This window comes from Tauraco erythrolophus, chromosome 3 (assembly GCF_009769465.1).
Source record: "Tauraco erythrolophus isolate bTauEry1 chromosome 3, bTauEry1.pri, whole genome shotgun sequence".
Taxonomy (NCBI): domain Eukaryota; kingdom Metazoa; phylum Chordata; class Aves; order Musophagiformes; family Musophagidae; genus Tauraco; species Tauraco erythrolophus.
The window spans coordinates 89,611,697-89,683,785 of record NC_141467.1 but is presented as its reverse complement, the minus strand read 5'-3'; the positions used below and the strand labels follow the sequence as shown (position 1 = coordinate 89,683,785).

The 72,089-nt window shown below is 41.2% G+C and overlaps 1 protein-coding gene across 1 annotated transcript; it reads left to right on the top strand.

The window, feature by feature from the left end:
• The first annotated feature begins 44,271 nt into the window (after positions 1–44,271).
• RAD21 (RAD21 cohesin complex component) lies at positions 44,272–70,751 on the top strand. Its single transcript, XM_086608796.1, has 14 exons — positions 44,272–44,413; positions 53,175–53,348; positions 55,181–55,310; positions 57,698–57,797; positions 58,785–58,891; positions 59,710–59,913; positions 60,481–60,606; positions 60,804–60,926; positions 62,306–62,529; positions 62,841–63,006; positions 63,385–63,536; positions 65,063–65,212; positions 66,257–66,340; positions 68,913–70,751. Exons 2-14 carry the CDS (start codon positions 53,205–53,207, stop codon positions 69,102–69,104), a joined length of 1,902 nt encoding a protein of 633 aa, XP_086464922.1. The 5' UTR covers positions 44,272–44,413; positions 53,175–53,204; the 3' UTR covers positions 69,105–70,751.
• Positions 70,752–72,089: the final 1,338 nt, after the last annotated feature.

The window sequence follows — 72,089 nt, the reverse complement described above, 5'->3', positions numbered from 1 at the left end:
TTTGGCCTCAGTGTCCAAGTGGAATGCCGAGTTGTGACAAATAGATGTAGCAACTCCCTTTGGCATCTTTTATGTTTTACAGCCTGCGCATCTCCTGAAGACCTTGTCTGCTCATTGATTACTGTGCCATAACATATTTACTTCTTGTGGATGATTAGCACGTCTTGAAAGTATTTTTCTAAAGCTGTCTCTTGCACATGTCTCTAAGGCTAATAAAGCTCTGTGTTTTTGTTAAGTGTGCATTGCTGTCTGCTTAACTGTGAAAAACAGAAACGAAAAACAAAAAGGCTGCTGTAACTTTGCCAAAAGGTTTCATGTAAGTATTAAAAAATCAGCAAGCAACCAACACATGTCCTCACGTTCCCAAGTGGTTATTTAATATAGTGAATAAATCAATCCTCCAACATATTTCATCAGATTAACGAGGTTCAATACACCTCTTGTGAATTACCTGTTTCCTCACATCAGGAGTTTAGAGAACTGAGCAAAATTAGCGCTGAAAACACCGTAAAATGTCAGTGGGAAAAAGCTACTGTTCACTGTACATGAACAATATGTTTTAGCAGCTGTTCCTTAAAACAGAACTGACACAATGTGAACCCCACTATTTCCCTTGCTTTCTTTCATCCTGGGCCCAGACTGCTTTCATGAATATCTTTCACTCATGTAAAGCATTTTGCACTGTTTGCTGCTTACGTTATGTAAAAGCATGGCTGTGCAGCATTAGAACATTTCAGCAGACTGCACCAAGCCACATCATCTGCATGTCACTTTTGAAACCAGCATTCAAACAAACTTGAGAAGCAAATCCAGCCACCTTGTTTCTTAGGTGATCGCCAACTTCCGCAAGCGCTGCAAGTGCTGGTGAATTATCTGTACACCCCGCTTGACGGCCGAGTTTGACATCCTGATCTGTGGGAAGATGTCCTGTCTCCTCCCTGGGAGGGGATCCTGGGGCACTAAAGGCGACCAGGGTAAACTGTCTTCAGTCATCTCTATCTAATTTTTTTCAGTAGTAAGTTTTGGAGTTTCTGCCTTATATTTCGTCTCTGCAGAGGCACTTGATCTCACCATATCACACCAGCATTCTTCCAGAAATGACAACATGAAGCATGAAAATAAGCTACCATCCACAATAACCATTGCCTTTCCTATCTCTCTGTGTTTCTTCTCCACCACCAACCCAGCCCCCATGCATATCTCTGCAATGCTCTGATGTTCTTTCAACCACTCCTTCTCTCAAAAAAATGTCAACACATTATAAACACATCACATGGTGTTAGGGTGTTGTCCTCCGGTGTATTCCAGTACTTTATCACCTTTACACATGGACAAAATTAAGCATTATCCTGGGCAAATAAAAGTCTTGTGTTAACAAAATATCAGCTGAGGAAACATCAAGGCAAGACCAGGAAGGCAGTACTTCAGCACTGCTTCTGCATAGAGGGCTTGGAGATGTGAGTCATGCTGCCAGCAAGCCCAACGCTACACACACATACAAGTAAGCCCTGTGGACACAGGCAACCAAAGCTTTTTTGGTGCCAGGAGAGGGGTGTGCACAGAATTTGATTTGCCTTCTCAAAAGTACAGGATGGAGGTCGGCATCCAGTAGCGCAGAGAGACGTTCCAAAGCAATATTTCAACCAGGATATGAAGCGGTGACTGGAGAGATAAGCCAATCCCACATGAGCAGCTTTTTGGTCACCGAGAGAACAAAGTCTGGACTATTAACTGGGAAGAGTGGAGTTGTCCTGACTCCAACAACGTTAAAAGGGTTGTTTTGCCAAGGCAGGATTTGAAGAATTCTGGCCAGGTCTCTACTACGAAGCTTTACGAGCATAGCTGTGCTGACTACTAGCATGGGAAAATCACACCTAGCAATGCCAGCAAAAGCCCTGATCTGGGCACAACTGTGCTTTCATAGAATCCTTCAGTTCATTTAACCTGTGTCATTTGGGGTGGGTTTCAGCCAGGCTGGAAGCGAGTACTGTCAGAGAGGTCCTCACTGGGCACCTCTGCTGACCTGGCTGTGGTGGGATGCTGCCAGCAGAGGCCAGACAGACTTGGGACACCTAAACACTGCTGAGGTTGTTCAGGCTGAAACCAGCTTTCCTCCAGTGGCCAGCTAGCAGGGACGGGGTGGTTCAAATCCTTGTCTGCAGAGAACTCCTGCCATTAATTAATAACGTTCAGAAATAGGATGGTCACTTGGTTCGTGTTGGCAGTCACAGTCTCTGAAAGGACTGGAAAAAAAACAGATGGGCCCAGGGAGCCCTGTAAAGGGAGAGGAAGAGTGGGAGAAGGTGTCTTCATCGGACAGGCTGACCACCACATGGTCTCTGGCAGAGACAGGCAAGTAGCCGTCCGACAGCCAGCGCCGGAGCCACATCGCCCTGGTTTTCTCTCATTCCTTTTTGAACAAACAGGACTCATTTTAAAAGAAAAAGGAGTAGTAGTAGGGCTAACTGCCAAGTAGATAATCCACCAGGGTTAAAAAAGCAGTGTTATAAATATATGATCATTGAACTCTGAAAGCTCAAACACTTGTTAATTACTTTTAGACTACTTTGATACTGTGTGTGCAAGACCGATGATCCTGAAAACCATAGCATTACCACTTACACAGAGGGCAAAACCAGCAATGAAAATAAAAGATGAATCTGTGTTTATTTGCAGCCTAATTAGATTGCTTTCAAGACATGTATGAGTCTATTTAAAGTAGATTATGGCAAAAATCACTGATCATTAAATGCAACTATTTACAATGTGCACAAAACTGATGATCAGCATCCCCCCATGCTTAGAACACATGATTTTTCGTATATTTTTTAAACATATTACATGCACTTTTGCATATTTTTACATATGCAAATCTTCTTTACATAGCAACCTTTATTAATGTGAACATGGTACTGAAGATTTAGAAGTATTAAAGGTATTTAGACACTACTATATTTAGCAAAGGACATATAGAGCAGTTCTAAAGATGTCTAATCTAAGTAGTAGGCACTTTTCCTATCTACAGAAAATGTCATTTTTGAGTAGCGAAGGGCAATACCATCTCATCCAAATGCCATAATGCTCAATGTAACCAGTCACACTGCAGTGAGATCACAGCCTGTAGTGTTGACTCCAACACCACTTGAAGCCTAGTTGCTAAAATTTGAGACCAGGATGAATACACCATTTCAAATTCCCTAATGAAAATTCTGAAGTCTATCATCCTCTGCTGTATTAAAATTCTTACCTTAAGAATGGATCTTACGTCAGTCTCATCCTCATTTTAAGTCACGGGAGTTCAACCATCCAGACCTAGTATTAGATTTTCTTTATCACAGCAATTTTGCCATCCAGTCTTCACCATATTTATTATCATGATATTTGCATTTCTAAAGAGCCTGTCATTCTAGGTTTTCAACCGCTCGGATTACATTTTTTTACATTTACCCTATATAAAGAAACACATTTTTCCTGCTCTCTTCCTTGATGCTGATTTCCACATGAAGTAAGGATCAACACTCAATTTTCTTATATGGAAAACATACACCAGTATGTCTTCAACTTCATTTTAAGGCAAAACCTTTTGCAAAGAGAAACGTGTTACACTGTAAAGCAATTACAGGGATCTGCGCAATACTTCTAGCACTCTAATTGCAGCATATAAGAGGAGATGCAATATTGCTGTCACTGAGTAACATTCATCGAGCTTTCTTTGAAGTCAATGGTAGACTACTATTGTCATCAGTCAGAAACAAATTGGGCCTTGAAAATGTACCCATTTAAGTCAATTGCTTGTTAGCTTCTCCTGTCAAAGCTGCAGTTGAGCCTACCATTGCCAGGCTGAGATGAAACTCACGTTCATTTAGAGAGGCAATGGAGAAGTGCTGCAGAACACGAATTGTTTTGGCTTCTCTGCTTCTTTCAGCCACCCCCACAGAGAGGAAAGCAGGCAAGGCAACACCGGCCAGCACCCAGCTCTGGCCGATGCAAAGTAATGGTCTCTTGTAGCCCAGCATTGCCATTGCTGGGCATGCAATGAGTTTGCAGGGTCTCAGAACAGAGGCTTGCACGCCTTGCTCTGCCCAAACTTGTCTTGACCTGCCTGGAACCTTTTTTTTTCCACTCGGTTTTCTTGCTTTCAGTTAGTTTTCTTCTGACAAGCGAGCCAAGTACTGGATCATAAGGTGCTGCTTTCTCAGACCTCTACAAAAGCCCAGAGACCTGCAAGAGAATCCCAGAAGTGCAGGAGTATGTATGAATAGCAAGCTCCAAACTGCCTGCCTGCCCTCTCTCAGAAATAACTGAGAAGTGAATACAGTGTTTCTAACAGATTTCATTCCTAGAGAATACAATATGGTCTTTCCTTGGTACATTTACCAAAATGAATATAAAATTTGCCCATCCACAAACCTCTTAAAAAGCCCTGCATGCAATAAAAGGGTTAATAAGTCAGCTTCTCCTCTGCCTGTAGATATTAGTTTTTACGGCTAAATGTTAAATTTTACAGTTACATACATTTTATATGCACTGATTTTCATTGCCTAGACAGTTCTGCATTTATGAATCATCCTTCAATCCTTTAGCTATTTGAATCTAGGAATGAAAGTTAAAATGCTACATGGTACTAAGGTTTGTGGTTTTGTTATTTTTTAACAAAAAAGCTACTTACAATGCATTAAATCCAAAACACAATTAAAAATTCTCATTTTCAAGAAAGAACATTTAAACTAACGAATACAAGAAGTGACACATATCCCAGTGAAATGTTTAAAGAACTAAAACTTGTACAAAATTATGTGTATGAGACATGTGAATGAGACAAAGACCCTTTCCAATACGTGCATACTTCTTAGACACTTGTTTTAAAAAGCAAAATCTTCTCCCCAAAAAACAAGTGAAACGACAGACTCTAATATAAACATCACTTTCCCCTACACCCTCACTAAAATGTTTCTGTAATTTCCAAACAATGCCATGTGTTCTGCTACCAAATTGGATCAAGAAGCTCGTGCAGCTTATCCATAATGTTATTGTCAGAACCGTTTATAGAACGTATATTTCATCCGCAGGGTCTACGTCTTGAAACACGGTTTATTATTCTGGGCTCACGGCAACGTTCGGTGCTTTGGATTCAAAAGCTGCTGACAGTTCATTTTCATTTCTCAGTCTCTGCATTTCTGTACTTAAATCCAGCTGAGTCCTGGCAAGTTGACGACTCGAGGAGCACAGCTCCAGCTAAAGACACGGAGGAAAAGATTTTTATTAGCAGAAGATAACCATCAAACTAAATTACAACATGACTCTTTAAGGACAGATAGATACATTTGGGTGGAAACATAAAAGTAATCGCCATAAAACTCATCAGAAAAATAGGCGCTTCTCATACCGTTTTCAAGTGATACAGCCCTCTTGCTAGCTACAGGGCAGCCAAAATAATCCTTCACTGGAGAAACAACCACTGGAAGCATCTTTATTAACTACCAAAATAATTTGAAAAGGAAGGAATAATAATTAGGATCAAAAAGTGAACAATCGGAAAGCTGAAATATACCATCAAATGTAAGCGTGCGAATTAAAACAGACTCAATCCTGGAAAGTGTCGATCTCTGAACCCATCCCAGGAAGTCGCTTAGGCACGCTTTCTAACGACAAACATGTCAGACGAGACCCACCGGGGTACGACTGCAGGCAGCTGTATTAGTGTGGCAATGAATAGGGACCTGCTGCCCAGCGTCTTGCAGGATTGCTTCCTTTATGCTCCAGAGTGTAAGATTTAACTGCATACACCTTCCAAACATGCAATACCTACAGACAGAAAGACATAAGCACTCAGATCCAGAAGTCTGCTTCTCTACTTATATAATGGCTGTTCTAATTTAAATGTTTGTATAGCCACAATTTAGAGAGAGAGTTTAAGTGATATCATTTTTGTTAAAAGCACCTCCAGCCTACTCATCAAGTGGTAAGTCTTTTTAAAATGAATTCTTCAACCTCTGTGAAAGTTTTGTCCCTAAACAGTTACTTTTCCCATCATTTTCTATTTTCTTTAATGTTTTCTTATTAGCAATAACTGCCACATCTTGCCTATCAAGCAAAGCTGTTAAAAGACAATTAAATTTCACAGAAAATGCTGGACGTTTCCCAGGGACTATTGCATGCCTTTAATTTCTTAGTAAATTCAGGTTGATTTAGATGTAGGCAGGAGTTCTGTTGCAAGGATAAAAGTTGCCAACTACTATGAGTATTTCAGAAACTTCAGGGATGTGGTACAAGAGTTAAGAGACATACAGTATGAAGAAATTCCAGCATTCCCAGATGTTTCCTATAAATGCAAAATGAAACAATAATGTGATTTCATTATAGTCAACACCAATTTCCATTTTAACCCTATTAAATGATCAGTGAATCACGATAGGTGATCCTGATAATTCTAGCTGTCTAATGTTTTCCCAGGAATTTCTTCTTTTCAGTGGCTTATGTTTTGCCAAACGCAACCATTTAGACTACATTTTCCTTCTTTACTCTAGCTAGTTGCGGTTTTGTTTTGATTTTCAGGTTTCAGAACAGCCAGTTCAGCTGTTTCTGAGAAGCATGGGGGAAAAAAAGTCAATAACTTTGCAAGAGCTTGAACTAATATTTTAGATGCTTTTTTTAGTGTACTCTTTATGTTTACACATAAGAGTAGGGAAATGCAACTTAGCAAAATTTGTGCTGTGCCTATGGAAAACCCCTACTTTGATAAGATTCTTAAATATATATATTTTTATATATTTATATATATCAATTTTTAATATAAACACAACATATATAAATACTTTTATATATATGTTTATAGAAAAGCACATTTGTACACACAGTGATTGGCAGAACTTACTGGCTGTTTGCTGAAAATATCCCTGGGCACCCCATCTGTGCTGAGCATGTTTTGTCTCCCCTGAAACAACTTATAGATAGCCGGGATAGCAAGTATACCATCAGGAAAAGATTTGTAACTCTGAGTGAATTTTCACTGCAGAAATCACCCTTTGACCAGAGAAAATAAACAGTTAAACTGGGGGCAAAGGGGAAATCTTAGCTCTAAGGAATTTACTCCTTTAATTCTCTGCTGCTCCAGTGCGAAGTGCACTTCCCTGAGCTTCCTAACGATCCCCCTCCTTCTGTCCTGACCTGCTGGTTTTTGCCAGCCCACACCACTCCTGGGTGGTCCACAGAGGGCCAGTGCGGAACTGCAGAAGCCAGCTCCGTTATTCCTCTATTGGAAATAGTTGACTCGGTGCTATATATTCCAACAGAAATCAATCATAGAATCATAGAATCATAGAATGGTTAGGGTTGGAAGAGACCTTAAAGATCATCTAGTTCCAACTCCCCTGCCATGGGCAGGGAAATCCTCCACTACACCAGGTTGCCCAAAGCCTCATCCAACCTGGCCTTGAACACTTCCAGGGATGGGGCATCCACAACTTCTCTGGGAAACCTGTTCCAGTACCTCACCACCCTCAACGTAAAGAATTTCTTTCTTATATCTAATCCACATTGCTAAATTGCTGCCTTAGCACCCCAAACAAACTACATGCCCACCTGTAAAAATCAGAGTAAGATTTACTTCAAGAACCAAGAACTGAACCCACAGTTCACAATCCTCATTACTGTCCTATGATTAACACACTGGTCTCAGCAACCCCCAAAGTGTCCTTCAAAGCTGTTCTGGGCAGCTGGTCTATATCAGTGTTACCTGCTACTTCTTGAATTCATCTAGTAGAATTCTGAGCTGTGTAACTAAATGTCTTTAGATCAATACTACTAGCTGTCCTTTGTGGATCTACTAAACGGAATTAGACGTAGTAAATTTAATTTTTTTTTAAGATGTTTTAAAAGTGTTAGAAGACTGCGTTGTCTGTATTGAGTATTCCAAGTTGTGGAATATAAAGATTAAGGTTGCTCCTTATAAATTGTCACTTGGGAAGAGATGTGCTGCACTGATGAGCTTTAACTGTGCCGTCCCTGTTGTCTTGAAGTGTCTCCCTGCAAGTGGGTTTGATGTGGATTACATGGACAAAAACAACTATAGCCTGAAAGGCTGTAACTACATGAACACATGACAGTTGCCTGAACTGACCACTGCTTTCATCAGTGAGAAGGATCACTGGAGATTAGCACATGGCTGCAAGAAGAACAGAGAAAATTCATTTATTTTAGTTCCTTGGGAACACAGGAGTAACTGATTCAGCTCCTGTCCCTTTCACAGAATCACAGGATGGTTGAGACTGGAAGGGACCTCTGGAGGTCTTCTGCTCCAACCTCTCTGCTTAAGCAGGGTAACCTAGAACTGGTTACTCAAAAATGTGTCTAGATGTTTTTTTTAATATCTCCAAGGTGGGAGACTCCACAACCTCCTTGAGCAACCTATGCCACTGCTCAGTTACCCTCAGAGTGAAGAAGTGTTTCTTCATGTTCGGAGGGAACCCTCTGTGCTTCAGTTTGTGCCCATTGTCTTAGGTCCTGACACTGGACACAACTGAAAAGAACCTGGCTCTGTCCTCTCTGCACCTGCCATCCACATGCTTCTATACATTGACAAGATCCCCCATGAACCTTCACTTCTCCAGGCTAAACAGTCTCAGCTCTCTTAGGCTTTCCTCATAGGAGAGATGCTCCAGACCCTTAATCATCTTCTTGGCCCTTCATTGGACTCTCTCCACGATGTCCATGTCTCTCTCATACTGGGGAGCTCAGTATACTCCAGTTGTGGCCTCATCAGGGTTGAGAAGAGGAGACAGATCACTCCTTGACCTGTGACAACACTAAGAATTTGTGAGACTGTATCGTATATAACATTATCGGAGCAAACAAATTATAGCTCTAACTTTTAAGGACTAAATAGTCCTGATTTTGTTTTTTCCTAAATTCTGTGTTCTTCATTTTCCCATCCTAATTTTCAAAAGTAGCTTTCTGAAAGTACACAGTACTTGTAGGCATAATTAATGAAATATATGCACTGGAAATACAATCCCAGTTTTGGATTTAACTCTTAACAATTCTATATACAAAGTCATAAATTGCATGTAAATATTTAATTACACACATTTAATTGGACTAGGAATGTGCTTTTCTCTGGTGTAGATTTATGAAATTGACTGTAAAAAGGAAGGCTACTTCGCTGTCCTTTCTTTTTTATGACAGAGTATAGAGCATTGTCAGTATTTTAATATATTGAATATTATTAATGTTTAACTGGAGTGTATAACTTTTTTATTAGAACTTTTCTTTGAATAATTGCTTCAAATTAAATTGAAATTCTTTTTTAAATATGACAATGCTATGGACATTTCAATTTCTCAGAATGTTGTTAAAAGGAAAGTTAAGAGCAGAGAGATACACTGGAGACTTATCATTCACTGACAGTGGAAACATGACTGAAGAAACTTGGCTTTCAAAGGGTCAGTGTTACCTCCTTCCTATGTTTTACATGGAGTAGATTCTTAAAAACAACAACAAAAGAAGCACCAAGCAAATACAGAATAAATGAAATAAGCATGCACCGTATCTCCTGGTGGAGGGTTCCATTTATGAACACCAGCAGCGTATAGGCAACCTTCTCACTCCAGGAGTCTCCTAAGGCAGGCTGCCTCTGGCCACCATTGCCGGGTTGGATGAGGCTTTGGGCAACCTGGTGTAGTGGAGGGTATCCATGCCCATGGCAGGGAGATTGAAACTAGGTGATACTTCAGGTCCCTTCCAACACTAACCATTCTATGATTCTATAATTCTATGATTCAGGCAGATGGAAAAGAAACAGCATGCTGGAAGAAGAGCCTTGACAAGTTGGCTGTGGCATGTTCAGAGCCCGTGGCATGTTCATGTTCAACATGCCCGTGGCATGTTCAGAGCTACTCATGGAGCTCTCACCACACACTATGCTGGAGTTGGCTGCTTGAAAAGCCCTTGCTGCAGCAAGTGCCCGATGCTGAACTGTCCATGATGGGAAGGTCCCGGGGTGTTTGCTTGGTCTGAGGGGCTGAAAACTGGGAAGCAGTGCTAGAACAGCAGCTCCTTCATCAGCTGCTTCCACTCTAATCAAAACTCTCTTCTGCACCTGGACAGTAGTTTTTCACCATAGCTGGCCTCTGCCTAGCTCACAAGTACTAAAATATGTTCATCAATTAGCTTAAACGAGCAAGATGATTGTCAGAATGACTGGATTTAGTGTTAGCGACTTGTCATGATCTCAACATTTTTCTCACTGCATCTGCTGCCTAGGATTGAGTTTTTCTTAACAGCTCAGCTACCGTGAAGTCAAAACATCACCTAATAATGATTTTTGCTAGTAGGAGATGGACTAAAATTAAGTTATAGCTTAAACTAACTATGCAGTCAGTGGGGATGCCACAGCTGAATTCAGACTTCATCTGCTGCTAAACCCAGTCCCTCCCTTACATTAACTGAAGCAGCCTGCATAGACCTAGCGTGGTTTCACAGCACACATCAGAGCTGCTCACTGCAGGGACTTGTAGATAGCTAAACTACTTTTAAATAAAAAATATGGGTAGAGGAAGCCATGCTGCTGCATTCTGACAGAGCTCCACATGGATTAATTTTACTCAAGACTGCTGATGCAAAACACAGCGCTACTGCAACCAGCTTGCTTCCAGCACTTGGTCTCCCTCATTTACAGCTTGCCTTGAATACTTTTTATACCACACTAGAACACAGCCCTGGAGACCAACATTTACAGAGTACGGTCCCTCTGCTCTCATCTCACCTCTGCATAATATGTGTGAAGAATGAAGCAGAAGTATTAATGGATTGGAGCTACGACCCTGAGGGACAGGAATGGAGACCTGCTGCTTGATGACTGGGGAGGGACCTTAACTGGCCCTCCTACTTCTGCTGAAACCAGCCTCATGGAGCCCAGGCCCTCACAGGGGGAAAACATAGAATCATAGAATCATAGAATGGTTAGGGCTGGAAGGGACCTTCAAAGGTCATCTAGTCCAACCCCCCTGCAAGGAACAGGGATATCTCCAACTAGATCAGGTTGCTCAGGGCCTTGTCCAACCTGGCCTTGAACGTCTCCAGGGATGGAGCATCCACCACCTCTCTGGGCAACCTGTTCCAGTGTTCTACCACTCTCATGGTAAAAAATTTTTTCCTAATATCCAACCTGAACCTACCTCCCTCTATTTTAAAACCGTTACCCCTTGTCCTATCATAACTGGCCCTCCTGAACAGCCTCTCCCCATCTTTCCTGTAGGCCCCCTTGAGGTACTGGAAGACCACTATAAGGTCACCCCGGAGCCTCCTCTTCTCCAGGCTGAACAGCCCCAACTCTTTCAGCCTGTCCTCATAGGAAAGGTGCTCCAGCCCTCTTATCATCTTCGTGGCCCTCCTCTGGACCCTCTCCAACTGGTCCATGTCCTTCTTATGTTGGGGACTCCAGAACTGGACGCAGTACTCCAAGTGAGGTCTCACGAGGGCAGAGTAGAGGGGGAGAATCACCTCCCTCGACCTGCTGGCCACGCTCCTCTTGATGCAGCCCAGGACGCGGTTGGCCTTCTGGGCCGCAAGAGCACATTGCCGGCTCATATTGAGCTTCACATCCACCAGTACTCCCAAGTCCTTCTCCTCAGGGCTGCTGTCGATCCATTCACCACCCAGTCTGTATTTATGCCTGGGATTGCCACGACCCAGATGTAGGACCTTGCATTTGGCCTGGTTAAACTTCATGAGGTTGGTACGGGCCCACCTCTCCAGCCTGTCGAGGTCCCTCTGGATGGCATCCCTCCCTTCCAGCGTGTCGACGGCACCACACAGCTTGGTGTCATCGGCGAACTTGCTGAGGGTGCACTCCATGCCACTGTCCACGTCACCGACAAAGATGTTGAAGAGGGCCGGGCCCAACACGGACCCCTGAGGGACGCCACTCGTGACCGGTCTCCACTTGGACATTGAGCCGTTGACCACTACTCTCTGAGTGCGGCCATTGAGCCAATTCCTTATCCACCGAGTGGTCCATCCATCAAACCCATGACTCTCTAGTTTAGAGAGAAGAATGAACATGGTTCCAAACAAGTGTACTTTGTCGAATCATAGAATAGTTGGGGTTGGAAGGGACCTCAAAGATCATCTAGTTCCAACCCCCCTGCCACGGGCAGGGAAAGCTTCCCCTACGATCAGGCAGCTCAAAGCCTCATCCAACCTGGCCTTGAACACTTCCAGAGATGGGGCATCCACAACTTCTCTGGGCAACCTGTCCCAGTGTCTCACCATCCTCAATGGCAAAAATTTTTTCCTTTTATCTAATTGAAATCTCCCTTCTTTCAGTTTAAATTCATTGCCCCTTGTCCTATCACTACATGTTCTTGTAAAAAGTCCCTCTCCAACTTTCCTGTAGGCCCCCTGTAAGCACTGGAAGGCTGCAATAAGATCACCCTGGAGCCTTCTCTTCTCCAGGCTGAACAACAACAGCTGTCTCAGCCTGTCTTCACAGGAGAGGTGCTCCAGCCCTTGGATCATCTTTGTGGCCCTCCTCTGGACCTGCTCCAGCAGCTCCATGTCCTTCTTGTGATGGGGGCCCCAGAGCTGAATGCAACACTCCAGGTGGGGTCTCACGAGAGCTGAGTAGAGGGGAAGAATCACCTCCCTCAACCTGCTGGCCACACTTCCTTTGATACAGCCCAGGATACGGTTGGCTTTCTGGGCTGCCAGCGCACATTGCCGGCTCACATGGAGCTTCTCATCAATTAACACCCTCATGTCCTTCTCATCAGGGCACTCTCAATCCATTCTCCACCCAGCCTGTACTTGTGCTTGGGATTGCCCTGACCCACGTGCAGGACCTTGCACTTGGCCTTCTTGAACTTCATGAGATTCTCACAGGCCCACCTCTCAAGCCTGTCAAGGTCCCTCTGGATGGCATCCCTTCCCTCCAGCATGTCCACAACACCACACAGCTTGGTGTCGTCTGCAAACTTGCTGAGGGTGCACTCAATCCCACTGTCCATGTCGCCGACAAGGATGTTAAACAGCACTGGCCCCAGTACTGACCCCTGAGGAACACCACTTGTCACTGGTCTCCGCTTGGACATCGAGCCTTTGACCGCAACTCTTTGAGTGCGACCATCCAGCCAATTCCTTATCCACCAAGTGGTCCATCTGTCAAATCCATGTCTCTCAATTTAGAGACAAGGATGTCGTGTGGGACAGTGTCAAATGCTTTGGACAAGTCCAGGTAGATGATGTCAGTTGCTCATCCTTTATCCACCAATTCTGTAACCCCATCATAGAAGGCCACCAAATTAGTCAGGCGTGATTTTCCCTTAGTGAAGCCATGTTGGCTGTCACCAATCACCACATTTTTTCCATGTGCCTTAGCATAGTTTCCAGGAGGATCTGCTCCAGGTTCTTGCTGGGCACAAAGGTGAGACTGACCGGCTTGTAGTTCCCTTTTTTAGGGAAGGTCTTCCTTTTTTCTCTTTTTAAAAATGAGGGCTATGTTTCTTCTTTTCCAGTCAGTGGGAACTTCACCAGACTGCCATGACCTCTCTAATATGTTGGATAGTGGTTTAGCAACTTTGTCTGCCAGTTCCTTCAGGACCCGCGGATGCATCTCATCAGATCCAATGGACTTGTGTACCTTTAGGTTCCTCAGACAATCTCGAACCTGATCTTCTACAGTGGGCAGTTCCTCATTCTCCCAGTCTCTGCTTTTGCCTTCTGTGACTTGGGCTGTGTAACTGGAGCTCTTGCCGGTGAAGACTGAGGCAAAGAAGTCATAGAGTACCTCAGCCTTCTCCATATCCTGGGTAACCAGGTCTCCTGTTCCCTTCTGGAGGGGGCTCACATTTTCCCTAGTTCTCCTTTTATCACTGACATACCTATACAAGCTTTTCTTGTTGCCTTTGATGTCCCTGGCCAGATTTAATTCTCTTAGAGCTTTAGCTTTCCTAATCTGATCCCTGATTGCTCGGACAATTTCTCTGTATTCTTCTCAGGCTACCTGTCCTTGCTTCCACCCTCTGTAAGCTTCCTTTTTATGTTTGAGTTGGTCCAAGAGCTCCTTGCTCATCCAAGTAGGCCTCCTGGTGTTTTTGCCTGATTTCCTCTTTGCTGGGATGCACTGTTCCTGAGCTTGGAGGAGGCGATCCTTGAATATTAACCAGGTTTCCTGGGCCTCTCTTCCCTCCAGGGCTTTATCCTATGGTACTCTACCAAGCAGATCCCTGAAAAGGCCAAAGTCTGCTCCCCTGAAGGCTAGGGTAGTGAGCTTGCTGTGTGCCCTCCTCACTCCCCTAAGGATCTTGAACTCCTTAGTTTCATGGTCACTACAGCCAAGGCTGCCCTTGAGTGTCACGTTCCCCATCAGCCCCTCCTTGTTGGTGAGAACAAGGTCCAGCACAGAACCTCTCCTGGTTAGTTGCTCTATCACTTGGAGAAGGAAGTTATCATCAATGCATTCCAGGAACTTCTTGAATTTCTTACGCACTGCTGTGCTGTCCCTCCAACAGATATCAGGATAGTCTCCCATAAGCACCAGGGCTCATGAACGTGTGATTGCTCCTATCTGTCTGTAGAGGGCCTCATCCACTTGGTCTTCCTGGTCCAGTGGCCTGTAGCAAACCCCTACTATAATATCCCCTGTCCCTGCCCTCGCTTTAATCTTGACCCATAAACTCTCAATTGGCTCCTCATCCATCCCCAGGTGGAGCTCCATGCATTCCAGCTGGTCTTTGACATAGAGGGCAATACCTCCCCCTCATCTCCCCTGCCTGTCCTGCCTAAAGAGCCTGTATCCTTCCATTCTGACACTCCAGTCATAGGATTCATCCCACTATGATCATCTCCATGATGTTGATAAGACCATAGCCTTGCAGGCGCACACACATTTCTAACTCCTCTTCTTTGTTCCCCATGCTACGTGCATTTGCATAGAGGCATTTAAATTGGGCCTCCGATGAATCCAGCTTACTGGCTGGAGTGTCTGGAATTCCTTTCTGCTGTTCTTCAGGTGCTCTCAGCTTGTCACAGGCAAGCCTGATATTATCCCCCTCCACCTTCAAGTCTCATTTAAAGCCCTGTCAATGAGCCCTAGCTAAGAGCAAAGACACTCTTCCCTCTTTGAGAACAGTGAATTGAATCTTCTGAAATGTTGTGTAGTTGATGGGGGGCTTTGTGGTTTGTTTTGTTTTAAATTGCAGAAAGCTGTTGGGGTTGCAGTGTGTCACATCAATCAGCACACCACGCAGTGTCTATATTAAACATCCTACCAAGTCCCACAGGGAGCGTGAAATTTCTGATGACAGAAGATAAGAAAATATTCAGCAGGTTTTGTTAAACAATTTATATGTTGAGGGATTGAAAGGTCAGTGAGCAAAAACTGCGTTTTATCTTCCCTGCATATATATTGCTTGATGATTAGGTCAAAAATGTTACAAATACAAATGTGAGTGAAAAATATGAGTATTCATAGGCAAAGATGGGAAAACAAGGGTTTGTTATACTGTTTATTTTAGCCCCTGCACAACAGATTCAGAGAATATTTGTGCATTGCTAGAGAGTCGGAGAGCTGCTTTTCTGTCTCTTATCGGTATTTTTGATCTTTTGCTTTACCATACCTGCAAAGCTTGTGTAAAATTAGTAGCAAAATACATTTTTAATCAATTCTTGGCCATCTCCAGTGCAAAAATGCACGAAGAGCTCGTTCATCTCTCAATTGACAGAATTAGACAAGTGCAAATTAGCTACATTTCCATCCTATTGACTGCTAAGGGATTTGATCTTGTCTTCAAACACTTGCAGGGATGGACGGTGCCTCAGTAGACCTGGTAAGACTGGAGGGATAATTAGCACTCAAAAATCTGTAGTTCACGTTTCCTATTTCATGGGGTAGATGTATGTTGGCCTTTCTGGAAAAAGAATTCATCAAAGGGAAGGAGAAAGACCAAATTCAGACCTTCTGTGTAGGGACTGTGCCTTGCCTCAGCTGAATTGAGTTAGAAGTTTTTCGCAATGAAGTTTCTGTTATGTTGAATTTAAGAGTAGTTTCATTTCAGCAAAAAGAAATGAAAAAGAATAAAGAATTTTTAATGTATAGGGCAGGCAACTGGGCACAAGGCATTTCTGGGCTTTTTGCCCAGAACTGTCATTGACTTTTTGATTATATCTTGTGGGCCTGTTTTATTTTTCTAAGGAAAAAAAGTGCAATAATCAGAATGTTAAGAAAATGTGGAGGTTTGATTCACTGTAGCATGATCTATAAGGTCATGTTATAGGCTGGGTTAGGAGACCTTCAGTGTATTTTGGTCCTTCTCTATATCCATTTTGCCGTTTGTCTTTATTAGGTGCTGGCCATGATTGTGTGGTCTTCAGGGCAAATGCTTTATCTGGCTGTATGTACAGTGAAAGTAGCAGTGCAGGATAGAGGCATCTGTGCTAGCTTTAAATGGTACGTGTCATTAAGAAGGACATTAGTACAGGCAAAGTCACCAGATTTCTCTGAGATGCACAAAGGTCCATCCTGATGTGAAGACACTTTTGATGCTCGAGCTAGCTCCAAGCCATGATACAATACACAGCATGGACTTATCCCCATATGGAAATTTTCTACAGAGATGATACAAACAGAGCATTCACCTCATGCTGCAGGGGACACAGGAAGGTCTGGTTACCCTTTATCAATCCTTGTCACAGCTCCCTCTTTTTGGCGAATTTGTGTGAACGGGCTCTGTAGATACATACCTGTGTGCATCCAGAAACAGTCACCAGAAAACAGCAAGAGGAAATACACTCACAGAGAGGTAGTGTGTGAAAGCCTCCCGAAAGCTGATAAGCTCCACAGACTTGTAGTCCTGTTGAATTTGAGATGGCTGATAAACTCAGAACAGCAAGAGTCTGGAGTGTGTCCAAGGCCATCAGCATGCAAGAGCATCAATACCAGGTTTTATAACTCAGAGGAGGTGGTGGCTGCTATAGGCAGACAGAGACCACAGGGCATTATACAGGGTTTATATACACACGGGGAAGGAAGGGACTTCTGAACACCTTCCTAAAAACCACTGGTGCATCGGTATGGCCCTCTGCTTCTCAATAAACACTCAGGGCTGGCCTCCCTGCTGCTGCTCTGGCTGCATAAAATGAAGGATTGAGAGGGGTAATTGAATGGACAGTACCAATAGTTATCTGCTATTAATAGTAACAGCTTGATTCTATTATTAATAATAGCTTAATTCATAAAATGCCTTTCAACAAATATTGGTGGTAACCCCCTGACTCATTCCCCTATCTGGAAGATTTATGGCATTCTCCCCCATAGTTGGAGAGAAGGAGGCAATGCAAAGATGCCATACTGCCTCTGTAGGGGATGGGGGAGGAAGGGACGATGCTCTATGTGGGGAGGGAGGAGAGAGGAAGGCTGCTACAGGGGAAGGGAAGGAGAGGCCAGCAACATACCCCAGGTATCCTGAGCTCACTGCAGTCACTCATGACATCTAGGTACTGACAGAAATAGAAACATAATATAGATATTAATAAAAATGCTGGCATTAAATTACCAGGACCCTTAGACAGACGGTGATACAGGCTGCTCTGCCTCTTTCATTCGGTGAGTAAAGCAGATCAAAGCGTGTAGTCATGTGAAGGTTACGAAGTATTCCTGTCCACAGATGACTTTTTGCAGAGACTAACTCAATTTTTAATGTGGTTTGATTTCTGGAAACAGAACGACTCAGTCCACAGAATTTTTCTCTCATTAGTAGTGTTAATCACCTCGTGAATGGACAATAAAATATTTGCTTTTATGTTCTCCAGCCCTGTTGCTAAGAGCCATATACAGCAACAAACTGTTCACATAAATTTTCACATTTTTCTTAGCTAAATCCCCAACAGGAAGAAAAAAATAATAAATCTGCTGACATTGATAAAGAATTTGAAAAAGCTCCTATGGTTTTTGCCATTCCAGACTGCCAGTTTATAGTCTGGGAACATTGTCATAGCTTCATTTCCACAACAAAAAGGCCCCATTCTTTTCTGAAAGGTCTGACCGTTCATCCTGCCCTTGGTGTTTTGCATCAGAAATGCACTTGTGTTGTCAGCCTTTCTATTAGCTCTCACTTATCCAGGGTGCCAAAGAAAAGTCTAAGAAAAGGACAAGTGTCTAATAGATTGCTATAGTTTCTTTTGTGCTCTTAAAATTTGCAGACTTCAGGCATTTAAAAATGTAATTAACATTTGTGCATATGATAAATTAAAAAAAATTAGGTGAACTTTTCACACTTGAATGTTAACAATCTCCATTGTCTGTTCTCCAGTAAATTTGAGTCACTGGTTATTTTTACTCTACGGATTTTTGCTGCGCTGTAATCCTGCTGGTTCGTCCTAGGCTAAAATGACAGACAGACACAGAACAGGAAACAGCCATTTAAATTTGCAATGTAAATCCAACAAAATACAAGGTATTTTCTCCCTAAAGGTGAAAGAAAAGGATTTCAATTATTGCAGACTGGTAGGTGGGACACATCTTGCTAATATTACATTATTGAGTTTTTCTTTCACTGTCATTTTATATAGATGCTTAGTTACAAGTTATGAAAATGTATGAATAATCCACTTATGCTATGTCAACTTGCTGTGTAAAACACAGACCTCTAAGCAAATCAAATATGATCTTGGATATATTTAAAGGTATAGTAAAATGAATGTGGTTGAGGATGGAGAGATCATACAGCCGGAGATCTCGCAGAAGAGTGTTCTTCCACTGAAGTTTCCCAATTAAATTTCAGAAAGGACTAATCGTTAATGGAATTTATCATCTGCTGGTTACTTGATGTCCTACAAGAAGTGAGTCCAGTGGTTTTAGAATCGTCTGGTTTAAAGCATACTTGTGTCTATATCACAAAACTTATCAGCACAGTTGACAGCTTGGTTGGCAATCAGCAGCACATCCAATGACCATTAGGCCCAGGTGGCAGTATTTGCCTGTCAGAGTGAGGTAAAACAACATCAGGAAATCTGCACTGTGCATATTCTGTCGTAATAATCATAGAATCATAGAATGGCATAGGCTGGAAGGGACCTCAGAGATGATCTAATCCAACCTCCCTGTCATGGGCAGGGACGCCTCTCAACTAGATCAGACTAAATAACCTCAACTTCATTCTCTGAGGCTGCCAGTGTGATACCTACCTAGTTCACACAGTCCTTAAAAATGCAGTTGAGGAGGATATTACACCAACTTGAGCAATTAGAATTAGAAAGAGACAAGATTAAGTCAGTGCCACTGAATTTTGTTGACGAGTTTATTTAAAGATTGGTGCCCAAGAGAAAAAAAAATGCTGCAACATAGAATTTGAGAGTAAACACCTCAGCATTTTAATAACTGCAAAAGCCATTTTTGCTGGAATGCCATGAACATAATTGCTCTAAGATAAAATGAAGGACAATTCTATAAAACAGTACATAAAAAGACAAAGACATTACTTGTCACACTGCCATTTCAGGGCTAAAATGCTGGCTACATGTTCCCATTGCACTATTTTAATGTTCCCATTGCACTATTTTAATGTTCCCAGCTGGCTTCTGCAAGGGAGCGCTTACTTTTTCTTGCGAAGGAACAAGACTATTCCTTCATCAAACACAATTCATATAGGGAACACAGAAAAACTGTTTCCCTATTACCTTTTTGCTCCCCATCTCCCTGGGCTGGTGAGATGAAAGTATGCTAATCGCAGATCACTAGCACTGATAATGAGATTTTTGGAATGCAATGCAAATAAATCAATGTTGAATCAAAAGGACATAGTAAGTTCAGTTAAGAAGCCTCACTCCATTGCATATATCTGTAGTCCCTCTAGTACATAGGTGCTGGTGTCAGGTGAGAGCGTCATGACAGCATTAAAGGCATTAATCTGCCTGATAATGTCAGAGATAGGATGAAGAAACAGGACCCAGTATATTTACTCCTCCCTGAATGGCAAGGAGCCTGGAAAGAAAGGAAAATGAAATGAGGATCCTTGCAGGAAAAAAGCAAGGGGGTTGTAGGTAAATTCAAAGAGGTTCTTGGAGGGACAGATTATCCAAGGCATTCAAAAGTATTACAGATTTAAGACTCACAAAGCAGGTGAAATGATTCAGATGGGAGGAAGACATGGTTAGAAAAGGGAAGGTGAACACAAGTTTAGCAAATTTGTTTTAGATAATAGCAAAAGGATGTTTGGAAATGAGGGCAGAAACAGGCAAGCACCTTAGCAATGAAGACAAATTGCCATGGATGGGCTCGCTAATGTCACATGGAATTAAATTATTTGATTTAATAAGCGTGTAGACAGAGAGGCAAAGGTAGAGAATGAGAAATCAAAGGTGATATTAAGGCTACAAGACAAGCAGGAGAGTAAAATTCTGAACAAACGAATAAGAGAGAAAAGAGCATCCTTGGGACAGCTAAGAAAGTCTCATCTGAAGGGAGTTCAAGATAGCATGGTAACATCAAAGAAGGTATGATGGAGGCAAAAATTCACAACAGGAAAAAAGTTGTAAGTAACAGAAACTGCTGGGGAGGATGAGTTAGTCAAAATAGAGACTATGAAGATAAAAGGAGGACTGAGGGTGAAAATCTGAAGGGTGCCAACAGATAGTGGAGAGGGAGTGGGAGGATCTACCAGAGGAGGTGCTGAAGAGAACCAGAGGATAAGGTGGAAAGGAAAATGTGGAGAAGTGCCAGTGGTCCTGAAAACTGCATTAAGGAGGATCTGAATGGGAAGAAGCCCTCTGGCTTGGCTAGGAAAGAACATGGGTGAAAGAGGTCTCAGTGCATACTAAAACTAGATAATAAAGAAAATGTGATAAATCATGGCTGGGGACTGAATATTTGGACGTCTAATTGGGCGCAGGAAAAGCTCAGAGCGGAAAGGGCAACCATGTTTCCAGGCTGACTGAAAGAAGCCAGTGAACCGAGTCAGGGCGGCAGAGAAACAGCTAAGAACAAGAGGACAAGGGGCAGTAGGACTGAGTCAAACAGGGAATAGAGAGGTAACACCGAAGAAATCTTACCCTCCAAGGCACAGAAAGCAAGGGGAGGTTGGATTAAATTGAGAGACAAATAGAGGGGGTAGAAAAATGAAAGTAGTTTTGTCTTTAAGGTGATTTTGCTATTTAATATTAGCAAAGGATCGCACACTTTGAAACTGTCCCTTGCAAGTGCAAAATCCAGAAGTCTCGATAGATATAGTGCCATACATTAAACTGATGCTATAGTTGACCTTGTTTCCTGAAGGAGAGACAAGAGATTAATTTATATGGAAGCTTTCCAGCCACTAAAAGTACAATAGAACTAGACAAAATCTGTCTCAGTTATGGGGCAATCTAGCCATTAGTGTTGAGGTGAAAATATTTTGGAGAATCATTACGGTTGATTGATAGATTTACAGTCCCTGTGAATTACAGAATAAAACTCTGTGGGGACCCCTATTACCAGTCTTTCTTTTTCTGAAGAGACTGGAGGGACTACTGAAGCCACATCAGCCTTGAGGCTGAAGTATCAAGGCAGGCTGCTTTTGATTTCTCTCAGTAACTAGAAGACCAACTTACCTGGCATGGTCTGGGAGGAGAACTTCTGCCTAGATGATTAGTTTGGGAAGTCAGCATGGATCTTTCATAGTTTTCCAGTCATTGAATAATCATGGTAAAAGAGGACAGCTCCCAGTTTCCAAGCTACTTGTGTCTTACCAAACAATTTATGTTGCTCAGAAGGGCTGATGATGACATAGGCTCTACTTGCACTTTGGCAACAGCTATTTATACCCTGATTCCAAGGCGGAGTGCAACAATGACGTAGTGTGCCGTACTGGTACGGGGATGCTACACTCGTAGTGCCACGAAGGCTCCGGTTCCTTTACAAAATCAATAAGTTTGCCTCAGACACTAAAGTACCCATCACTTTGGTGCCAGCACAGTATGCAGCTGCTGTTTGTCACAGCCTCATTGTACGCTGTGGAGCGTCAGCAATGCTAACAGCGTTGCGTTAGTCGAATATAGAACAAGTTGTTGACCTACTGGTAAACATGGTAAGGTTGTCATGTCTTAATCTGAAATATAAAAGTGACTTTATGTATCCAGCATTGAAAATGCTAGGGCACTCTCCCTATAATCAACTAGAAATATATCCTGGCAGATGAGACGTAACTTCCCTGCAACAGGACAAAAAAAAGAAATTGTAAAAAGAACTTCCTAAACATATTGTTCTCTCTTGCTTGTGTAGAAGTGTACCAAATAATAAATGATATTAGAATAAAAAACGTGTTTAAAAAAATGCCACCTGTCATTATATGTCTTAGCATAATTAAATTCATTTAGTAGGGCAAGGACTTCTCTCTTCTACAGGACCTCTTGCAGGCTGATCTTGGTAAAGATGTTAAACAAGCAATACATTTTTAAAAAGCAGTCGCCCTTCAAATCAGTTAAACCAAAAGATAGAATTTTATCTGCTTTGAAAATTAAAATTTTTTGCAACACAAAATCAGCAACACAGTAGTCAGCTTTCTATTTTAGAATGACATAGTAGGAGGATGCTTTCAGGGTTTGGTTTTTTTTTTTCAAAGGTTATATATTCTTTATGGTTTAACTACAGAGGCTGCCTAGCCTCCTTAGGAAGCTGGGTTGACAAAAACTTTAGAGAATCTATGCAAATTTATACATTAATACATCTGATAGTTAATAGCATGTGAATTTCTCACATTTCAGATTCACTTATATCTAATAAGAGGCAAGAACTTTGGTAAAACTTCTAGTCAGAAAGAGACCCAGAATCTTTTTCCAGAAAATGTGGTTTTTTTTTTTTATCTCATATATATTCATTCTTCAACTTTATGCTGGAACCTTTAACTAGCAGCTAAGTGACAAAACTATGTACATGCCTATTTTATAAATGAGAAGAAACAAACCCAGGGAGAACAAATGGAACTCAGGATTTTAGGATTTACATTTCATTTATTTTAAAACCGCTAGAATTCTATTTAAGTCTAATTCACACACACACATACAAAAGGATACACTTATTTTTAACAACACAGTATTTGTGGGACCTACAAATTTGTACTTCATGCTTATAGTTTATTGCCTATTACTAACCCTTTCTTCAAACTGACCTGACCTGGCTGGGGTTAGGAGCTGTCCCAGGGAGATTTCAGCCTGTAAGGTGGCATTGGAGCTCCTCTTCCTCCCTCTGTCCCCCTTCACCTGAGTAAATGATGGAGACATCACCCCAGTGCAATTCTCCCCAGAGCCTCACTGAGGAGGCAAGAGAAGGAAAGGGTAGCCCAAGAGCCCCAGACAGACAGACAGACAGACAGATGCTGCCACACTCCTGGCAGGCCTTGAAGACAGAAGGAAGGACTAGGCAGAACAGTGCAGAGCTGGGCAAAAGACCAAGAGCGCAGACACCATACAGGTACCAGCATCTAATGATCCAGATGCTGTTGCTGAGTGGATAAATTCAGAATCACTCATCCCACTGTACATTGTTTTGTCGCCCATCACAACCAAAACGCCTGTGTCAGTTTGGTTTCACTAACAAAGGCCTCGAGCAGGAGGACAGCAAATGCCAGACAAACCCTTCCTGCAAGGACAGTTCAAATGGCTTTATGCAAAACTCTCCTTCAGAGTTGTGACAGTTCAGTGGCCAGTGGTCTGTTTTTTCCCCCCCATCCCTAGCTGGTACGGGATACCATACACAGAAACACTATGAACTAGCCAAGCTCAGGATCCGGAGGTTCATGAAGCTGAGGTTCATCACAGAGAATGGCTGTGCTTGGGTATTGGCATTGCAGAGCTGGGACCAAGGTCATTTATTCCCAGGAAGAGACAAGGTAGAGCTAGAAGAGTGCAACATGCACACCATGGGGTGCATGCATGGGATATTATGACAAGAGATGGGTAAGATTTGCCGAGCTTTCAGCAGCAGGGCGAGTTGGCACGTGACGATACTGTGTGGATGAAGACGATCTCACTGTGATGCTGTACAGCCACCCACTGACCAAAGACTTTATATTATAAACAACCTTGTCCTACTATGCAAGGATTTAAAGCACAAACTCTGACATTAATCTCTAGCATTATCATAATCTTCAATATTAAATAGCTATTATTTTATTTCAACTCTACAGGGATTCCCTACAACTTCTTTCATCAGGGATGCCTAAAACATTCCCGAGAACCCTGGCACCAGTCTGACATATGTAATGTATACTAGGCCTGCTTCTTTACTCCACTGAATCAATTTTACACCAGTGTAAAGCTGATCTAATAGCGAATCAAGCCTCCAGCCTCTGTGTTTGAATTGCTTGACCTTAGCTTTAGTACAGAAGAAAATAAATCAGTGTATCTGTTACATATTTCCTGCCTTTCTTATCTCCAGAGGCAAAATCATTTTGGATAGGTGCCCTAGGGAGCAGAAAAGACCATATGTTTTCAGCTTTTGTAATATTTGTTGCTTCTTTGATCAGAAGATTACACAGCAATCTCAACAATAAAATAAACCCCAGACAATAACAATCCTCCAATGTTTCAGCTGTGTGAAGAAAAATCTCCTTGGTGAAGACTTTGAAAAGAAATAGGAGGTGATGGAGAGGTTAATTTGGATGCAATTTTATTTTTAAGGTGATTCGACTCGTGACAGGGAGCAGCACTACTGAAGAAAACACGTTGAACCTCGCTGACAGGACTTGAACTCAGTCACTAGCAAAGGTCCTGTCAGCAAGCCTCCAGCAGTGGTCCATGATTCCCAGGAAAAGAATTCCACATGTACAGTCTTCAGCAGCATGGCCCAGAAGGATGCTAAATATTGCTCTGTCCTCTTCTTCCCCATCGTCACTTCTCTTGGTCCAAAACAGTCCTTTAAAGCTTCCTTCATGCCTCCCTCCAGCCCCAAACTTCACAGTTTTCTCCTGATTTCTAAAAGGATATGCAAGTGTAGCCTTAGAGATGAACTTGTTTCCCAAACCTAAGTTCCATGAAAAACAGGTAAATGCTTAGTGAAAGCATTATTTCTCTTCATTCTTGTTCATGCAGCAAAATAACAGCCTATTTCATACACACGCACAACCATGAGGGCCTCTCTCCCTCCCTCTGAACAAACACACACTGATAAGTTGTGGTTAAACTGATGAGCGAGCTGGAAGTACAAACTGCTGGCATAAAGGGGGTTTCGGAGCTGGGGATGCATTTCCCGCAGCTGTTATATTTTCCATAGCAGGCATGAAATTTACTCTTTGAAAAGACATTTCCTTTTTGAAACTGCTACTGGCTTTGAGAAAAGTAACACATTTCAAGCTTTCTTTGCACATCGTAAGGAAACACAACAAGGTTACAAACAACATTTTAAAAATTCTTTGCAGATCACCTTTAAAAACCTGCAATTTTCTGTAAAAGGACTCTGATGCATTTTCTTCCATTAAATCCCTTCTGTCTCATGTCTTCTCAGTGTTTTGTTTCTGCTCCATGCGAAAAGATATCTTAGAAATATAATATCATGTCAGGGGCAAAATTCTTCTATGATGTGACATACTACCACAGTACAGTTTTAGGACTCATCTGAGTTTATTTTCAATGATGATCTTAAAAGGTGTGTTACACTATTCTAGGAAGACAAGAGGAAAAAAAAACTTAAGACACGAAAAAAATACAAGAAACAAACTGTAGACATAGACTTTTTCATAAAGGTATACTTAAAAATGTTAGAGAATGCAAAATATGAAAGTTCTCTTCTGGACTTACAGGTCTTTTCTGGTAGATGTTCAAATCAAGATCTAGCTGAAGAACATAAAGCTGCTATAAGAAAAGTCCCTTTCCACATTAGACTGTCTTCCTCAACTACAAGGTTTTGACTGCCTGTCATGCAGATCTCCTCTAAGTCTGCACCTGATGCTATCAGTGGTAATGTCTCCCTAAACATTCCAAAGGGACATTTATGTGGTCATCCATGGTGCATTTATTTTTACATTGGTTACCTAAAAGTTGGCCATTTAGTTCAAACCAGTTGTTCAGGGAACCTTTCCAATCAGTAGAGGGAGACAATTATCCTCTCACCAGGCAAAGACACACATCTCAGGATGCGTGTTTGGCACCAACAAGAGGAACTGCCCTCTGGATGTACCCGTGTCAGCCCACTAAATGTGGAGACTTCTAAGGTACCTACAGGAGGAGTCATCTGCCTGAGGGACATTCTATAAAGACTGGAGAATGACAGGTGCATCCTGAGAGTGAGCCATACCACCAGACTGCATAGAAGAACATGACAAAGGCACTCTCAAAGTCTATACAGGCCACCTAAGATCTGCTGAGAGACTACAGCAAGAGGCAAGCACGAGCCTTTTCCATTTCAGGCAACCTAGACAAACGGTTAACATTATGTGGGATGAATCCCATCTTAAACCCCACTAAACTGTGGATTTCCGTATGTACTGTACAGCACTAACTGCAATGTCATACTTGGCTGTAAGATAAGCAATACCAAATAATAAGGCAAATCCATATTTGTCTGAAATAATAGCTCTTAGAGAGTTTTTTACAGCAGAGCAAACCAGATGTTGACTTTATGGATGTGATAAACTCTTTTAAAAATCATAGTACAATAAGATTTCAGCTGTTAGCACAATTCTGCTAAGTCATCTGGATATGTCCAAGGACAGAATTTGTCCTTAATGACTAAACTTCTGCTTATTTTTAAGTGGCAGCTTAAAAACCTCAGGCAGCATGAAGTATTGGAGCCAAGTGGTCTCCTGCTATGTTTATTAATTTCAGTGCAGAGCCATTTTAGCTTTTTTTTTTTGCCATTCAGATGTATGTGCACCATATTCCCTAGTATTTCTGCTTGCGGTAGTGCGGTGCCTGGAGATCCACGCAGAGCTTGTGTGTCAGACAAAAGCTGCTGAAGTGTTCCTGACCCAAAGTTGTCCTGGAAATTATCAGAATCAAATATCCAAACCAATTATCCAAACGAGCACACCAGGAGTCCGGCTAACCCCATAACTTCAAGTTGTTACGGTTCAGCATTCTTGTCCACCCCACGAACTACTCACCTGTAACACCGCTCTCAGGGGTAAGCAGACTCGGCTGAATACAGAAATACCTTTCTTTTACCAATCCCCCTGAGTCCAAGTCCTACTCTAAAGTGCAGCTCCTTGGTTATTTCTGCTATTGCAGACAGTTTGTATCATGGCACAGTAAAGTAAACGCTGCTGCTAAACTAGGCTGGCCTCCATGGTGCAAAGACCCAAGACCAGATTAGTCCAGTCCTTCAGCTTAACTCTACAAACCTCATTAGTTAAAATCAGATACCCTTTTCCTTTCCCTTCTCCTTCCCCTTCTCCTTCCCCTTCTCCTCTGACTGCATCTCCTTACCAAACTGTCGATACGGTCATGCAGGAGGTGCTCACTGCAAGGCGCCTCCTGTTCATTCATTCCCTTTCATCACTAAGGTAAAAACAGGATTCTACTGACATCCGAGGAAAACATCATCAAATAATACATAAAGAGAAATTAGGAAGTTGTGTATTTCATACAAATGAATCGGACTAAAAGCCGCTTTTCTCCCTATACGCAGAACGGAAATTTCTAAGCATCTAAATAATATTCTTCCAATGTTTACCTTTCATATAAATTGACTTCAGAGCTCTCCCTGGGTCATTGTGGACATTTTCCCGTTACCAGTGATTTTCAAGTGCTTTCCTACAGTCTGATTTTTTTCCATGCTACAGTAACAATATGAAGGTAAACTTACCTTCCCTTGAAGGAACATTAAAACCAAATATATAACAGTATGTGGTGTTTAACTGCTGGGAGTGGAGGATATTATATACAGGAACTTTACCGGAATGCTCAGAGCTGAGGGATTTCTGCTTATCAGTTGTGACACTTTTGGGAATATCTAGATTTTGAATTAGAACTCAGGTGAGTTTCAATGACATCAATTTTATCCCAAAAGGAATATTATCACACCACAGGCAAATAGTGCTGGTTTGTTCCTATATAAGAAAAAATTCATTTTTGTAAAATAAAATGTGCTGACTAGGTGAACTTCTCTGCTGTGCTGAAAGACTGTATAAGGTTTATGCAAAACCTTACTCTGGGGATACATAAAGGCCTCAAAATAGCAGATGAGGGAGTGTGTATACATATATAGCTTTCATCCTCAAAACACTATACTAATAAAGGCAAGAAAAAAACGGGGATTGTTGTGCCCTAGTTAGCCTATTAAATGTTGATACTAATAGATATAGTTACTAACCAAAAAAACAGCTCTTGATGTTGAGATTATTATATATCGGAGTTAGAGATAAGCAGGATTTGTTAAGAGTGATACTAGAACATAGCTAGGTAAGTAAGTAGGTGATTATGTACAAGTATTGTTTCCAAATTTCAACCAAAGGCAATTCATCTCTTTCTTGGAATAGAGGGAGCCACAGGATAGGAAAAATATTTTTTTATTCCATGTTAAACAATTTAGATGGGTTTAGCACCTTTGGTTTTCCAATGGCTTGAAGTAGGAATTTGGAGCCTGACATAACACAAGCATGGTCCTACTGATCTGTGTTTGGCTTTCTCTATGAAATGCTGCCTACAGCAGAGTAATCTGTTAGCCTGAATTTAAAAGGAAATGAGGCTTATTCAATTAAGGTCTCTGTCAATCCTTTCCTAATAACTTTTGAACCAGATGGCCAGTTAAAAAAAAATAAAATTACAAGGGGACTGAAGTCTCAGTGGTCTGAAGTTCCTAAAAACTTTCAGAAAAGAAGCAAAGACAAAAAGAAAGAAGAATTAAATATTGCGTACTCAGTGGAGAAGACAAGTGAGCTCAAGTTACCTGTTGTGTTTGGCCTGCCTGGCAGCCCCTCAGCAGCGATACATCCAGGGAATCAGCATCCTGGTACATCCAGGGAATTAGTGTCCCAGCAGCCAGCATCAGCCACAGCACATGGTTTCTCTTGCCTTCCTCATGGGACGAAACTTAGGACAAAGTGGGGGAGAAAAAGGCTTAAGGGAAAAGAGGGAGAAATATTTTAAGAAAAGGCAAAGTGCTGAGGCCATGAGGGAGGCTAGTGCTCTCCCAGGTGAGGGCAGAGGAAATATGTAGTAACAGAGACACAAATTGATGGGAAATGAGATTTAAGTAGTTCTGCGGCTCGTGTGGCTTCCTGCTTATTAAACATAATCATCATGGTATCACACATAAGCGTTTGCACTCAACTGAGCTTTTGCAAAAAGATCACAAAAAATTGTGGTATGTGTATACATATACATATGTACATGTATGTATTTAGATCTGATTAGCCCCGCTTTATCTGAACTTCAGGTACACGAAGATATTTCTGATGGCAACAAGAAGGGCCCTTTAGGCAAAGGGAAGAACAACAATAAAAACTGAAAATTCTCTTTTTGTTTCTGTAACTGTAAGACGAAATTTGGGCTTGCAGTATTTAGATTTGAAATTACTACTTGCAGCTTTTTTGGTATAACTATTATAGTGAGCATTCCAGCAAATCAGTAAAACTGATTTTAAAATACCTACTGTATCACCAGAGTCAAGAATTCCTTTCTCTTTTGCATCACCTCAATAGAAGGCAATCTTGAAAAATGTCCTGCAATGTAACAGATGAGTTTGCAGACCTACAAAGAAGAGAGATCAGTACAGCAATGCCAATTTATTTTACTGCATCCTTTATTATCGTGCACTATATCTTAATTTCTCCTACTGCTTTCCTGTTGCTGCTATTTCTACTAGACAATGTATATTCTACACTAAAATATGTTACCATAGTATCACAGAATAAAACACCGACCAGTAATAGATGTCGATAGAAAATGCTGGAAGCCCCATAGTGAAGAATTATAGGGCAGAAAATTTGAAGACAAACTGCATACGGGAGAAAACGATCCCTTGTTTTCATAACATGGTAGTAGTGGCTTTATGCAATGACATACAGAGTTTATATTACTGGTGAAAATTCTATCTAAATGTGGGGATAGTATCTACACAAATATCAAGTTATTTTCATTCCTTAGCCCTTGACCTGAGTCTGACCATGAGTGCCATGGGTGTGCTGGATTTATGTGGTGGAGTTTTGGTAGCAGGGGAGCATCTACAGGGACAGCCCCTCTAAAGAGCGGCTAGAAGTCAGACCCATCTCTGTCCAGGGCTGAGCCAATCAGCGCCTCTGGGAATGCCATATTTAAAAAGGAGACAAAGGAACTCATGCCAGTTGGGACTTGCAGTGAAGAGAGGGGGCAAGTAGGGGGCTGGCCTCCCAACCTGGCCTCCCGGGTGGGCAGCTGCTCAGGCTGGGCTGCCACCATTTGACTGGAGATGGCTGTGGCAGTGCAGCTTGGAGCACTCTAAAGTGCCTCGCTCCTGGGGTGCCCACTGGGCAGAGTTCATCCTTCCAGGACTGCCAAGGTTCGTCGGGCTCAGCACGGCTGCAGCAGAGAGAGGACTGAGACCTGAGAGAAACAACTCCGCAGACACCAGGTCAGTGCAGATGGAGCGGGAGGAGGTGTGCCGGAGCTGAGACTCCCCTGCAGCCCATGGTGAGATGGCACGCAGCCTCCCTGCTGCCCATGGAGATTAATGGTGGAGCAGAGATCCACTCGCAGCCTGTGGAGAACTCCACACTGGAGCAGAGATGCCTGTTCCAGAAGGAGGTCGAAGAGGACTGTCTCCTGTGGGAAACATCCCCATGCTGCTGGAGATTGACAGTGGAGCAGAGATACACCTGCAGTCCATGGTAAGGGATCCCACGCTGGAGTGGGTGACTGTGCCCTAAGAAGCCATGAATCCGTGGGGAAAGCCCGTGCTGAAACAGTCTGATGGGTAAGGACTGGATTCCATGGGAAGGACTCATGTTGGGGAAGTTTGTGGAGAAATATGTCCCATGAGAAGGAACACCACACTGGAGCAGTGGAAGAGTGTGAGGAGTCCTCCCCTGAGGAGGAAGGAGCAGCAGAAACAATGTGTGACAAACTGACCACAACCCCCATTCTTCGTGCCCCTGCGCCGCTGGGGGGAGGAGGTAGAGCCTGGAAGAAGGGAGGGGTGGGGAAAGGTATTGTTTCTCATTATCCTCTGTGAATGTGACAAATTAAATTGATTTGTCCCCAAATCGAGCCTGTTTTGCCCAGGGCCATGGCTGGATGGTGACCCCTCCCTGTTCTTATCTCAATGCTCAAGCCTTTAGTTACATTTTCTTCTCTCCATCCTACCCAGGGTCAGGGCAGGAGCAGTGAGTGAGCGGCTGTGTGGTGCTTAGTTGCCGTCTAGGGCTAAACCATGACACATCGGTCAGCCTGGCATTTGATGCTTCATGTTTTCTTTTACTAATTTTATAAATATTGCCTTCTAATTGCATTGGAGGTTCCGCTGTAAGCTTTTGCTAGTGGCTAAACTTTGCAGCCTGTTATAAAGTGGGGACAGGCTGTGTTCTCGTCTCCTCCTCAGTCTTGGCCATTTATTGACCTTCTTTAAGGCTAGAAGGTCTAGTCTACTCAGGCTAGGACAACTTAAGCAAGATAAACGCCACTGGAAACTTCAAATCCCAAAGATGTAAATAAGACTTTTTCCATTGGTCTTTCTGGGTTGTGGCTGGAGGCACTAAAAACCCTACTGTTTCCTGGCACCCTGGCTCTCCGGCAGGCTAATGGTGTGTGTTTTCCTCATTTATCGCTTGTCTTACAGTAGGTCTTGCCTGATTCCCACTCAGATCCAGCCCCTCCTGGCTTTTGATCTCCATTTGATTGCTTTGCTCCTTTGCTGAGTAGGTTCTCACAGCTTACAGGGAGCTGTGATTGAGAGGGTGGTTCAGAACTAGGCCCATCATTGTATAATTTAGGAACGAATATAATCATCCCCACTACAGTATATGAGTTTAGAAAAGGTTACAACTCGGTAAATTACTAATGCTTTCTTTTTTTGTACTGAAAAGATATAACAAAATAGCTTAAATACATTTCAGCTATCTGTATTTGAAAGAGAAATGCTCTTCTTGAATAGAGATTATCTGTACAGATTAAGGAAATAAAATCACAGGTTTTAGGAATGTTGAATAGGAAACACTCTGCCAGTCATATTATCTCCTTCACTATCAAAGCTTTATATTAAAAACAGCTGGGGAGTTCTTTTGACTCTTCCATTTCCTATCCTAGAGTCATAGTTTTCTGATGTTTGGAAATTTTAATTTCTAGCCTCAGTTTTCCTGTGAAAAGGTTATATATGTTTGTCCTTGAGTCATCACTGCCTGTTGGCTGAACTGAATCTTCACCTTCTCTGGCATTTACCTCTCTTGCCAAAAAAACCTCCATCATATCCCTCTCTGCTTGTGTTTCATTTACTTAAATACACCAATTTCTTTTATTCCCTTGACATAAAGAGATTCCCTGTTCTCTCGATTCTCTCAGTACTCCCACCTCCCAGTACTGCAAGTCAAGTCTGTATTTCTAGGAATGGAAAACTGCAAAGGCAATATTTATACCAATAAAAAATGATGTAGTACTAGGGCATGAGGGCACAAGTACGGGATCATCCATACTACCAAAACGCTAATCTGTTTCCTGGCAGAACTTCAGCCCAGGCCATCCAGCATCTCTCTGGACATCACATAGTTCAGGAGACAGAGCAAGTCATGGCCATTCCCAGTAGATGCTTTGAGATGAGTCCTAGATTTCCCTTTAAGGTGTGTCAGTTGGGGAGGGGCAATGCAATTTAAGCTTATAAGCCATTTATTTACTAATATAGACATTGCCATAGATTTTCAGACATTAATGAGACTTCATTTACATGCTGTCAGTACCTCCACTGGAGATACTTTGACACTGTTGATGATTGCATTTTTTGTTTTCATGGACACATTACACGGATGACATCACATCAACTGACCTTTTGCAACTGAGGCCCTTAGAAGCTGCTTTTGTTTACACTGCAATTTAATTACAGCTGAACTCATTTCTGATTACTAATTTCAAAGTATTTTTCAATTACCACCTTTTCAATAACATCACATCACAAAGCAAGTCTAATATAGTACTATTTCTGATTGGTTCTGTGGCTGTTTGGTGCATGTTCTTGTTGGATATCAGGCTCAGAAATACCTAAATTTTACCATTTGTTCTCCAATCTATACCAGAATGACAGAATAACACTTGAGTGAATTGCATCTATGTCTAAATTGAAACCTGAGGAGGGATCTCTGGCAAACTTCATTCAGTCCCTTCAGGAAACATTCTTTCTTTTTTTAACAATCCATCATCAAAAGGGATAGTAAAACTAATTTTCTTCTCCTTGTAACCCCTTTTATAGGGGTGCCCATTTATAGGATCTAGCAGTTAGCAATCTGTTCCACTTCAAACTGCCTTTAACATTTTTTCTGAAGATGGGATTTCTAGTTGCTTATTTTGGAACATTTTATGCTTTACAAAGATGATTGTAGACGATTCGCTATGTCCCTGTTGTTCCTATAACATCGAGTTTCATATTCTGCGTTGGTTGTTCTAATTTCTCTCATTTCTTTTGTGTAAACCCCTTGTAATTACTGTATAGATACCTCAATTGCTTTTCACTGTTTATATCTAATTTCTCAGAGAGATGAGACACAGTCCTTTTTATAGCTTTTTTCATTAACATAAATACTTTCTTCTAGCTAGCAATGTTTTCCTACTCTTTAACCTACTTTTTTTTTTGTTTGTGTACTTTTTAATCAAATTTTGTTTTCTTTGTGCTAAAACCAGATGGCTTTTCCACTCCTCATAATTCCTCTCACTTCTTTACTCACATAACAGACTCCCAAGAAGCCAGTATCCCTGATGCTCAGTACTGTTATCATAAATGTTTTCTAGGAGACGGCTATCTTAAAATCTCTTTTGCACAGAGACAATCCTTGGCTGCATTATATTATTATGACTATGTCACAGAATTATAAGAAAGGTAAACTACAGGAGCTGCTACAGATCATCAAGTCCAAACTTGCTGCTTAAGGCAGGGCTAGCTTCACAGATAGATCATGGGTGTGGAAGCAGCAGCAGGAAGGATCAAAGGCAAGAGAAGAGCAATAGGAACGACCTTGTTTGAAGACATCTAGATATTAGCAGTTCATCACGATCCTAGCACATAGATATTAGCTTCTCAGGTCACCCAGATCAGAGACAAAGAAGGGTTACTAAATGCTGACAACTCACGGAGATGTGGTGGGGATAGGATGGAGAAACTTATGACTGAGATGCCTTTACGGTTACAAAAAGGCACGTGCAAAAATCAGCACATAGCTCCCAGCCTAAGAAGAGACCAGGAGCAAGATGAGGGCTCAATAGCTGGTGTCCTTGTCCTTCCACAAGACTCTTGAACAGACCACTTGGATTCAAGCATCCTGATGCCTGCATGTTGGAGAGACTACCTGGGTATAAATGTTCTGGTGCTTGCCTGTAGGACTGTGAGAGAGCATGAGTGAAATCAGTATTGTTTTAAAGTAAATCACCTTCCAGTCCCATTTTCAGGGGGCAACAAGAGTGTGGTTGCTGCATGAGGGGAGACAAGCTGGGAGCTGAGAGTGACCATGCACAGGCAGAGGCAGTGCCCTGACCGGGCACCCTCCCACTGCCCCTGAGCAAGGTGAGCAGGGACAGGTTGACAGGAACAGGGTCTGATGACAGCCCAGTAGTGACCATTAGATGAATACAAAGTGATGAGTCAACACCAAGATCAGTCCAGGAAGTCACATTAGCAAGTCAGCAAGGGACAGGGCTGGACAAAGACTTACCCACAGCATAGCTCAGGCAGGACTGAGCAGAAATGGGACGCCAGGGCCCCTGGGAAGAGGGTGGGGGTCTGAAGAGAGGCTCATTAGGGCAATTAAGGTTTATCCGCCACTCAGGGCCCTGATATCCACAGGATCTTTCACTGGCTTTGTTAACAATGTTGCAACATTATTTCCTACTCATCCAGTTGATTTTTAAAAAACTCTTGAGGCCAAAGATTCACAGATCCTTGGGCAACCTGTTTCAGAGCTAAAGCTTTATCATGATTATGGTAAAGTTTTTTTTCTTATGTTTAAACCAAAGTTTCCCTCACTGCAGCTTGCAACTGCTGCTTCTTGTTCTTCCACTGTGCCAGCTCTGTCTTTTTTAAAGCCCTCTTTAAATCGTAAAAGACTGCTCTTAGAGCCCACCGGAGCCTTCTCCAGGCTTCTCCACTTTGCTTTGCCTATCCTCCTATGCCATATACTCCAACTCCCTCACCAAATGGTTTAGTAGTCCTCTGCAGTCTGCTGACAACTCCCTTGTATAGGGCAGGGCCCAGCCTTTATTAAGTGTTTGAGATGTGACCTCACCAGTGCTCTGCAGAGGGTAAATGAAGAAGGTAAACAAAGGCTAAATGAGTAGAGGGCAAATGGAAAGAGATGCACCATTTACTGAGCACCTCTCCCTAGCTTGCCATAATCATCTCCGATCTGTTCCAGGTCATGTCATCTGTCAACAGAAGAGTGACAACCAGAGGAGACTCTTCTGGTTCATCAGTCTACAAATGTGCATCAAACTACAACTTAGTCACTCTTCAAGACCGCCATAACAGCCAATATGTCTATAGCTTGCTTATGACCTTGGTATACGAAAATCTCTAACATCTTCCACTTATACGCTTCCAGGCACCTTCAGCTTATTCTATATGTAGCTGTAACTTCCTTGCAACATTTATTGAACATCTATTAATTCCACATGAAGTATTTATAAATGTACCCTTCACATAAAGTATGATTCATTCATCTACAGAGATTTATTGTTTAAGGGGTTATGTTATATAAAATAGATCTTTATTATTAACAGAATGAAATTACAATATCCTGTAAAAATCACTCATTATTATAAAGACAGAGAAACTACGCTGACATGTTTAATACTACTAGAAATTGGATAGTATAGCTATTATACTGTACATATAATATATAGGCTTTTATGGCTAAACAGTATTTGTCTTCATTCTTTACTTAATAGCTATTTTGATCCACCACGTTGCTCTAACTTCTATCATAATTCTCTATAAATCATGTAGCCCACTTACATGGTTTAATTAATGGTTCTACTTGATAGAAGAAACAAATATAGCCAGACCTACATATAACAGTAAAATATCCAGGAGAAAATTTCAACAGATAAGTAGTCCCAGACAATTTGTACTGAAAAGTATTTAAATGGCCACTTTGAAGTGTAAAGCAACCACAAACAGGAATTGTGAAATGTAAGAACTCACAAAGGAAAAGGGCATAGCTAAAGAAAAAGCTCATTCAGTGAGAAAACTGCCTTTTTGTTCCTAAAAGACTTTAAGACCTGATACTTATCTGATATGAAATACTGTATTTCTACCAACTTCCAGTACTTGATTTAATGGCAGGCTGATTTATGCCACTGGGCAACCTTGTTCAACATCCATTAATATTACATAGTTTGACTCAGAATCTCTGTTCCACACTTTTTCCCAAGACTTCAGCCTTGCCTACAAGAAGGTTACCTTGCAGTAGGAATATTCATTATAGTCATGTCACACTAATGGAGATGCTTCGTCCATGTTCAATGAGCTGACTTTTACTTTACCATGATGCATTGTTTCTACACAGAGAATGGAATTTATTTTGAAGGACATGCTCAACTTGGGGAAGAGGGATGCTGCTCTCTTCACTACCCTTTCAAACACCACGCTTTGGAGGATAGCTTCTACGAAGGCTTGGAGGACACTCAACAGAAGCCAGTTAGGTTGGAAGTCCATGTAATTCTGAGTATGGAATCAATTTTTTAAAGTGTCAGGATTTGTTTCCAGACATCACTTATAATAAAACTGTATCAAAGTATAATCCTGATATAATTTTCCATGTGCTTTCACCAGAATCTTCTGTACTGCAACAACAGTGTCTGGGAGCAAGGTATGACTTGTGCCTTCCGTCTTTGATACGTCACCACTGGATGACTGCGCCTTTTGGGGCCAGACACGGCCACTGATGGCAGTTTTCAAAATGGCAGCTACATATTGCCACTGTAGTGTCAGAGACGGACAACAACAGTGGGAACAGCTGTTGGAGCAGCTTCATTCTGTGCAAAACTGTTTCCAGAGCTGTGAAAAACACTGACAGGTATATGTCATTATTAGCCAGCTGGACTGAGTTAAAGATAATGAAAGATAATGAATTAATTAACTAACTCAAGGTACCTATCCTGCCTACAAGAGGCAGGCCATTTCCTCCTGGCTGTGGAAGATGCAACAGTGTCCTTGGTGCTGCAGCCCAGGCTGGTGAGCAACAACTGGTGACCCTGACGTGATCCATCCGAGACCCTGAGAAGCCCCGACTCCCTCGCCAGAGCCTGAGCCAAAAGAGCCAGAGCTGGAGCCGGGAGCCTGAGCGAGAGTCCTTCGGAGAAGAAGGTAAAGCCGCAAGCCCTGATGTGGTATTCGCGGGAGGGAAGCGTGCTGGAGTTGGATGAATGGGCCGGGTCTCTGCTCACCCTAAAGCCTTCCTGAAAACAAAAATGGTAAAACAAAAAGGGGGAATTTTGGCATCAGATCATTATTAGCCAGCTGGACTGAGTTAAAGATAATGAGAGATAATGAATTAATTAACTAACTCAAGGTACTGATCCTGCCTACAAAAGGCAGGCCATTTCCTCCTGGCTGCGGAAGATGCAACACCGTCCTTGGTGCTGCAGCCCAGGCTGGTGAGCAACACAGGTACGCTGGGTACAGTTAGCCCTGTAGCTGTAATATAACCAGCAGGAAGATGGGGACTTTTTCCTGGTGATCTGTGCAGAGCCTGCCTCAGAAGCCCAGTGGTGTAAGAGCTTCTTTGTCTCTGCTGAAATGTGTGGTTGTTTCCCTCTGAAAGCTCAGTCCTCTGCATTGCTACGGGGAAGTTACGAGGTAGAGGCAGCAAGAGATCTTGTGATGAAGACAGGTGCCATTATTTAATAGACACCCATGTTTTAGGGCTTACCAGGAGACTATTGATAGTTTTGCTGCATATTGGTGTGCATCATCAGAAAGACCACTTTACGGTTACTGCCTGCACCAAGGCTACCAGTTTGAGCAACTGGTGGAATGCAGGAAAGCATAATTTGGAAAGCCTACAAATATGCATGTGCCAAAGAATTGGATTTTTCCACTTTGATAGTTTTATCTGAAAAGACTTATGCCTATCAACACAGCACAACTATGCTATGAGTAGAGTAGAGAAGTAAAACAATAGTTTTGATGTAAATACACCTTTTATGTCAACACATGGAAAATAATGATGATATTAATTGACATCACAGGAGCCTGAGAAGTCAGATAAAAGGGAAGGAGTTAAAATCGAATTTCCTAACCACAACTGGAACAATAATATATACTTCACACTCTCATTATGAATTCTAAAATTTTCTAATCTAATTACAGTGTGCCAAAATCTAGTTAATTTGCACTTTATCTTCCAGAGATGTACTAGCCTCAGAGCCATAGTTAAAGAAGGTTGCATGCTTCCTTAATGATTTTAATTATGTCCTCTTTTTAAAAAGGTCTGTATTTAGAGAAACGCATGGTGGGTTACAATGAATAAGAAATGGTGAAACTCCTTGTGCATTGTATTTTGGGACTGCTTTCAGACATTCTCAATAACAGATAATTTTCATATGCATCAGCATTATACACCTTTCTGGTTCTATGAATCAGATAAAATTATCCCAGCAGTGTTTTAGTATTGAACCACTCCCAGGGCAAGTATAATGTGAATATCACCACGCTGATAGAGATCTGATGTATACTTTCATTTCTACAAAGTTTACATTAGTGTAAGACTGTTCTCAATTAAAATGCTGTAGAGGATCAGCACTCAAGGTATGTATAAAGTTGGTGGATTTGACTGAAAATCCATTTAAAAATCAATGTTTCTTTTGTATTTCAGATGCTTGCCTTAACTTGTAAATCTTTAAAAACTTAAATCTTTTAAAAATTGTTCAGCAGAAGTGGGCTGATACATTATTGAGTCAAAAGGCCAGTACAAGAGTGCTGAGTCTTTAGGTAATTCGAAATTCCTATTCCATTTCTCCTGAGCTGTAAAAAAATCCTTTTCATTCTAAGAAACAAAATTACTGAGACCTTGAAAATCCCAATACAAACAAGTTTATTTGTACTGATTATGTGGTGCATGATTTGCTGTGTCAGATCCTAAAAACATTCCACCTATCCAGTATTAGCAAAGGTCAAGAGCTGAATTTCCATTGCAATCTCAGAAATAAAAGCTTTTTTTTTTTGCCTCAGTTATATCTCTTTGTGTTCTGCAATTGAAATAAAGTAGCAGGAAACACCTTTGACTTCCCACGTAAAGAATTCCCAGAAAATATAAAAACCTTTCTGCCTGGAGCTACTGGCAAAAGGATGTCTTGTGAGCAAAAAAACAAAGTGGCAAGAATGCATTGTTTTCAGTTATCTGCATCTTTAATGTACTTCACATGGGATCCATGCCAGGTGGCCCACACTGAAAATAGGAAGCCTAAAGTACCAGCTAGAATGCAAACGTTTGTCTTCTAATGTACGGAGTACCATGCTGATTTTGGGGTGGCAGCTGAATGCCAGTTTCGGAAGCCATGTCCTGTTTTCAGCTGGGATAGAGTTAGTTTTCTTCTTAGCAGCTAGAATATTGCTGTGTTTTGGATTTAGTATGGGATTTGGTATGACTAGAATGTTGATAACACACTGATGTTTATAGTTGTTGCTACAGAAATCAAGGACTTTTTCAACTTCCCAGGTTTTGCTAGCGTGCAGGTGCACAACAAGCTGGGAGAGAGCATAGCTGGAGCAAAGGACCCACAACTCCTAGTTTAGGATTTGAGTTTAGGCTTAGGATTGAGGCCCAAATTGGCCAATGGAATATTCCATATCATGCAACGTCATGCTCAGCATATAGACGCGAGCTGGCCGGGAAGCTCACTCTTTGGGGCTCTTGTTCTTTCAGAATTGTGGTTTTGGGATCTCTGTTGTTTGGGATCACTAGTGGGGCCTGAGTCAGTTGTTGGTCAGCAAGTGGTGAACAATTGCACTGTGCATCTCTAGTTTGTACATATTAATACAATTTTTATTATTATTTTTATCATTTCTACTACTTTTATTTTATTTCAGTGATTTAATTTTTCTTAACCCACAGATCTCCTTCCCTTTTCCCCTCCATTTCTCTTCCCCACCCCCCGGGGGTGGGGGAGGGTGAATGAGTGGCTGCATGGTGTTTGGTTGTCAGCTGGGTTAAACCACGACAAACCTTTCCACCTAAAGGCAGTTGTGGCTTACAGTTGAAAACTTCTGTCCATGTGCACTTGCAGTAGGAGGTCCCTTTCCAGCACCTCTCACTCTTCTACACAGCTGCAGCAGAGCTACTTGCTGTAAACCAGCACTGAACTTGCTCCTCAGAGAAGGTCCAACATACTGGACAAGTATTGGATTATCTGCCTTGAAGTGTTGAAATTTTTAGAGTACATAGGTTTTAATCAAATTACAAATGACGGGATTTTTCCTTCTGCTTCACGTGAGAGAAGCATGACGGTGACAGTCCTGAATTTCTTCTTTCATGGCTCTAAAACCCAACTTATCTGGCAACTATGCTGCTAGTACTTTAAAGTGATTGGGCAAAACAGCTTAGATCAGAAGGAACTGGAAGATGTGTGTGCAACTCAAGAGAGGATCTGTATATCAAATTTCAAGGGAAAACACTTATCAGGAAAAAATGATTACTTCAGTTATTCGAAAGGAATTACAACATGTTGTCCTTTCTCCTAAGAGAAAGTTATTTATATATGAACTAAGTTGTTCTGCACTTGAAAATAATGGTTGTGTTGTCTGATAGACACACTTGAGTGAAGCTGGAAATGGAAACAGGCTTTTTGCCTCAGTTTCTTTCTAAATGTCACTGCATAATGGGATCTGCTATATGGCAGCAAGAGTGTACATAATAGTCACAAACTTGCTTTTTTAAGTACCATCTGGAACGCATGTGTCTGAGCAGAGCCAGAGGAGAAATTCAGCAAAGTACTGAGCGCCGCATACAAATCAAACACTCTGCTTCTTTTCTTGTGGTAGCATTTTAGAAAAAAAAAAAAAGGGGGCAGGAAGATGAGTTACGCTGTCTGTCTTAGGCCAGGACATTCAGGGCACTTTCCAATCCAAGTGGAAAGAAAACTATAAACAAACTCAGTAATAGAGAATATTCGTTGGTTTTTTTAAAGAATTGATCTTCCTGAAAACCAAAGTGCAAAAGGCTGCCATTGAAAAATATTTGAGTTAAACCTTTGAAGGAGTCATGCAGTAATTTAACATATGACTCATAACTGACAGGTCAGTGGCTGGAACTCAATGGACATGAGTTCCAATACACTATATTTTGGTCTTCCCTGCTTACTGTACTATAATTAATTTTTAGCAGAATATCTGAAAATTATGCTGAAGTTTAAATATCAACTCGGTCATGAAGTGCATTCATCTCAACAGTAAAAATGAAACATTTTTATATTGGGCAATTAACCTTAGTTTTGGACCATGCAAACGAATTGTCTTGATTTTAATTTTGACAGAATGAAGCGTTCCTGTTAGATGAAGCAGAAAAATATCAAACTAAAAGACCTTGGAAAAATAAGCCATATTAAATCAGCCTGGCCTCATTTTAGAACACATTCGAGAATAAACTAGGGGACAAGATTACAGACTGATCTTCACAGTAGTCACATACTGCCACGAGAAACAGATGTGATAACAATTCAAATCCTTTCGATTTAAATTGAGCCAAATTTAGACTGTAAACTCCCTGGGATTTGCATATACTTGCTTCTTTGAAGTACGTACCTTTAAAGCCCTACTAAGTACGGAAAGACTGGAAACTGAACTTTGGAAGAATTGCAAAATCTGATGACAGAGTCATCTGGAAAGGACTGGACCTATGTACTAGCTTTATGCTTTTAATTAGATGGTAGGTATTACCAAGAACTTAACTTCAAGCATCCTAGTTTTGGTTTCAAAAGGGATGTCATTTATAGGCAGAATTGCTTGCTCAAACGGTATGGAGCATGGAAAAAAAAAATAATGAGACTCATTTTTTAATTATGTTATTAAAAATGGCCAATGATTAAGGAGATGGTAGGGACAATTAAAAAAATTATCATAATTCTCTCCCATCGCTAATTTCTGCTATCAGTCCAAAGCAAGGTGGTGTAGGGCTTCTAGACAGGCAACCAGCACACACTGGCCAATACTAGCTAGAAAAGTAATTTTGGCCAAAAGCCACTATTACTCTGTGTCTGCCGAGACAGAGAAAGGATTTCTTATTAAATGCACGCAACTGAGACAAGCACTCAGCAGGGCAAGAGCCAAAGCGAAGCTATGGCATAGACTTCTCAGTAATAGTGTGGGTCAGAGTACGAAGAGTTTAGGTTTCTGACTCACACAGTTGTGCTATTACTTTACTGGTGTGGTGTTTTTTTGGGGGTTTGTTTTTTTTTTTTTCTTCTGTGGGTGGTTGTTTTCCTATAGCAGGAAATGATACGTTTTTGCTGGTCCACACTTTTGGTGGATTTGATGCAATCCAGTATATCAGCACTGTTCAACTAATTTAAGTTTCTAATCAGTTGTCCAGCAGCTTATAGCCTAGACACTCCCTGGTTCCATGCCTGGACCACTAACTCATTTCACATGGGGACAGAGAAGGGAATAAACAGTGGTGATATAGGTGTTTTCTTGCAGAAAAAACACCCTTGAAACACTACTATACCTAGCAGAATTCCATGTGGGGCATGTTTGTTCTGAATAAAGGGTCTAGTGAGACCTTATGAACGAAAATGAGTGCTGGAATCTGCAAAATTGTATCTGAGGAAAGAGAATTAGGAGACTAAACCTGCGTGTTTTTACATATTACTTGTTGATGTTATCATCCACTAAGATATATTATCTCATATGAGTGTCACAAATAGCAGTAATACTTCTTAAACTCTCGGTAGGGAGATTTTCTTGGTATTCTAACATCATTTTTGTAAAGCCGTGCCCCATTACACAAATATTATTTCTGAGTGATTATTTTAATAAGGTTTTTGTATTTTGGATCTCTTTGGGCTAAAGACTATTTGTTGTTGATCCAGAATGTTACTTTATGTACTCGTAGCTTCAGATTTTCTAGTACCCGAGAGACAATCAGAAAAGTCCTATTCCCAAAACCAGCCTCATTTTCCTTTTCCATTCCTTTTACCTAGTCATTTATTCGTGTTTTAAGACCAGTCGTAGCCACAGTTCCCTCTCTGTTACATTACAGGTGGCTATCTAAGATCAGCAAACTAGAAAACAAGAAAACCTTTCTAAGTCCTATTGAAATCAAGTTAGTCCGAAGAAAGAAAACGCACGGCGCGGGCAGCTGTTCCACACGTAGTGAGCAAAAACCCCCACAGCACGAGAGAAACACCTGCGGTGTCCCAGATAGCAGCAGTAAGCTGCAAAGCCCAGGAAGACGACCTGGTGTGTTAACCCCCTCAAGGAAGCAGGCTGTAAAAAAGGGTGTTTGTTTGAAGTGAGAGCCTTTTGTTTTGTTTTGAAACACGTTAACTAAAGAGTCGCCTGCAAGGGAGCGCGTTTCGTTGGCTGCAACGAGCACCACGCGCAGCCCAGGCCGGGCTCGCAGGCTGCGCGACGCACCCCTCAGCGACCGGCGTCCCCGGGTTGAGCCCGGCCGTACAGCACCGTGGGGCGCACGGCCCCGCTCGGGCACACCGCAGGCAGCCTGCTCGGCCCATCAGGGAGCCTGACGCCCCGCAGGCCGCGGCCGCAGCCCCGCGACTGGGTCCCTGACAGACCCCATCGCCGCCGCACCGCGAGAGCAATCGGGCCGCCGACCCGGCAGCCGCGCGCTGCCATGGCAACCGCGCGCGCCCGCTCAACCGCCACTTTCTCCTCCCGCCGCTGCCGCCGTAACAGCGCTGCGGAGCCACCGCGCAGGCGCAGTTACCGCCACCCCTGCCTTGGCCCCGCCCCCCTACGCCCCCTGCGTGCTGGCGCCACTCGCCCGACCGCTCGTCATCGCCGCTGCCCCGCCCCGTCTCCCGGGCGGTGCGCCGGGGTGCGCGCATGCGCAGCTGGCCCGTTCCCGCCGGGCTCCCGCCTTCTGGCGGCCGGCTGCGCGGAGCGGCGCGCAGGCGCGGTGGCGGCGCGGCCGGGCGGGGGTGGGGGCATTTTAACCGTAAACATCCTGCCGATTTGAACGGCGGGTTTGGGCGGCAGGAAGGGCCGCGGCCGCCATCTTGTTTGTTTGAGTGAGCGGCTTGGCTCGGCCTGGGGAGGAGGAGCGGAGCGGTTACCGAGCCCGGCCTCGTCCGCCGCTGCACCAGCCTCCCCGTGCACTGGACCAGGGTAAGGAGCAGCTCCCGCCGCGCTTGCTCCGGCCGGTCGCCCCGGCTCGCTGCTGCCGTCCGAAGGAGCATGGCGCGGGCTGGCCACAGCCTTGCTGTCGGGGCGCTGCCGGCCTACTCGGGCTGGGCCGCCGACCCCGTGCGGCCGGGCAGGGCCGCGCCGGCCCTTCGGCCGAGCCCTTCCGGCTGGGCTGGGGCAGGTGGGGGGCAGCGGGAGGGGACGGACGGGGCCGCCTGGCGGCCCGGGGCGCGGCGCTGTCCGGGGCTCCCCGGGAGGGGCAGGGCCGCCCCGGGACCTTGCGGCGGGGCCGGGGCCGGGTGGTTGGGGTGACCTGCGCCGAGAACTGCGGTCTGGCGGCGGCACGACCGAAGCCCCGGGGCAGCGGGGAGCGCGGTGTGCGGCCGAGAGGAGGCGGGGGGGGGGGGTGCGCTCCGTGGGAGAGGTGGCCTTTAAGCCTGGAGCGATCACAGGCGCGGAAACGCGGTGACCTCGCCGTTTCTACCGGAGAGTCGGTTCACGGAGGAGCCGAAGGAGCGTGTGGGTTGGATGGCCGGAGCGATGTAACAGATCCCCAGTTGTGCGCTGGCAAAAGGGCCGGCGGAGCTGTTTCTGTCTGGGGAGGGGGAGAGGAGCAAAGTTTCACCGCCCTGCCTCTTGTTTTCTGCTGAAATTTGCCTTTCTCACTTGGATAAAGCAGGCTATTGCATGTTCTCGCGATCCTGACGGTAACATATGAACTGCCTTCTGGGCACTGTGACTGCTGATCTGCAAACAGAAGGCCTCTTTAAAAATGCCTGCCTCTTGAATTAAGATATTACTCCAGCAGCTCCTGTGGACACTGATACAAATCTTGCTATAGTTTTTAATATTTCTTTCTGATCCTGAATGAAAGGCTTCTGTTAAAAATAAAACACGGTGTTGTGTTTTTATCAATAACAAAGGAAGTTTGGGGTCAGTGTCACTTATTGGCATGGCACTTTCAGTGAAAATGACATCGCGTTAAATTTAGACGCAAGAAAATATTGCAGATATGGAGAAGTTATCGTTTAGGCCCACATTGTGTGAATGTGTGCAGTAAGCATCCACTGTCCTTAAATCTCTTCCTCAGTAAAATTACAGCAAAACAAGGGAAACATCAAAGCATTAGTAGGGCCAGGCTTGCATTTTGTTTTGTGAAGTTCATTTGTAAATATTTAACATTCTGTGGAACTTGGAAACGAAAAGCCCACTGATCTAAAGTTTTAACTAGAGAGGAAATAAGTATAATGGGGGGAATAAAAGGAGGAGCAAAAAGTTAGTGAGACCTACAATAAACTTAAATTACCACACAATTAAGTTAGTCTTGTCTTGCCATCAGGGTTGCTGATATCATGGGATTTCCCACAGAAGTGCAAATAGTTGCCTCAGTTAATACATGAGTTTAACTTCTTTGAGGCATAGTGTTGGAAAGTTAGTTTTTTACATTTGGGCTCTTTGGGTGAACAGTGCAGAGGAGTAACTGCTGCAAAAGACAGAGTAACATAAGGAATTCTAATCTCTTGTTCAACTTATGTACACTTAAGAAGTGTGTTAATACATGGGTTTTGCAAGCATATTAGTTTGACTTGGAACTGGAATTGCACAGAACAGGTTGGGGTAATCAAGACAGGGCCTAAAATTTAAAAGATTGTTTTCCACAGGATGAGTGGACATACTGAATCTAGGGGCAAGGGCAGGATACCTGCTGAGGTTTAGCTACGAAAATGGAGTTGGGGAGGGACACACACAACAGTGTTAATAATCTCAAACAGTGGTTCAATAATCTCAAACTCTACAATATGTAATATTGCATACTATAATTCTCAGTTACCTGCCTTTTCAATTAATAACTTTAGTGGGGCACTTGTTCCAGCAATTTGATTATGTAGGTGCACAGTATATTGTAATTGGAGAACAGTGAATGCGGTTCCTGTAAAGGAGTGGTGTGTCTTGAGCAATTGTAGACTTGGTAGTGCAACCTCAGCCATGGGATTTCAGAAAAAAATGTTGATGGAAAAAACAAGACCTGAAGACAAATGAGAAATGTTGTATGCATTTATCAAAGGTATGCAAAGTTCAAATAGTTCAATTGCATCTTTTCAATAATTGATTTTGTGGACATAAGAAATCGAGGTGAGTTGTCACTGAACTTCAGTAAAGCTGCAGGTGCCACAAAGAAATACATTAAAATTCAGAAAAATGCAGATTAACCTGAGAATTATAAAGATGGTTGAAGGAAGGAGAGGAAATAAGGTAGTGCTGAAAAGAGGCGTTGAGCTGTAAGGAGTTACTAGTGGAATTTGTGAAGACTAGTCCTGTGATGACATTTATTTTTTTTTTTTTCCTCCCCGGTGGCACCAGGTGTTCAGTGTGCTGGTGAAACCTGCTAGTGAGGCAACATTAATAAGTGCCCACACCAGGGAAGCTTCAGACATGTAAGAAGGACTGAAGGATTATGAGTTAAAATCGAAGAACTCAAAGTACAATTGCAGGGTCAGGGTAATCCTTCTGGACTTCTGAAGCCAACTTGGCCTGCTGCAGTTGCACAGGGTGGCCTTAAAACAGGAACAAAAGTAGGTGACAATAAAACAAATCGAGGATTAAACTTAACCGATGAACTGGTGTGTGTATACATAGCTGACCTAGTAGGGTAACAGGCAAGTGGATTTAATGGGCTAGAGTGAACCACAGACACACTAAAATATGGTGAAACTTGTATCTATTGTCTGTAATGTTATTGTCAACTCTTAGTTCATTAAGCTTCTTTCTGAACATCTTGAAGGATGGAACTCGAGCTGTGCCAAGAGTGCTTTCCAGAGTGTAGATAGTTAGCCAGTCGAATACGCAGAAGGCTTTTAAGACAGTAATTGTGAATTGATGGTTAAGGTGAAGTTCATAGGTAGCATCTACCCAATTTTCTTGTTGCTTCTTTGGGAGGATCAATTACCGGATACTCAGATGAGAGAATGAAACAGGCAGATTCTGGATCAGACCTGTGTACTATCTGTATTGTAATAGTTTCACTTTACCTGTTCAGTTACTTTGTGTATGGAATTACAGCCTTTTTTACACTTCTACAGAAAGAAAAATATTAAAAATAAGATTATGCAATTGTTTAGGACCGATTTAGGCAGAGGAACCCGAGGACAATTGTGACACATTGAAGCAAATTCAAAGTTAATTAAAATCGAGTTTAAAATCGTTTAAAAGCACAACTTGGAAAGATCAGGATTTAGTCCCACTCGGTCTTGTGTGAGTACATACTGGTTTTGCCTCAGAGCAGTGCAAGCAAGACAGAAAGATGAGTAAGTTCTTAGAACAAGTGTTAAGGTCCTGGTTCATATCCATTCAATTTCAAAAATAACAGTTGTGTTTTACCTTACAAGCTTTTCAAGAGCCATCAGCTACCCTTTTTCTTCTGAGGATTCTTATGAGTTGCTTTTGCAGCCAACAACATTTGTTTTACATGTCTGCACGAGCACTCTGCCACTCCAAGAAATTCTTAGTTCCTTTACCGTTCATCCCAGTCTTGAATTATGCCAGAAAAATCTATTTCTTTTCCTTTTATGCCACTGCATCAGCATACTGCCCTGTGAATTAAAGATCAGGCAAAAAAGCATGAAATAAGGAAAAGGATTATCTGAAAAGAACAAAAAAAAATCTGGAGAAAGTGAGAGCAACCATTGAGGCCTGCTTTAAGCAATTGTGCTGATGCTCTGAACAGCAGTAGCTGAACTGCTGCAGCTCAGAACCTTGAAGGTGGGATTTGTACAGTTGCTGTAAGCCAGGCATTACCATGCAGAGCAGAGCATCTGCTGGAATTTGGAAGTGGCAGAGACTCATTGTGACAGGAAGTCAGTGCTTCAGGGAATAGAAGTGGTATTGTTAATAACAGTTCATATCAAAACACACTTTAAAACTATCTGTAGTCTGATTGTCACTGTTTCTCTTCATATATTTCCCTGTGGCAAGGCTTCATTAATGAAGAGAAACAGATCACCTCTGTAAAAAGCTTGTTATTTTTCATTCTTTTTAACTCCAAAAGTTTAAGTGCCCTGCACATCTACTGTAATCTTCTCATTAGTCTTACAAACAAGTTTTAGGTATGATCTATAACTCCAGTGCTGAGTGGCAGTCAAACCTAGGAAACACCACAAACACAGGTGACCACTTACTGTTTCTGTGCCATCCCTTGGTGCAATGATTTTTAGCCTGTATTATTTGATATAATTGCTAACGAAGCATGTGTTTTGAAAGCCATTCACATATGTTAAACCCTGTTATGGGGGAGTACTTTGACTTGGATTGTCAGTTTTCTGGCGTCCCCAGCACAAGAAGGACATGGAGCTGCTGGAGCGAGTCCAGAGGAGGGCCACAAAGATGATCCAAGGGCTGGAACACCTCTGCTATGAAGACAGGCTGAGAGAGTTGGGGCTGTTCAGCCTGGAAAAGAGAAGGCTCCAAGGTGATCTTATAGCAGCCTTCTAGTACCTAAAGGGGGCCTACAGGAAAGCTGGAGAGGGACTTTTTACAAGGGCATGTAGTGATAGGACAGGGGACAATGGATTTAAACTGAAAGAGGGCAGATTTCAATTAGATCTAAGGAAGAAATTTTTCACTCAGAGGGTGGTGAGGTCTCTGGAACAGGTTGCCCAGAGAGGTTGTGGATGCCCCATCCCTGGAAATGTTCAAGGCCAGGTTGGATGAGGCTTTGGGCAACCTGGTGTAGTGGAGGGTTTCCTTGCCTATGACAAGGGGTCTGGAACTAGATGATGGTTAAGGTCCCTTCCAACCCAAACCATTCTGTGATTCTTTAAAAGACAGAAAGAAGTTAACAATGTGTATAAAGAAAAAAAAAAACAAACCTACCTGAAACACTCCTAAAAAAAAAAAAAAAAACACAAAACAAAACCAAAAAAAGTTGTAAAATCATTAGCATTGGTTTTGATGCCGGCATCTCAGGTTTTTTTTTTTTTTTGGAACTTTGCTTCCTCTTGGATACCTTGGATAGTTGTTTGTCTTACGCTTGCATTACCCTTGCTGTCTGGGATTTAAAGTAGTAAGTTGTTTCTGTCCCAAGTTGTTCAAACGGTATGTTTCGTGTTTAACAGGAAATCTCCAGTATGTTTTCAGGGTTACAGTTAACTGTATGTTTGAAGTTTTGTGAAGCCCACACTACATATTTTAATGATTGTAAAACACTGGTGAATAATTGTGCCGAACTCTGAATCGAAGTACAGTGTTTTGTGACTGTTGTTGGAAGTTTTTGGTGGAATAATATGAGAGGTTTTTTTACTGTATGTTTGTGTTTTCCCCTGTTCCTCATATTTAGGGGTAATTTACAGGCCTGCTATTACCACAGGAGTGCTTGATTGTGGTAGCAGGTCAAGATAGCCAGCCAGCAGGTTGAGGGAGGTGATTCTGCCCGTCTGCTCTCGTGGGACCCCACCTGCAGTACTGTGTTCAGCTCTGGGGCCCCCAACATAAGAAGGACATGGAGCTGTTGGAGCAGGTCCAGAGGAGGGTCACAAAGATGATCCGAGGGCTGGAGCATCTCTCCTATAAAGAGGCTGAGAGTTGGGGCTGTTCAGCCTGGAAAAGAGAAGGCTCCAAGGTGATCTTATAGCAGCCTTCCAGTACTTAAAGGGGGCCTACAGGAAAGCTGGAGAGGGACTTTTTACAAGGGTATGTAGTGATAGGACAAGGGGTAATGGCTTTAAACTGAAAGAGGGCAAATTTAGATTGGATATAAGGAAGAAATTTTTTACAGTGAGGGTAGCGAGGCACTGGAACAGGTTGCCCAGAGAAGTTGTGGATGCCCCATCCCTGGAAGTGTTCAGGGCCAGGTTGGATGAGGCTTTGAGCAACCTGGTGTAGTGACAGGCATCCCTGCACATGGCAGGGGGGTTGGAACTAGATGATCTTTAAGGTCTCTTCCAATCCAAACCATTATATGATTCTAAGATATCAAAATGCTGTGCTGAAATGTTATGTCTCTGCATATACAAAAATATTGTGACACCTTTGAAAATGCACAAGGGATTGAATTGTCTGCTGGCCTTTGAGACACTGGGTTGTCTTTCAAAAACACTGGGGAGAAAAGAATACCTTCCTGTACATAAATAAAAGTTATCAAGGAGACTTCTAAAATTGGTTAGTTATGTTTCCTGGAAAAGCTTGCTCATGTGCATCTTTGTGCAGTGCTGTCCTTAGCCCCCACACAATCTCAACAAATAAAAATGACATTTTAACTTTTTGTTAATCTGCAGCTTTGTTGTGGTTCTATCATGATTTTGCTGGGATAGAATTATAGAATCTGTTTTCTGTTCAGAAATGCCGTGTTTCTTAAGTAATCTGCTTTTTTAAGAGGACTGCAGCATGTGATTCGGTGAAAACAAAAGTTGAGAAGACACTTTGTTTTAGTTTGTAGCCAGCAGTGCTCTGCAAGTATCTGTAGTGCTCAAGGACTTTTCAGCTTGTTTTTTGCTAACGACCCAGACATCCGAGAACCTGGGGGAGTGTTGCCAGATCAATTGAAACCTAGATATTGGTGAATGAGTATTCTGTATCACGTAACGTCATGCTTGCTATAAATTGGAGAGTTTGTTGGGGATGAGTGCTCTTTCTCAGTGGTTGCTGTCCCTGGAAGGTCTTGCCCGTCGTTGTGCTCCCGAAGCCTGCTTTGTGTCTCACATCTGGGATGGCGGTTTCAGGATTTTCCCACTCTGCAATTGCTAGCTGGAGACAGGCTGGACATTGGTCAAGGGATGGTGAGCAGCAGCACTGTACATCACTCTTTTGTGTATATTATTATTCTTAGCAATATTTTCCATTTAATTTTAGTTCCATTGTTAAGTAGTTCTTATCTCAACCCATAGGTCTTCCTTCTTTTTCTCAATTCCCCTCCTCAAGTGGGGAGGGCTCATTGGATAGTAGAACAGCCGGCTAGTGTTTAGCCTCAGATATGAGCTAAATGTAGACAGGCTCAAAGCTATCAATTTCAGTGAGCTGAACATGGCCTTTATTTCCTTTAAATCCTCTCCACTGTGTCCATTCTTGGTTATGAACAGAATCGGTGACCAGTGTGTCATTAAGGCAGACACGCTTGATAATCAGTTCTGTTGTCCAGACAGGACAGTTCTGCTTAATGCAGCTGAGATTCAAAGCTTTCATCACCTTGCATGTTGAACAATACCTATGAGTGGGTACAAGTATGGAGTATGATACCATTACAAAGATGGTTTTCCCTATCTTTTATATTCATTCAACTCCCATGTATTAAAACAAAACAAAAAACCCTAAAAAACACCAAAGAAAAGATTAATGGTCTTTACTTTCAGAGATCTAACCTAAATCTACAATTTTTCATTTGTTATCCAGGTATCTAGAGGTTGACTTTACTTCCACTGAATCAGTAATGCCAGTGCTTCTCTTGCCCTTGTTTTTCTAGCAGTTACTCCTCTTTTTTTTTTTTTTTTTGTGAAGCATACCCTATAAATATCAACAGCTCTACCCCAGCTGCTTTGAAACTTGTTTCTTTTACCTACAAGTGAATAGGTATGGTTTAGAAATTGGCTTCCTGACAGTCTCTCTGGTTGTGTTTACCAATGCTTTGTGTTTCCCTATTTGCTTATAAGTTGTGCTGGCATGCGTTTGGGAAACACCAGTGGTTTCTTTAATGGCTACAAACTGATGCTTCTCATACTGACTCTGCCCAGATTAAACTGCCCTGCATTTGCTTTTAGGTTGCTGTGCTTCCTCTAGCACTTTTTCTATAGGCATGGAGGAGGTAACAACTGAAATGCACTTGTTGCATCTCTCCTGTTATCTTTCATTTCTTTTTCCCTAGTTACAGATACTGCTGGAGAAAAAGCTGTTTGTGGAGAATCTTCCACCTCTTTAAAGCAAACTTTTTGTTTCCTCAACTTGGAGTTGAAGTGAATCATGCGCTTACCTCATGCCTGAAATTGGCATGTTTAGATCTTAAGAACATCATGCTGTTCTGCTTCCCCATGGTTTGATATGTTGGCATCTTCTCAGCAGTAAGAAGGTAGTTACTAGATAAGTAGTTAAAAGGAAGTTTGTTTTTCTGGTGAAGGAGAAAGAAGAAAATGAAATCTCGAGCAAGCTTGGAATAATGTAGTCAATTTTCTTACTCTTTTTATCAACACTTGAATAAAAAATGCAAAATGTTATGAAAGAGAGCAGTCTGTTCAGAAATGAAGACTTGTACTTTCTGATTAAGAAAATATGGTGAAGTCCAAGAAGTTTAGGACTATGTATTTTATAATACTGAATGTTTTACTGAAACAGTGTAGAATATATACTGGTATAGTGTAGTAGTAGCTACTGAACTAAGAGTAGAAAGAAATGGAAATGGTAGAAAACTACTGTGGACTGAAAACTGAGACATGTTTGTTTGCATTATATGAGTTTGTTATCATTGCCATAAAGTTGAATATATTAAAGATTTTTTTCTTGTGAGATGGTAAACATTTTTAAATTATGTAAATCGATTTTGATTGCTGTTCTTCCTGCTCTGTATTTCCTTTGCAATAAATATATATGCTGTTACATGGTCATTACTTGTAAGTGTTGGCTTCTTCAATATTTTATACAAATAGTCTGACTTTAATGATTGAAAAGCAAACGTGTACTTTGCTTACTGTGGATAACGGGTTTATTATAAGGATGTTCCTCATAAAAAAAATTTCTAGAAAGAAAATTGCCTTTCTCTTTACAGGTTTGCACTTTGTTTTAGACATCTGGAACCATGTTCTATGCCCACTTTGTCCTGAGCAAGCGTGGGCCGCTGGCCAAAATCTGGCTAGCGGCCCACTGGGATAAGAAGCTAACCAAAGCCCATGTTTTTGAATGTAATCTGGAGAGCAGCGTGGAGAGTATCATTTCACCAAAGGTATCTCTTTTACACGGTGTGATGTTATCTTGTAGTGAAAAGAAATTGTGTGTGCAGGTGGTAGTTACTATGTGGGTCACTGAAACAAAAAATTCTTAATGCTTCTATTTTAAAGGGTGGTAAGGTCTGTTCGGATGTGAAATACTCTTTGATTCTGAAGAGTGTTTTCTTACCAATTTTTTAATGCTAAAGTATCATGAAATGTTACAAAATGTTTTGCTTTGTATAAATGGAGGACTCATCTTCATGTACTATGCATCATTTAGAAGTGAATGTTTGGAAGAGAGGAAAGCCCAGGCTTTCTAAGAAGTAACTTTTAAAGGCCTTATGATGACACTCTTTCAGTGATGTTGTTACTGGGAGCTGTAGAAATAATCTTTTCTTGTTTATGCTTGTGACCCAAGTTCAAAGCATGTTTCTGCTTCGCTACAGCAAAAAGATCTGAAGTGTCACGGTAGCTCGTAATGTTACTGGTTACATAAGGATAGTTTCCCATGTAATAAGAATACTACACTGTAGTGTAAAAGCCTTGCTTTTGAAGCTTTTAGTCTCTGGTTTTCTGGGAATTGAATAGATAGCAACAAAACTGAAAGAATGTAGCACTTTTGGAGGGCTATTGTGAAACCAGAGGAAACTTTGAGGGACTTGGGGTTTTAAATGTGTTTTTTCCCTCTACTACTCATGAAAATGAAATTTTCCATTTAAGAACTAGTGGACTGATATAGTTGTGACTTTTGTCACTTAACAGACGTCTGAATGTCTGATAAAAAGAGCAGCTATTTGAAAGAGAAATAACTTATTTTTATCTTTTCTTTTGGTTGATTCAAGTATAGCAATGTTTCTATAATGCTACTCTGGATTTTGGAAGAACTGCTAACTGTAAGCAAAAAATGTGTAGTACAATCACAGAGATACTTACTATTGCAGAACAGTGATTTGCTTCAGTGTCAGCTCTGGAAGGATTTAGAAAGAAGATTATAATGTTCATGGGCTCACTAGTGAGCTGCAACATCCTTTTAAAAAAAGAAGTTGATAGGCACTCTTTCATATACTTAACTTTGTGTAACAGTTTCATCAGATGGAATATTAGAAAGACTTTGTATGCAATAAAAATTTTGAATTCTTGAAGTTTGAGTTTAAACCCTGTATGGCTTAGTCTTTCTGGGAAACAATTATTCCATATACCCTTCAACACAAGTCTCGTGTTCTTTTTGACTGAAGAGTCCTTCCCTGGAATTTTTTTATCAGTTTTCTGTTCTCACAGCAGGTACGTGATTACGTAGTAAAGCAGTGATGTTAAAGAGGAAAGGAACTTAAACTTGTTTAAAAGTGGCAGTGCTTGTTTGTGGACACCTCACATCTTCCACCGCTTTTCTGATTTTGTCCTTAACTGCAGGACAGAAGATGAAGAAGTAACAAGTAACAGATTTTAAACAAATTCTACTTAACCAAATTGTAATTTATGGCTGTCCAAATTTTTGTATTTTTCACTTTTTTCACAATTAAAGTAACAAAGATGTCAGAAAAAGATGTGGTGAAATGCGTTTTGTCTTGTCATGTTTTTTTTTTTTTCTAGACAGAGCAGCGTTTGGGAATTCCTGGAGTGAGCCACTATTAACTTACTGATATTGGCCAGGTCATCCACAAATAATATATAGAGTATCATCTTGAACTCTAGGCTTTGTATTTCTTTCTTCAATTTTCTGCTTGTTTATACTTGTTTTGAATATTTGATATTATTGGAAACTCATGGAAACTGACTGAAATGTATTAAAGGGAGAAAAAAAAAGTAAGGCTACATCTAATTCACTGATTGTGCAATATATTTTTAGGTGAAGATGGCACTTCGAACCTCAGGACATCTTTTACTAGGCGTTGTTAGAATCTACCACAGGAAAGCAAAATACCTTCTTGCAGACTGTAATGAGGCTTTCATTAAGATTAAGATGGCTTTTCGTCCAGGTATCTGTCTTTAAGCATTCTCTGAAAAGTTTTGTTGTTGTATAATGGTATTTGTTAAGAAGATATACAATTCTGCCTTCCTGTCTCTGTAGAAAAATTACATAAAGTTATATGGAGAAGTTATTTTCTTTAGGGCAGCTGAGTTGTATGCTGAAAAAAAGTATTTTAATTGAATTCTGAGTGAAAACTTTTCCTATTAGTGCTGATTCAGTAAAATCTCAACTATGATTTTGGATGTTGTTGGTGTATGATGTTAAATTGAAATACGCTGCTCTGTCTTTACCTTCTGTCATGAGTCTGAAAAAGACTCAGTTGCATGTACTGAATAAAAGCACAGAATGGAGCTTGTTTCCATCAAGGGTAAAGATTGCCTTGCCGTGAGTTGCAAAAGAAACATAGAATTAGGCTGGGTTTTTTACCACTTTCATGTTTTGGTTTCTGGAAATAATGTGAACTGTAATACACACAACAAAGATACTTTTCCTTTTGTATGTGCAACATGTAACTTTCTCCTCTGTTGTTGTTTACTCTAAGATTTTTCCATGAAGGTAGGGAGCTATATTAATACCTGACCTGACTTTTCATCCAGCTATTGTTTACTTGACTTACACACGGTTGATAGCTTTCTTTTAATTCCTGTCCCGGGAAGCTTTTCCAGTGATGCTGCTGGATTTTCACAGCTGCTGAATCATATTCTACCTTTTTAAATTAGTAATACATTTAAAGGAAATGGGTATAATCTTAGTCAGGGGAGATTCAGGTTGGATGTTAGGAAGTATTTCTTCTCTGAAAGGGTTGTCAGCCACTGGAATAGGCTGCCCAGGGAGGTGGTTGAGTCCCCATCCCTGGATGTGTTTAAGAATAGGGTGGATGATCTACTTAGGGATATGGTTTAATGGGGATTAGGGACGGTTGGACTCGATGATCTCTAAGGTCTTTTCCAACCTAGAAATCTAGGAAATCTATGAAAGCTGAACTTTACACTTTTTTTAAAAGGCAGCTCTTGAAAGCCAGCGCAACAGTAAATTTGAGAAAAGCTAAGATATATAATGCCTTTATCTTCATTTCCTGATCTTCACATTGTGATTCAGGCATTGAACTTTATGTAGCTTTCAGTGGTAATTTGTTGACTTGCAAATTTTTTGTTTATTGTGGCTTAACTTCCCTGAGTGATGAGAACACATAAACCTGTCTAATTTCACAAGGCAATCTGTTTTCACAGTTCTACTCCCAACAAAGCACATGTAGAAGGTGAAGTGCCTTAAAACAAGATTTACGAAAAGTGGCATGCTGACCTGAAACAAATGGAGGCGCTTGTCTTTGTTCTCGGTTTATCAGCTTTGTGGCTTAGACATTGTCTTGATCCTGTCTGCTCTCAGAATCATTTACATGTTTTATTTTAAGCAGCCAACAGGTAAAAATATTGGATAGCCCTAAAAGGATAGACTAGGTTTCTTCATTCTTAGCCAAGTACCAAGATGAGTATACTACAGACTCGTGTTTGTTCCTGGTCTCTCTGGACGGTGGTTCTTTGATTATCTGTTATGGAAGGGAATGCAGTGGGCAGTGTTTCTGAAGTGTCTGTACCTCAGAATTGCCTGCGTTGCGTGGGTCCGAAGGTAGAACATAGAGCTCAAGTCTTCTGCGTGTTATGGAAGGAATTGAACCTGTATTTCCCATGCACTTTCAAGTGTCCTTACCTCTAAGCCTTTGAATAAAAGAGGCACCAACTGTTTTTGTGTGATGCCTAATCTGATAGTCATGCTCTGAGAATGCGCACTGAATAGCAGATGAAGCATCTCCTCGGGAGGGTAAGAAAAGGTGGGTATGTGGTTTAGGTAATCCAGCTTGCTTAAATGCAGATGTCTAAGAGTTTGTGTGGCCCAAGTACAGTCAGTACTGTGCTGGAACCTTCAGAGCTAATTGAACTGACTAAATAACCAGTCGTACTCTGGTGCCACCGCTTGACCCAAACCAAGCTGCTGTGTTGCCACTGCTTGACCCAAACCAAAATATAGGACTAACTAGCTCACCTGGAGCGTCATGATGAAATGATTTTGTAGCAGGTGCCTGCGTAGTGTTGTGATGACATACACATGTGCCTGTGTTAGCTGCACAGCTCTGCACTGTGCTACACAAACATTATTGAGTGATTTGAGGCTTCCAGGATTATACAAAGTACAAGGGCTCAAGGGTATATATTTTGAATTTAGACTGAATCTTATATGCTAACATTATCTAAGGTTTCTTCGTAGGTGTCTAGCATCGGTTCAATTCAACAATGTAAAGACGACAAGCTCATGCAGAGGGAACAATGCCGAAGGCACAGGGTAAAATGCTGTCCTTGTAAGAAATGGGAACTCATGTCTGAGTGTTCTTCTCTGCAGGGGTTGTCGATTTGCCTGAGGAAAACAGAGAGGCTGCTTACAATGCTATTACCTTACCTGAGGAATTTCATGATTTTGATCAACCACTTCCTGATCTAGAGTAAGCTTAATTTGTTTTTTTTTTTCATTTCCGTGCTGATGATGTTTGGTTGTCATTGAGGAAAACCTGGTTTTAAACAGCAAACTCATTGCTGAATTATAAAAAAAAAGTCCATAGGTAACTTGTGTTCTCAAGTCTATTAATATGCCAAGCAAGTCACAATCATCTTTGCATTGATTTTAAGTTCATAGTAGCATGTAATTTTTACCAAAGTTAAAGCTGTCCTTACAGAAGCTGTTGAAAAACTTAGATATGTATTACCATTTTTGCTTTTTTTTATGCAGGGCATTCTGCATCACATTTCTTCTCAGGTTAGACGAGATTAGTTTTGTGGAATTGTCCTTGTTGACCTTCTGTAGTGGTGGTACTTAAAACTTTTTCATACTAATAGGTTACTTGCTATTATGTTTACAAATATACATCTTGAATAGTTCTTGATCTTTAAAAAATTTATATTACTCTTTTGGATTATTCATAATGGGATTTCTGGGATACAGTTTGCTTTACTCTGTTCTATTTGGTTTATATTCACGTTATTGGAATATGCACTAATTTGAAACTATGTAAGAATTCTGTGTTCTTCTAAGAAACATACCTTAACACACCACGAAGCATTAACTTGGTACTGTTACTAGATATACTTTTTGATAAATTTTATTAATAGCTTTTGAAATTGAAGAGAGGAAGTCTTTTCTTGCTTATTTCTTTGACCTTTAAAATTAGTGACCTCAACATAGCAAGGAGTAAGAGAGGATATTGATATGTCTCCCAGAAGCTAATGCAATTTGGATGATAGGTTTTAACCTTAAACGTTCTTACTGCTTTAAGTTGTGTTTTCTATTCTGTATCCACCATCAGCTTTTTCATTGACTTAGGTGTTTTAGTGTACTTTTCAGGAACTAATTTCACATTTATCTAAGCAGACTTGACTTGTTATTTTTTTTCTTCAAATAGAGATTGTTAACAATTGCCTTCTGTTTGTTTAAGTGATATTGATGTGGCCCAGCAGTTCAGTTTGAACCAGAGTAGAGTGGAAGAAATTACAATGAGAGAAGAAGTAGGCAACATCAGTATCCTTCAGGATAATGACTTTGGTAAAAATTTTATGTGTTGTTATGGGTTACTAAGCAAGTTTTGGTAACTGTAACGTTACAGTTTTGCAATTACTACGAAATTCCCACTAAGTACAAAACAAATTAGATCAAACATGCTGTGTTTCTGTACATTTAATTTTTACTTTGTACATGTCAATTTTTCCAAAAAGCCTGTCCTCTCATATTCAGCAGACTTCTAGCTGCCTATATAAAGCTGAAGAATATTCAGTCAGGTTAATTAGCAAAGTACTACATTAGTTACGATTTTCAAAACGTGGTGTGAATATGAAGTCAGCCATTGCTTTAATCACAGGCACGTTTTCAGTCAGAAACTGTTAAAGAGATTTCTAAAGCTGAAGCGGTCAGTGGTGACTAGTTTACTTCTTTCATATCTTTTCAAGGACAGCGTTCTAAGATCTGAGTCAAAGCCTGAAGACAGTTGTATTTGAATACCTGGTTTCCAGCATACAGTAATGTAATCCATAATTTAGTAATTTTTTTGAAGGTACAACTTTTCTGAATTCCTTGGAATTCTTTGGTTTCAGTGCAGCTAAAATTTAGTAGGATCTTGCTAAAATCAATTAAAATAAGTATAATAAAGAGTTTTGAAGAGGAGATTGTTATTTTCGTAATTGTTTTAACAGTATTTTTGCTATGGTATTGCTGGCCATAATTCCTTACATCTTGTTATTAACTCTGCAATTAAGATTACTTGAAATTAAGTCCGGTCTTACATTTGGGCCTTTGCTGATTGATTAGCTAGGTCTCTTGCGTTTTGGTTCTTTAGCATTTATAGGTGTGAAATCGTATTCTTGCAGGTGACTTTGGGATGGATGATCGTGAGATGATGAGAGAAGGTAGTGCATTTGAGGATGACATGCTAGTAAGCACCAGTGCTTCCAATCTCCTGCTGGAACCTGAACAGAGCACCAGTCACCTCAATGAGAAATCTAATCACCTGGAATACGAAGACCAATACAAAGATGATAATTTTGGAGAAGGAAACGATGGTGGAATATTGGGTACGTTTGAGAAGTTTGTTTTTCCTCTGTCCTACCTTCTGTCTCAGTAATTAGTTCTTGAGGGGACAGGGGAGAGGTTGTTTCCTTTGTTGCCAAGGTCCCTCTCTAAGTTATGCCTTCAGCAATGGAATTCTGATTCTACAGCAATATAGATGATGCATAGCGTGTTAAGTGTTGGCATATTTCAAATGAAGTAAAATTAAATCATCCAGAGATTTTTCCATTCTATACTTTAATGTTCTTTAGAGAGAAATCAATATGTGACTTCTTGTTCTTTGACTCCTTCCAAGGGTTTAATTAATATATTGAGAATTGTGTTGAGTGCTTCTCTGTGAAGTACTAAGAAACCTAGTAACATGCAAATATATGGCAACTGTATCGTAATAAAGGTTATCTGTAAGCTCAAAATTTGAGCTGAAATGTGCATTGAAAAAGCACTCCTAATTGCTTTTGCATCAGTGTTGAAAGCATAGGTTTCTCTAGCCTATGTGCTGTCTTTGTCTGCATTGTCATAAATTTGTCTGTACTTGTTTCATGAATTCGTGGATGCAAAACTGATTATTTCAGATGACAAGCTTCTCAGTAATAATGATGGTGGCATTTTTGATGACCCACCTGCACTCTCAGAAAGTGGAGTAATGATGCCCGAGCAACCTCCCCACGATGATATGGATGATGATGATAATGTATCGAGTGAGTATGATCTAAGACTAAATCTAGAATTACTTGTTTTCACCCAATTTAATTGAGATTCCAATTCCTTAAAAGCGTGTTGAGCTCAAAACTGTGAAATGTGCTATATCATTGCAAGGTATGGAGGAGGGGATGGGAAGGGTATCATGGTTTCTTAATGATTTGACATAGTGCAAGATACTTGTTCTAATTGACAGTGGGTGGACCAGACAGCCCGGACTCAGTAGATCCCGTTGAACCATTACCAACTATGACTGATCAGACAACACTTGTTCCCAATGAAGAGGAAGCTTTTGCTCTGGAGCCTATTGACATAACTGGTGAGTAAGCTGTTTTAGGAATAGAATACTTGAGTCGTCAGAGACCACCTTAGCTCAATGGAGTGGAAATGAATGTCTAGCACTACTGTTGTCTCTACTTCTTAGTTAGAAGAGAAACCAGGGACCAAGTGCTGAATTCCTTTTATTTTAACAGTAGCCTTCCAGTATTTTCCAAGTAGGTAGCTTGTGTTGATGGTCTTGCAGGGTACTAGTTTGTAATTTCTGCAGTCAGTATGTATAGCAGCATGATTCTGTAGCTTTTGATTAACATGCTAGTTAAAATACAATGAGCTAGAATACAACTGACCACATCTTTAATTCTAATACAGTATCTGTAATGCAGCACGGTTCTCGATACACTATGTTTGATGGTCAGGAGTGACTGTCTACACAGAATGAGTGCTGTTCTAGTGATACATAGCTTCAGTGGGTTGCCGAATTCAGGAGATGCATCTTTGTACTTGAAGTTCTACTAAATGGTGAAATTCCTTGTTTTTTTCTCTAATGCAAGACACTGTTATTTTAATTGGTACTGTATTTGACTCATTATAAACAGATCCATGCTTTATTTAAAAAAAAAAAAGAAAAAAAGATTTGGAAAAAATGTAGTTTGTCCTGTGTTTTCAGACTGAACTCCAGGCCTTGGTTTACTGCTTGGTCAATTAAAAAGCCTTAGCGCTGCCCTCTGGTGGCAAGCTATCGACAGAGGTCCTAGCTGATCAGCTGGGACCAGCAAAGACAGCATTTGCCAGAGCTTCAGGGTCTGCTGCAGAGGGCCAGGCTGTAAGCAGTTGTTTACACTAAAGTCATTCTAGAGCAGGATGAGAGGTACAGGTAAGATAACCACCTACACGAACATTACCAAAGGTCAGACAGGGCTTAGAGGAAAAACTTGATGTTTTGACTTTTTGGTCAGAGAGACCTTGCATCTCAGGAGTTTGCTCCTGAAGAACACCAGCCTGACAAACCAGCCAGGAGGGAGGGAGGCAGACATGTGCAGTTGAGAACATGGACGAGGCTTAGGTAGAGTCAGTGGAACGACGAGTATACACAGAAGAATTTGTAGGTTATAGAATCATAGAATGGTTAGGGTTGGAAGGGACCTCAAAGATCATCTAGTTCCAATCCTCCTGCCGTGGGCAGAGACACCTTCCACTACACCAGGTTGCAACATTCACAGTGTTTGACCTTCCTTGGTGCTTTTCATTCTTAATGCTTCCTTATAGCATTTCATTCCTTCTCCCAAAGCTAACATTGCCTTAGATACTTTAGGCAGCTTTATAGATGGGCACATAAGACCTATAGAGACCCTGCAAGATGTTTCTGCAGTGTGGTATCTGTTTGAGCTAACCTTCATTACTTGCTTAAAATCTCAACAGTCAAGGAAACCAAAGCAAAGAGGAAGAGAAAGCTGATTGTGGACAGTGTGAAAGAACTGGATAGCAAGACTATTCGAGCCCAATTGAGTGACTACTCTGATATTGTTACTACTTTGGACTTGGCACCTCCTACTAAGAAACTGATGATGTGGAAAGAAACTGGTGGAGTTGAAAAGCTTTTCTCTCTGCCTGCACAGCCTTTATGGAATAACAGGCTACTGAAGGTAATGGTTTCTGTGCAGGTTCATTTCTAAATGGACTATATTCAGGATTGTGCCTCATATGGTAAACATCAGCATATGAATAGTGATATAGAGATAGCTATATTCATCATTTTTAAAAAAAAACTCATTAGAACAACTAAGATAACACCAATGCTTAAAATATTTATCAGTTATAGAAATAAATGAAATCACTACTGTTGGACAAGACCTTAAAAAATGGGAAAGGAAGATGGCCCATAGTTACTTGATCTGAAATGAAATTAAACACACTGAGAACTACAATAGTGAATAATGTAACCTTTCCCTTGTAGCTCTTTACTCGTTGTCTTACACCTTTGGTACCAGAAGACCTAAGAAAGAGGAGGAAAGGTGGAGAAGCTGACAACCTTGATGAGTTCCTTAAAGACTTCGAAAACCCAGAGGTTCCTAGAGAGGAGCAGCAACAACAACAGCAACAGCAGCAACGAGATGTCATTGGTTTGTGTCTTGTCAAAGATGCTTCGCTTTTCCATGAAGCTTATTTTTCTATTTTGTTTGTGCTTTATATTAAGTCACCAAAGATTATGAATGAAGCAAAGAGCTTTGTAATGGTTGTTTAACTTGATATACAGTCTGCGACTTGAAATAGCTTTTTTTCTGGAAGTAGAAAACACTTAGAGATTCAGTTTGATCCAGTAGATTAAATAGGTGTTGGATTGGCTTGTATGCACATCTGTACCAATTGTATTTAAGTCACTGCAAAAGCAATGTAGGCTGTTAAGAGTGCACAATTCTGAATTAATAGCAGATTGGACTTAGTAATGTAATTTCAAACTGTACCCAAGTATCTAAAACTGGGTTTGTTGTGGAATGTAGATGAACCTATTCTGGAAGAACCAAGTCGTTTACAAGAATCGATGATGGAAGGCAGCAGAACCAACCTGGATGAGTCTGTTATGCCACCCCCACCACCTCAGACAGGTGTTAAACGCAAACTGCAGCAAGTAGAACCAGAGCCAGTGTTACCTGTGAGTAAGATTACTTTTATTTCGTTTTTGGTGAGGATGTGAAGTAGGTAGTGTCTCTGAGCAGGAAGTGACGCAAATTTGAGGCACTAGCTTTTTGTGGTGTTGTGAGATATGCTGGAGTGGCATCAGAATCTTTGCCCCTGGGTCGTCTATGGTGTTTTTCTCAAGTGGAAAGCTTACTGAAACATTTAAAATGCAGGTAGGATAAAGAAATGTCACTGTTTCCTCCAGAAAATGTCTTCAAGGAGTAAAGTGTGTTACTTGTAAAGCTATCAAGTTCTGCTTGGCAAGTGTATAGAAGCAGCATTCACTGATGAAGAAAGGATTGTGCTAGCTGCACAACTTTTTAAGATAGTCCTAGTGTTCCAAGGTTAAGGGTTCAAAGATGAACTTTGATCTTCAGGAAGGGCTTCCTCGTTGAGTTATAAATAGACTTGGCAAGTAGCTCTATCCACCTCTTCTGTAAAAGCCACGATGCAGTGTGAAAGGGAACCATATTGGTGAAGGGGAGAGGAAACGAGCAAAATAAGAGGTGTATTCTTTTCCTGAATGCTTACGTGATGAGGGTCCTGGTTTATGCTGTCTTTTTCATGTTTGTGCATTTTTCAATCCCACTTCACGTGTTTCTTGGCTAACAGGTTGTTTGCTGTAGAATGAGACTGTTAGATGTTACGTTACCTTATTAAAAAGGATGGCAGCTGCTGCTCCTCTTGACTGTGTCATTGGGTGGAATTGGCATCAACTGTTTGTGCTTCGTGCTGAAGTCAATGCTATTGGTGTGTGTTGGGAGTTCTTTGATCATGCCAACCAGATCAGACCTATAGCAACATACCTGTAGCAACAACCTGCTGTATGACTCTAAAACAGAAATTATTTTGGGGTGTGTGTAGAAACACTTTCAAGTGTCGAGGTAACTGGCAAACACTTAACTCTGTATAGGTCCAAGGGGAGAGAGAATACTGTGTATTAGTTGTATTAAAACTGACTACGTAAATCCTGTTAAACTGCTTTTCTGGATTTTCCTCTTGGTATAAATATCTTTTGAGAATGATACTTGAGCACCAAAGTCACTTATACAGTTTTTTTAAACTTTACCTAAGTTATAATTCCTTCATGCTTGCATTGCAAAGACCAACATTTGGATATTTTGAAGATGTCTTGTTCCAGTGAGTTCAAGTGTGTTCATGTAGCACTGCATCTGGTTACGTGGGATTTTAAAGCTGCATGTTCTGATCCAAGAAATGAGATCAGTTAGTTGGATGGTGGACTAAGTGAAGTTATTGGAAAGCCTTTTTCTTTATAGCAGTATCATAATCTCTGGTTTGAGTAGACTCTGAAGGATTAAAAATACATGTATGGACAGCAAAACAACAAAGGCTTTCCATTTTTCAAAACTGAAAAATTCTGACAAATGGCTAAGATTAGAGGCTTGGATTTTGTGAAACTGGTTTGTAGCATTGGCATTCTACTGTAAAAGCACTGATAAAATGATGCTATCTGTTCAACTGTATTGTGTATTCTTAAAGCACCCACCATCACAACAGCTGGAAATACCACCTGTAGAAATGCCTCCAGAGGAGCCTCAAAACATCTGCCAGCTAATACCAGAGCTAGAACTTCTGCCAGAAAAAGAGAAGGAGAAGGAAAAGGAGAAAGAGGAGGAGGAAGAAGAGGAGGTAAGAACTAAGCTATCAAAAGCAAGCTATGTAGAAAGGGTTTGTGTGTTCCATAGCATGACTTCAGATTCATTAAATGGCATAAGAAATCTACAACCCTTTATTGGGAAATGATAACCTTTGGAAACGCAGATTTTAAAATTATTTCATGACCATTTTATAAATTGCATTTATGCTCTGCTTTGAATTAGAGGATTATTCTGTTCTCACACCTGGTTGGATTAAACCAACCTATGTATTTATGATGCCATATTCAAGAAGTTTTGAACTCAATTTTGTGATTCTGTTTTAAATAGTTCATGCCACTTAATAAAAGTCGATTTTTTTTTTTAAGAAAACCATCCATGTCCTAAAATGCATTAACTGAAGCTGTTTCTTTAGCTACAATATTTAATATTCTTTCGATATCAAAACAAGCTGAATTGATTCTTTTTGTTTTACACCCAAAATGGATAATATTAAATTAACTTTTAAAAAACTGTTTTATTGTTGAAAAAAGAATGTATCTGAACATGTGAAGTTTCCTTCTGTAACGTCACATGTACGAAGAAGTGTGAATTACTTTAGTCAGGGGGATTTTCCTAGCAATGTAATAAGCTATTAGAATAGAATAGAATGTTTTCAGTCGGAAAAGACCTCCAGCAATCATCTAGTCCAACTGCCTGACCGCTTCAGGATGTATCCTTCAGGATGTATCCTGATGCGGTATCCTGTGCTAGCAATCCTAGATTAGACTGAAGTGTCTTTTCTCATTCAGGGGTCATGACTGAACTTCTTTGTTTTACTAATTATCAGCATAACATTTTGAGGTATAATCCCAGTGGCGGGCAGCCTTACTAAGATACATCAGTTTACATGTGTGTCTTCCTCCATCTCACCTCCTGCCTCTCCTAGATGTATCCTGTGACTCAAGTTGTCTAAACCTTCTGGCTTGATGAAAAGAAAAAGCTGCAGTGATAATTCTAGAATTATCTCTTTCATTTCATTACTCAGTGGATTAGAAGATTATTGTTTTGTAAATACGTAAATTTTGGCTGCTTGCAGGAGGAAGACAGCACAGGGGGTGATCAGGATCAAGAAGAAAGGAGATGGAACAAGAGGACTCAACAAATGCTTCATGGACTTCAGGTACATGTGATAATTTGCTTTCTCTTAAAGGAGCTTTTGAGTATGCCTACTGACAATTTTGACCTGAATTACAAGGTTAAGAAAGAGCTTTCTGTAGAGTAGATATTGCAGACTTAAAATACCAGTTCTGACTTGTTACAAGGGAAGCTTGTAACTGATTAAATCATAATATAATTGTCACTTTATTCCAAAGAACATTTGAAGTAAAATTTTTTGCTTAACTTTTTCAACTTGGTGTGCAAGTAAGAGTCCCAGAAATTCAATTTTTAAAATGATTGGATTTGTGTTTTTTGATGAAACCTTAGTACCTCTGACTTTGTGCTGTATGACCCTGGACAAACCCCATCAAGGTCTAAGGATAAAACCATTTTACAGGATGTTTACTCCCAGCTAGGCTCGTTTGAAAACTCTATGCTATGATAAGCTGAATCTACAACAACTGTGGGAGTCTGACCTTGGCTGAGGTGCAGCATTACTTTTCAGCATGTGGCTTCAGTCTGCACAGACAGATAATCTTTGTAGGATGGATTCTTGCTTGCTAGAACTGAAGACGTTTTTTCCAATAAGATATACACTTGAACTTAAGTGCAAACTGCTGTCTGTTTGCATATAGGTCTCTGTGTGTGTACTTCATCTATTCTAGGACTACCTTTGCCTTTCAGTCTTGTGATTCCTACCCCTTTGTTTCCTTAAACATTTTGGGAACTCCTGAGATTCTGCTGTCACTGAAATGTTTCAGTTCCATCTCTCTAAGCTGTTTTTGTTTTTTCCAAAGTCATCCTCACTTTTTTAAATGGATAGGCTCCATCTCTGCTGATAAAAGCTCATCCTCGTTACTGTATCTCTGAACTTCCAGTATAGTGGATTTGTGACGTGGAGGAGGGGATGCTGCTGAGTTTTCAGTAAACTGAATTTTAGTAGTATTTTCTATTTGATTAAGTTTATAAAAAATTGTATAGTCAATCAAAAGCCCTGCTTTCATCTCTAAGCAATGAAACCTTAATTTTAAACCTTAATTTAAACTCCTGAAGAGCCTTTATGACACTTAAATACACTTAAATTTAGTTCAGATTATGTTATAAATTAATGTGATTTAAGTTAGTTCTTTTGCACATCTGCAGGAATTCCACTAGTTTAAGTAAGATTTAAAGTGTTGTGGTTTAACCTTGGTGATCAGCAAAGCCTCACACAGCTGCTCACTCCCTACCCCCCCAGTGGGATGAGGGAGAGAACCAGAAGGGTGAAAGTGGAAAAAAAGTTTGAGTTGAGATGAAGACTGTTTGATAGGTAAAGCAAAAGCTGTGTGCGCAAGCAAATCAAAATAAGGAATCACTCACTACTTCCCATTGGCAGGCAGACATTTGGCCATTTCCAGGAAAATAGAGCTTCGTTACATGTGATAGTTACTTGGGAAGACAAATTCCGTAACCCAAAACGCCCTCTTCTTTCCCCCAGCTTTTACTACTAAGCATGACGTCATAGGGTATGGGGTATCCCTTTGGTCAGTTGGGACCCCTCCCAGCTTCTTGCACACCCCCAGTCTACTTGCTCCAAAACAAAAACATTTGCTCCCATCTAAAACATAGCACCATGCGAGCTACTGTGGAGAAAACTAACTCTGTCCCAGCCCAAACCGATACAACTGTTGCTTAAAAATAATTTTTAAAGTGTACAGATGTTTAGTCGGTAATGTTGCGTAATGTTTTTCTGAGTATTTCATCACAGTTTCTGAAAAGAGCTTCAGAATTCTCTTTGGACCATGTCTAACTGCTTTTTCCAATTCTTTCTTCCATGTGTCCGAAAGCTCATCACATTGCATGGCTGAAATGTTAAGTCTGTAATGAGATTCGAAGTTAAGATCTGTTTAATATAAAGTAATTTGGTTTGGCTAGCCTAATATCTTTTCATCTAGTAGATATTCCAGAGCAGACGGTTCTGTTTTAAATTGAAGACGTCAGTTGTTGTTCTAGCCAGCAAACAGATGTATTTTCCTGAAATTTTTTTTATATTCTGGCCAAGAGTTTGAAAAAGTACAAGCGACTTTGAGTACTTAGTTTCAGACAAACAGAGGAGTTTTAGAAATAAACAGGCTTTCACCTTGGGAAAATTATGCATCTTTTAAAGAACCTTAGCTCTTGAATTTTGTTTTAAACATTAGATGATGATGATTTTTGGAGTTATTTTTATTTTGAGAAATAAAACAGGATTTTTTTTTGTTCTTATTTGAAAATACTTGTCCTGTAGTCAAAAAAGACTGGCTAGCTATTGGTGCAGAAAGAAAATCTTGTCATATGTTGAAGTGTTTCTGGAATATGTGACTGTAAGTTGCACAGATTTGAGACTGGTTTTTTTTTTTTTCCATGTATCTCTGGGAAACCTCCTTGGTTTTATTTTGATAAGATCCATATAGAAATTTTCATGTGCCTGTTTTAATGTCCCCATCTGATGTCAAGTCCTTTACAATCTCTCACAGTGTCCTGGGGGTGACAAAAACCAGAATCTTGCCAACGGACATTCTTGTTTGAGTGTGGTTTTCTATTTAATTTGTGGTATCAATGTTTGTGTTTTGCAGAGAGCTCTTGCTAAGACTGGAGCGGAGTCTATCAGTTTGCTTGAGCTGTGCAGAAATACGAATAGAAAACAAGCAGCTGCAAAATTCTACAGTTTCCTGGTACTGAAAAAACAGCAAGCTATAGAGCTGACACAGGAGGAGCCTTACAGTGACATCATTGCAACACCTGGTCCCAGATTTCATATTATTTGAATGGTTAGATACAGCAGAGCTAGTGTTCGTTTCACTAGTGCGTACGTGTATTGCCCCATCTGTAGGGCCCACAAGACCATTGCAGAAAATTTAGATTTTATTGTCTGTATAAAGTCCTTGGTTTTCTTCTTGGGTTATTTTGGGGTTTGTATTTTAAATTTACCACTTAAATTTTTAGTGAAACTGCTGGGATGGGTGGCTTGAGTTCCAGCTGCAGAAACCAGACAGCTCAAGGACCCAGCTGAAGATTGTTTTAACAACTCAGAGCAGATGTGTGCAATATTGATGCATGTAATGTTGAGTATCAATGAAAATGTCTTACGATAATTTGACTAGTTGATTCAATAGTGATATTTTTAACCTATACAAGTGAACCTGAATGGCCAACCTGTTGTCTAATTATAAACTTTGCCAAACTCGTCTAAAATGTCCAGTCTGCTTTTCCTAGTAGTGGGGTTTTTTCCCCTTCCCTAGATCTTTGTGCATACCGTGGGTCTCTTACAGCTGCCAATACGAAAGGTGGTGCCTGATGTGTCAGCTTGCTTTGTCACTGCGTTTTTGCAGTCAGATTTTTGTAGCCCCTGATGCGAAGGGGAAACGGGTGTCTGTGGAAAGCACTTCCTCTACGTGATACTATGACATACATGAAAGGACGGAACATGCGTTAAGCGTTTTAGACGAAACATTCCTTTTCACTTATCACCTCATTACGGTCCACTACTGATGATGGCTAATTACTGTTAATAAGCGTCAAATAAAAACTCTAGTCATTTCATTTGAACCTTTAAGATATCGAAATGCTTTAGGTTTGCTAGAGCTGTATATAAACTCCAGACTTTTTAAAACAGACTTCTAGATTGTAAATTATCTGATTTTTATTGAGCAGGAGTATGAAGATAAGAATAAGAGAAGTTGAACGGATTGCCTTTGTAAAGATGCTAAATTCAAATGCCACCTGTACCGAAAGGGCAACAAACTTGAATATACATCTATATATACAGTACAAACAGGCACAGTTCCACTTAATTGTGTAGTGTATTAATGGCTCTTTGGCTATATTTATGGTTTTAGTATCCATTTTTCCAATAATGCACACTCCTGTGTTGAAAACATTTTATTGGTTTTGCGAAAGAAGTCCCATATGATTTTACTAATGAAGAATGAAGCTTTACTGTTAGACCAGGTAGCACCAGAAATTATGTGAATATGTCGATTATGGAAACCTGTCTTAACTTTTTTTAGGGCAAATTTATTCACACTGAAGGTTCTGGTTTTATTGTTGGCACTTTTGTGAAATAATTTTGGGACTCGGAAATTTCAGTGTATACTCAACTGTAAAATTATGTGAATGTTTAAAAAAAATCTGAGACTACATGATGACCATGTTTTAATAATCCTTGAAAAAGTTAATTGTATAAAGTTACTGCAGCTTTATTTTCAACATGATGTGCCTGTAAAACCATAATTTTTCCCCTTTGTAAAAAGAGACATTGTAGATAACTTGAATGTTTAATTATAGAAAAGGTCATTAGTTTCTTGTTACACATTTTTAGTCTGTTTTTGTTGCTTTTCAAGGTTAATATTCTTGAAAATAGTTGATGCTGTTATGTATAACTTTTCTAATAAAAGTTGTGTTATAAGCTGTTACGTATTAGCCCTGTATCTTGTTTGAACACCTTTTGTTTACGTGGTAGGGACCTGGCGTTCACAGGTTGCTTGTTCTGGTATTAGGAGTGGAAGTGTAACGATTTAGCTCTTGGAGAGATTTAAAGCTTGAGTATGTAAATAGATTTCTTGCCATTAGGAAGGAAGAGTTATCTTACTGGCTGTACTGTGGTTTTGTTCAAGTGTGCTATGCTAGGAATGTCTGTGTGGAAAATTAGGGGAGACTGTCTATAAAATGTGATTCATCTCCATGCCAGTCCCTTCTGAATGCCAGAACATACCCAGCTTGAACTCTTTTAGCTCTACTGTTCCCTTGCTTCTAGAATTGCCTCTGCATGTGAGTATGTCAGTGCTTCTGAAGTTTCGGGCTCCTGGTAGATCCAGACACTTGGATCCAAGCCTAGAGAAGCATGGAGTCACTTGGGTACCTGCAGAGCCCGCACAGAGCCCAGGGTCATGAATTGTGTCTGACACGGGCTGTCTCTGGAAGCTGAAGAACCAGCCTGGATCCAGTAAGCTGACTTAATCTGGGCTCCACACAGAAGTGGCTGTACTGCTTTTGAGCTGCCTGTGGAAGCAGTCGGGCTGACTTTGTGCTGTAAGTGTCGTGGGATGCAGGCTGGCCTGTGCCAAGGTGACCTGAGCGTGTACGTACGTGTGCAACTTACCTGCGCCGGACAAGGAGGGCTTGATTTTTCACTCCTTGGGTTAAAGCTCTATAAGGGAGTGAAGTACTGGAATGAAAGGTAGCTCTTCTGCCTTTTACTTCTCTTACATCACTAGTTAGGATGCTTTTATCAGTTTTGCACTTTGTTACGTCACTGTGATCAGCACTCATGACGTTGATTTTGCGTGGATGTATGTGGCCAATGGCACGGAATATGTGTCACTGAGGCAGGGAAGGCAAGCTCTGCCTTATAACGTGCAGGATTTGCTACCAGCTTTGAACATGGCCTGCAAGCAGTGCCGACAGACTTGTGTTTCTTGGAAAGGCTTTGCAGTAATTCCTGATCAGCTGTTGAATGAGGTCTAAGGAATGGTGATGGACAAAGCATTCGCCTTCTGTGTATCTCCAAGACTCATAGAATGGTTAGGGTTGGAAGGGACCTCAAAGATCATCTAGTTCCAACCCCCCTGCCATGGGCAGGGAAATCCTCCACTACACCAGGTTGCCCAAAGCCCCATCCACCCTGGCCTTGAACACCTCCAGGGATGGGGCATCCACGACTTCTCTGGGCAACCTGTTCCAGTACCTCACCACCCTCAATGTAAAGAATTTTTCTTATATCTAACCTAGATCTGCCCTCTTTCAGTTTAAAT

Coding starts and splice junctions, on each gene's coding strand:
- RAD21 (XM_086608796.1), top strand. CDS start 53,205: ATGTTCTATGCCCACTTTGTCCTGAGCAAGCGTGGGCCGCTGGCCAAA. Junction 63,537..65,062: donor AACCAGAGCCAGTGTTACCT/GTGAGTAAGATT, acceptor GTATTCTTAAAG/CACCCACCATCACAACAGCT. Junction 66,341..68,912: donor AAATGCTTCATGGACTTCAG/GTACATGTGATA, acceptor TGTGTTTTGCAG/AGAGCTCTTGCTAAGACTGG.